At 37.3% G+C, this 72,089-nt stretch overlaps 1 protein-coding gene across 1 annotated transcript; it reads left to right on the top strand.

Moving 5' to 3' along the window:
- The first annotated feature begins 14,897 nt into the window (after nt 1-14,897).
- On the top strand, nt 14,898-50,689 carry APOB (apolipoprotein B). The gene is given in 30 exon segments (XM_059842954.1): nt 14,898-15,039; nt 16,386-16,424; nt 19,014-19,129; nt 19,979-20,124; nt 21,140-21,293; nt 22,061-22,216; nt 23,180-23,304; nt 23,492-23,577; nt 24,321-24,540; nt 25,323-25,550; nt 25,721-25,838; nt 26,025-26,171; nt 27,628-27,839; nt 28,180-28,417; nt 28,980-29,156; nt 29,444-29,635; nt 30,402-30,569; nt 31,783-31,994; nt 32,511-32,693; nt 32,911-33,032; nt 33,658-33,868; nt 35,109-35,284; nt 35,415-35,602; nt 35,870-36,015; nt 37,127-37,503; nt 38,412-45,992; nt 46,439-46,553; nt 47,438-47,621; nt 48,687-50,297; nt 50,299-50,689. Coding segments are annotated over 30 exon segments (13,896 nt in total). The 5' UTR covers nt 14,898-14,981; the 3' UTR covers nt 50,509-50,689.
- The last annotated feature ends 21,400 nt before the right edge of the window (nt 50,690-72,089 follow it).

Below are 72,089 nucleotides of genomic sequence, written 5' to 3'. Positions count from 1 at the left end.
TAAACCTTTCAGCTGACGGGAGCTGGAATAATCCATGGGAATGAATCTCCTTAAATCCTGTCCATCACTTGCTCCAGACCTTATTAAATAGTTCAAAGGAAATTTTTTTAAATATTATTCCTCTTCATTAATTAATAATATGAAATGTTTAATAAACCCAGTGTTTCATTAATTAATAATATGAAATGTTTAATAAACCCAGTGTTTCATGCAGGCAGTGTTCTTGGGAGCAGGCTGCCTGACTTGGTTTATTAGATAGTTTAGAAGAATAACATTGTTACATTTAACTAGATAACTTATTGAAAACTGCTGGTTTTTACCCGTTTCTGTCATTGTAGGAGAACAGGTCTATTTTAATATTGTTTTGCATTATAAAAGCATTTCTTTTTGTTGGAAGTGCGATGAAACCAATTTCTTTTGTCAAGGCAAAATTGGCTGAAGATTTTAAGGGAAATGAAAGAACATGTCCAATTGTAGAACAGTTGGTCTGACAGAAGTCCCAGATTTATTGCTATGATTGTGTGCATTTTTTGTATATAACTGGTAGCCCTATGTACATCACTAATTGCAGAAATTTTGGAATCTATATGGAAAGGTATAATAACCCTTAGGCACCTGATTTTCATTGATAAGCAGTTCTTAGTGCCTTTGAAAATATTTCTTTTTGTCTTCCTCTGTGGTTGTGCATTCCCTGATATAATCATGCATCTAATAATGAAACATAAAAAGTGCAATACTGGACTTGAGTATTTCAATGTTGTAAGACTTTATTAATGTGTGTTTTTCTCCACAGTTGTCTGCCATAGACATCCACAGTTTTTATTTTAGAAACATTCCTGAAATCTCAGGTGTGGGTTGTTAGTAGGATTTTTTTTGTCTTTTTGTTTTTCTAAAAATCCATCAGTGTTTGAGGAAAAATACGATCTGATGTTGCAATGAGTGGCTTCACCTTTCAGGGTAATGTTTAACCCTAGGTGTAAATGTTCGCAAACAGAAAAGCTGTTCTGTAAGAACTCTGTAGTTTTAGTCTAAGAAGCAGAGAATGTGTCTTTTCATCATTCTCTTAATTATTTCTGCTTAGCTAAATTCTGCAGCATTTCTGAAGAAAAAAAATAAAATTGGAAAGGACTATCAAAATTCTTAGGATCATAGTACTACTTCCTGTCACAATCAGCTGCATTTTCTTCTGCTGGTTATAAATGTATTAAACTAGGCTCTAAAAATGTTTAGATTTGGTTCCTTGAATGCCACTGTTTTTCTGCAAAGGCTCATAAACTAATGCATAATTTCCAGTCTTCAGCCTTGATGTACCATTGTCTGCTTTATTTTGTGGCTGTAACAACACCATCCTTAAGCTTATATGGCTCTTCTCTCTTTCTGTGAATTTACAGGGGTCAGTAATCATCCTCTTAGACTTTTCCAGGATAGATGTGTCAGGCTGCTTTCTCTCTTCTTGGAGAAAGAGTTTTTGCTTCCATATTGATTTGCATATTCCTTCCATTCCCATCATGTTTGAGTTCATGTTTGCTGAATATAAAGAACAACAAGTGCTTAGAGTGTTCTACATGAAATCCCAGAAGTACCAGGGAAAATAAACAGTAATTATGATTATATTGTAGTGCATTATAGAACCACCAGTACAATACTTTCAGTTCCTCTTATCTGCTCCTAAATGAATGATCTTTCCCTTTTTACTACTGAAACTGGTTCCTAATATTTGAATTCTTAAGTTAATTTATTTCCTTCCTGGGCCACTTTCTGATCTCTTCCATGTTGACCATAGCCTAGATCCACAGAGAGATGTGATAGGATTCAGTCTCAGTTTTAGGTTTGCTCTTTGTGCTGGGTTGCTCCCCATCTCTGATGGCAATGTCATTGTCAAGTACCTCTCTTTATCACTAGAAGGCATCACAGCAGTTCTGCCACTGTGTGTGCCCCAAGCTTTGATAGGGAGTTGACTTTAATGCCAATTTAATTTTCAGACCAAGCTTAATAGTAGCTTTCTGTCAACTACTTTCTTCCTATCCTTCCTTTGCTGTTTTTTTCTTGCAGCATTCAAACATTCCCTCTGGAGTTTGGCACAATTCCCTCAACCTTCCAAGACAGAAATTTTTGCCTCTCCTTTTCTTAGTCATTATTAACATTCTATTAAATAATTTTATATTTAAATATTTATATTCTGTTGAAATATTTTAACAGTATTTTCTGACATTTCTGATATGATTTATTCAGTTAGGGTGGGAGTTCTTAGTTTCAAGTTTTATCCTCCTGTTTAATGTGGAAATTCTGGAGTAGTATTACTCTAAAGAAATTACAGTCTACTTCCATGTGCTGCAGATCAGTCCCTTAATCTGATTTCTTTTTCCCTAACAATGTTCTCTTTTCATAAATGCTCATTGTTGGCTGACATTGTTGGCTCTGATTCCTAGAAATTCATAATCTACCTGTTTTCCTTCCCTTTTCAAGTCTTTATTCTCATTTGAAATTAAAAGTCTCTGCAATTACACTAGAAGAATCACTGGAAATAACACTTTCTTGACTGTTTTCCCTAAATTAAACTAAGTAGACCTGCTTTAATATGAAACCAGCAGAATCATTGCTTTCCACTTACCTAAAAATTAATAGAAAGTTTTCCAGGTTTCCTCAGATTCATGTCTTATATCCTTACTTTTGTCTAGCATTGCATATTTTTGTTCACTGCCTACACTTTGATGACAAAATATGATGATTTGATGGCTTATTGACTAATTCGAGGTAAGGTACTTCCCAGGTTTTTAGATCTGACCTCTCTTGGATTTTTGAGAGGAATTCCAGCATTTCTCCTCCTTGCTTTTCTTTGGTCCTTGGGTCATGGCATTCCATTGCAATTCTCTGTATATTATCTTCATGTCTCCTTGGACTCTCCTCTCCCAGGCTACACCCACACTAGGAAACTAAACAAAACAATGGCAATTGAGCCTGACTTTTTCTCACAGCTAAGTACAGAATAAATAGCAGGGTTTAGTACCCAGGCACTATTTCAGACTTCTCTCCTGTCAGGAATCATTCCCAGTACACATTTTGCATGTGAGCATCTCATGTCAATGAGAGGATTTAACTTGATGGGCACGGACTGTGCTATGACCCTTTGACTGGCCCAGAAAATTATCCTTGGCCCATTTTATGTGTGAGCTCATTTTTTAAGTACAAACAAACTCAACTGTCCTCATCACCCTTTTCCCCTGTTACTAGTTTAATTTCTTGTTTTTGCCAGGCACTTTCTGTTTGTGTCTTTCATATTCTCCACTAAAGAAAATCTGTTTGTCAAAGTCTTTCTGTAGCAAGGGGTGTTTGAATTTCTCTTCATGCAAGTTACTATCTGCATTTCTGGGCATCTTTAAGTGTGTGAATATTTGAGCATCACATTCACTCTTCTAAATTCTCTGTTCCATCCCTACTTGAACACCATCTTTCCACTCTTCTGACATTTTCCCTTTTATATTCTACTTTTTCAAATATGTAGCTTCATCTGAGTAGTCATCCAGAGATAATACACCCCCTAGCTTTCTGGACCCACTCTCTCCTAACCATCATCACCTTCTCTCTATGGACCCAAACTTTAAAGAAATAGGAGGAAAACCCCATCCAAAGTAACCTGTTTGTAGACCATTTTACTGCTGACCATTTGGTGTTTCAATCTAATCCTACTGCTGTGCTTTGGCTGAGTTGGATGTCCATCAGCAGTGGTTAAAGGCTGAAAATTTCCAGCACCGGTTGAACTAAGAGCTGGTAGTAAGCTCATGTGTAAATTCACCTCTGAATAATATTTTTACCAAAGTGTAAAGTCATGGGAAAATATAAAGCACTTTCCTAACATAAATCTCAAGTAACTGAAATTCAGCATTAGTCTTTATATTAATCCCATGAAACTGAATAATAAAAATGCTAACTAGAAATTTTAAGCACAACTTCCATTTCAAGGACTTGGAGAAGTTTAACGTTCTCATATTTACCTCCTTTAAACTCTATCATCCATCAGCAAGTAACTTCATTCTATCCCCCACATTCTCCCTCAATCTACATTCTACACTTTTGAGTGCATCAGGAATTATTCCACTTAAGTACAGAAAAACAAACATCTACCTATGTAAGCCTGTTAAGAGAAAATTCTATGTGAGGATGCAGCTGAATCTTTTAAATTTATTTTCCAGCCCCACTAGAGTCAGGCCTTATGAATTACTATTTAGACTGAAAGATGGATTTTTATAGAATATAAAGTAGACTTACAGAAACAGCCACACTCTCTCCCCAGCAATGTAAGGTGATTCAGAGAGGTATGCTGGAAACTATCAGAAGGAGCTATAGAATTACCTTGCTCTGAAGGGAAATTCTTAGTTCATATGCTTAAGCATGACAGTTTGGACCGTTTCAAAACTGTTATCTCTGATGTAGGTGTGTGCAGGTAATAGAAATATTTACATTTGCATTATACTCTGTGGAGATCTAAATGTTTAATCAGACAAGTACCTAAGGCTATCTGAGCTTCCTTGTATTCCTCAATAATGGCAGCTATTTTATCAACAGGAGGTTCTTAAACTTTTGATGTGGCAGCTGGAAACCAGACAAGATCCTCTAGGATATGAATTTATTTAAGGTGTTCAGGTTTGCAAATACATAAATTACATCCTTCCTGTATTCTTGCATTATTGTATCTGCCTGCTTCAGTATCTTTAGGTTGTATTCCAATCACCAGCTCAGTCAAGAGAAGTCTTCTTTTATGTCTTTGTAAAATCCAGAAGGTAAGCAAAACCAAGAGGTACACTGATAAATATATTTAAACCTGAGACCTAAAAGCTACCTGTGGATCATACTTATTCTTTCATTTTGTTTAGTTAGATTAGGTTTTACATTCAGATATATTGCCAACTTTCAAGTTCACTGAATGCAAGATTAAAGGCTTGTGCATCTAGTATACTTTCATCCATGGTGGATTGTCTTGTTTGAGCTTCAGTTGCTAGCTGAGATGGCTGCAAATCTCCTGTAAAGTCCATATATTGTTTCCAGCCACCATAAAAGTGTCCTTGATAGCCAAGGAGCTAAAATTGCATTTGGCTGGCATTATGTCCGGAATGGATTACACACACAGGCACCTTCCAAATGTCTTCAGTACTGCAAGAGGAGTAGACCCTCAGTTTAATCTTTCTTTGTATTTCTAATTGGTTTGTGTGCCTTTATCTTAGTTCTTATCTCTTCTTCAAAGCACACAATTAGATCCTCTTCAGGCTCTCTCAGATAAGAGATGGTGAGGCTCTGACCTGTGTTTCTCTGATCATGCTTAGCTTCCACTGCATGTTCATTGAATTGGAACCACTGGAACTGAATAATAGCTCTGTTTGCTTTCTATTCTTTTTATTGTTGCTGTTGAGAACATATCATTGCTTGCATTACTACAGTACTGATATAATATTTTAACACTGTTCTCCATTTTCATCCTTCATTATGTTACTTTTCTTTTTGTCCACCTCTACACAATGACCACAATTCTGAATTGCTCACAACTATATGCATGTTCTCTGCCCACCAAATCCTTACTGTTATGGTGGAATTCATCTTACCTGAATTTAACATCTGAATATTGGAGGCCTGAAGTCTACTCTACACTAGGAAACAAGGCACAAATGTTGCATCATGAGCTGAGGAAATGGGCAGAGGGAGGTTTCAGGAAGACCCACAGTAAAGCAGTCTGAGGTTATGCATGGTTTAATGCCACAAAAGTGAGCACTTAAGGGAGCTGAAGTGGTGTATGATAAGAATCTGCTAGGTTGTCCTAGCAGAGGAATTCTGGAGAGGATAATGGATTACAAGGGCTTAGTGAACAGGGAAATGAGGAGATTTCAGCAGTGTAGCACTAAAGCAAGACTTAGCAAAATTCTAGCTATTAGGAAGAAGTAAAGATAACAATGAGATAGTGTGTGGTATGGGTAATGGGCTGAAACAGAAAATAGGAATAAGAAATGAAAGAAAAATATTAGAAAATATAATTCTTAGGTACAATTGTGACAAAGAAAAATTAAACGGGGGTACTGGATACAAAGGGAAAAATGGTGAAAGGTCAAAGAATAGAAAGCAAAATGTGGGGCAGTCAACAGAGAAATAGCTGCTGAGAACATCAGATGACAACAAAGAGGCAACTTCAGAATAGAGCCCAGTCCTCCTATCAGATAGATTAACATAACTACATCATGGTCAGCCAATTCATTCTTGCAGATAAAGTGACTCTTAGTGTTATGTGTCTCTTCCTTTTTCATTAAAATATGCCATAATTGGCATGCCAATATGTAAGAAGTATATGCCAAAAAGTCTAAATAAGAAATCCTCACTCTTGCCAACCAGATAAATAGTTAGATATTTTATTTACCTTGACTAAGCATGTTTGCAAAGAACTTTAAAAAAAATTAACTTCTGAAAGTTTTCTTTCTGTTACTAAATAACATCTGAACTGAATACTATTTGAACAACAGGATGTTCCCAATTTTTTTTTTCCTGAGCTCCAGCTGCTATTGAAAGATAAACCTTAACCTATCTTCACAGTTTATACCTTATCTTAGTGTTAAATGAGCTTTGGTTTCATTTGAGTGATCAGCATAATGAATCACTGCACTGTTGATAGCAGAGACAATGGGACAGTTGTGCACTAACATGAGACAAAATGCTCCATCTTCACTGAAAACTTTGAATAAAGTTTTAGCTTAAGCAGCAACTGTCTGCAACTCACTGTTATCCTGAGAAGCATGTTTTCCACAGATGTCATGGACTGATTTTTAACCCTGCAGACCCCAAAACTCTGTACAGAAGCTCTGTACAGAATCCTGTTGTGATGTCAGTCTAGCCCCTGGGACATCATCCAGTGTGTAGGCAGGGCCAGCAAAGGGTAGCATGCTTAATTCCAGCACCATTCTTTCTGACTCTGTGGTGGAGTTAAAAAATAAGAGATTTTACTGAAAAAAATGTAGTAATATTGGAAGTAATTTTTAACCAAATCTTTAGATTTGGAACTCCCTTGATTTAGTCAGAAGTCTGTATTAATCAATGTATGGATCAGTGTGTATCTGTAGACAAGGGAGGAAATAACCATTCCACATGTAAGATATTTACAGTAGAACTCCTATTTGCTCTGTGAAATAATAGAAACAAGTTACTATACTGAATAAATACACTTCTCTCGTGCTGATTTATATTCCATCAAGGTTATAATTCATCAAAACTGAACTTCCTTTGCAAACATATAACTCTTACTAATATGACTTTTAGGAGACTCGTTTCCTTCTTCCGAAATACAATACAAAAAATAAAAAAGTCTCATCCAAACTGATAATACAGAATCATGGAAACACAGAATCAAAGAAAAAATAAAATAAAATAAAATAAAATAAAATAAAATAACATTCATGAAGTACAGCAAATGCTTTGCTTACAAAAATACATTAAAATACATTTCAAAAGTTTTAGATTTGACAGCATAGTTTAGATGCCTTGTTCCTGTGATAGAGAAATATGTAGTATTTTTATGCACCACAATATTTTCCCATATATTGTCCCATACAAGTAAGGATACAATTATTTCATGCAGTAATATTACCTTAGTATTAAAATATATTAAAAATATTTTAAACATTTTTTTCATTCCTGTTAGTTTATGTTAATCTAGGCTGGTATATTGAGTTTAGAAAGGAACTCAGACAGAGGGTAAAAAGTCCTTTCTTCTCAGATGCCTTCTAAAAATGAAGAAATTTGGATATCATCAGTAGTTTGTGCTGTTTAACCAGTAAAATACTCAAGAGTATGGGTAAGCTGAAGATATTTCAATTATGCAATCCATGTTTAGAGATAAAATGCAGGGATTTTTTTCAAATCTCTGTGACTGTCCTAGAATTTAAAATCACAACTACTACAATAATGTTTCTAATTTTAAAAATATTTTTACCCAGGGAAGGGAGCTGAACCCACTCTTTATTAAGGTTACATTTTCAAAGGTGACCAGAAACAGAAAAACCTTTGATGTCATTACCAATCAGATGCTGAACATGTCCTCCTTCTTTCTAACTTTCCAGAGCCTCCAGCCCAACAGGCGCAGTTCATCATCCAGGAATGAGAATTATCCCCTGGTCAATGTAGAGATTAAAGTTCAGTCCCCACCCAACAGCCATATCTGCTGTCGTCACCCTTGTGGCTTCACGTGTTTTGTTTTCGTTTCTGGTAACATCATGCAGAAGCACTGACTCATTTTTTTTCTTCCTTGTATTTCATCTGCACCTTAGTAGAGGAAAAAATTATGTATTGATACCTCTTTCTCCTCCTCAGATGAGACACTGGGTGTCACACCTATTTCCTTAGCTTCATATGTGAGTTCAGGCCCCAGAGACTTCCTTGTGGCCTTCGAGCACCTGGTGTGTCACAGGGGGCATCTTCTGAAGTGTTAATTATCTAACATTAGAGAAAGCTGATACTGAGGGCTTCCTATACTCTGTAAGGCAAGTTATAGTCTGCTTGTGGTTTTATTCCCTATCACTAATAGGAAGATGGATTTTTTTTTTTTTTTGCCCTCTCAAAGGAGAACAATGTCCTGAAAAGACTCGGGAATGATCTAGTAAAATTCCATATAGTATGGTGTAGAAAGCTGTGTTGCACAATATCAGTCAGCTGAAACTGATGGATCAAATTGATGGATCAGCTCAGAGAGAGTGAAAGTGACCTGTCAGAGTCTTTGGCTTTGAATGATTACTGAGCAGCCCTCAAAAGCAGAAAGAAAAATGAACTGCTCAGAGTGATGGAAAAAATGAGCTCCCAAAACAACTGGAAAATATTTAAACATTACTCCTCAGTGTATTTGTGAGCAGTAGAAGCCAGCAAAAAGAAAAACAGAAAGGCACAATTACCATGAATGATAATTCTTACATTCAAAGCTTCCATTTAATTGAAGTGCAGAAGGCTATTTTGCTATAGTCTGATTTTTTGAGGAGCGTGGTATTCTGTAGAAAATTGACATGTGACAGATAAATATTTGAAAAGAAATAACAATTATAAATTTTTAAAAAACCCAAAACTTAAACAAACTGTTTCTGTTTTGATGAATTCAGCTTGTAAGTCTGGAAAAAAAATTGAGGCTCTGAGAAGTGGCCAGATGCAGAGATGAGGAAAAGCATCATAGAAAGCACAGTGGTGGTGTGAATTAATTTTGGGAAAGCAGTTGGAATTTTGCAGGCAGGGATGGCATCCTGTGTACATGAAAGCCTGAGGACACAGCATGAGCTCCAGCAGTATGAAAATGATGGAGAGCTGAAACCATGGGAGAGATGAAGCAAAAAGTTGCGCAGAGTTTCAAGTTGGAGCTCTCAAAAACCATGGCTCACTGAACCACTTATGTCATGAATACAGTGCTTTGGCAGCAGAGGCAATAGTGAAACATTGCAGCCTGGACAGAAAGGATGACAAAATGCCACTGGTTCAATGGAAGTTACTAGAACAGCAGCATGTAATTTTACTGCAGGAAATCCCCAGATTGTCATTCTGAGAGTAAATGGGTTATTTCTTAGCCTTGTATTTTTTGCAGATGCACTGAACATCTGTACCAGAAACAGTATTATTTAATATTAAAGAGACAATATGTGATCAGTCTTCCAGTGGTGAGCTAAAAAGCAAGCATTTGAATAGAAAGAAACAGGGAAAAAAAGTACTGGTTTAAAAATACATCAAGCACTTCATAATGTCACCTTGTTGATGAGGGAGACTAAATCAGATGTTTGCTACATCTTTCTAGGAATGTCTTGGGAAAATTCAAAACTGAATTTAGAGATCCAACCTACCACAGTTTTGGAAAGCAAATTTCTTTACCTATGACAAAACAAAATGAAGGAACTGAGGAGGTTTAATACTTTGGAAGGAGAGTAGGAATAAAAGGTTCAAAGGATTCAGTACATTTTCTTGTTAGTGCTAAAAGAAGTCAGACCCTTTGCCCAAGAATATACTCAAAATAACTAAATAAATATGTAAAAAGGAAACATTTTCCACTACCTACAAGGAGAGAAATTCTGGAGATGGCTTATGCCAAATATTTTTCAACTCTTGATGCCTCAGCAGGCTTCTGGCAGCGTTTCTTAGACAAACAGAGGGTATGTTTGTGCACCTCCAACACCTCCTTTGGGAGACACAGTTTCCCCCAATTGCCACTGGGTTATAGTTAGCACCAGAGGTGTTTCACCAGAAAATACAACCATTTTTCTCTGATGAGGGACATGCTAAGACCTGAACAGATGACACTGGGAAACACAGTAGAAGGCTAAGACTAATGTTTCCCAAATAACAGAAGTGCTGGGCCTTGACCGGAATGAGATAAAAATAAATGAGAACACCACGTAGTGGGTATATTTCTTAGAAGAGAAAAGAAAAAAGAAGGAAGAAAATGGACAGACAAGAGGAAGGAGAGAAAAAAGTAAAAAAGAAGGGAGAGGGACAGAAGGAAGGATAAAACTATTATTTGGAATATAAGTAGGCAGGAATATAAGTAGCTTAGTAATAACCATAACTGCTCCTATACACTGTCTGTTTTGTTTTCTTGCAAAAGTCATTGAATTAAAATGAGATACAAAACTTAATAAAGTGTTTAAATGAGTTAAAGTCTTATCCTAAGACTATGCAAAAACCTTTCCTAAAAGTACTGTCAAAACATCTGAGCACTCTCTGAGAGACAAAGAGACTCTCAGTATCACCAAGCAGACAAAAAGACTACATTCTATAATATATCATGCCATATATAATATATGCACTTACATAATAGATGCAAAATATTTTTATATCTACACTATAGAATATATAATTACATGTTAATGGAATTTATCTAATTAGATCAGCATTAAGAAAATATTGTTGCATTGCCAAAATAGGCACGACTAAAAGTAGCTCCTCACTAGAAGACACAACTGTAGGATGGAATGAATTCAGATGAGTGATTTGATGCAGATTTGTCTGTGCAGTTGTGGAAAAAGGTGAAGTCTGAAGACAGAGTTTCATAAAATAAATTGATTTTTTAAGAAACAAATCTAGATTTTGAATGTCAGAACAATTACAACTAAGAGTTTTCAAGAAATAAAGTGTTAATGCACAACATGGTTTTGAAACAAAATTTAAACCCAAATCAGTTTAATCAGCTTGGTTAAAGTTTGAATTTTAATTGTTTTTTTTGTTCAATTCTATACATGTCAGAACTCAAGACATTCCTTTGAGAGTCCAAAGTTTCCTGAGACCCTTGCCAGGGGGCTCAGAGACCCTAGCACGCAACCCAGAACACCAGCGAGTTCAATTACGAACCACGAAACAAATTACCACCTTTACATGAAAAAATAAAAGCCACAGCAGTTTAGATAATATAAAAATAAAGTACTCACAAGGTGTAAATGTAAGTTTTAAGATTTTTAGTATAAGAGTTTCTAGTGACAAGATGGAGAGATTTAAGCGTGTCTAGCCTTTCTTTTTCTTCTCTACCTCCATCTTGTCTAGTGATGTTGGCACTTTTAGATTAGTCTAAAGTAAAAACTCACTGTCTAATATAAATGATAAATATTAAAAAATAATTGTAAATATTGTACACGTAGTTTGTAGTATATAAAGATAACACCGCCCTGAGAGTGGGGGAAGTGCCTCTGACTGTCCTGCCAAACAAATCTCAACTAGACAAAAAGAAAAAATTTTATAGATAAGATGCAATAGACAACCTTGAGACCGAAAAAATGAAGAGCTCTGACTCCGTCTTCAAGCACCGAGCTAAAAAAAGAGACTTTCAAACTTTTGTCAGAGTCACTCTGACCAGCTAGAAAGAAGGACCCCAGCATATACATTTACCAATTCCACAATTGCTAAGGCTTTCACAGCATGTAAAAGATTTTGTATGTCCATAATATACGCCCACAAATTATCTCTCTGTATAAAATTAATTCAGCGTGTCAGAAGTATTGTCCCACTTCCTACATTTCCTAAAACCTTTGATTCAGTCTGTAGGCAGAATGTCTGAGGAATGCACTAACAGTGGGCTTTGTGACCCAGAAGTATTGGAAAGAAGAAGAGAGAAATAAAACCCAAGGGAAACAAACAAGTGGTGCCCAGTACAATTTCTCCCCACGCACTGACCAATGCCCAGCCCATCCCTGAGCAGTGACTGGCAGCTGCCAGCCAGCTCTCCCGAGCTGATGCACCAGGCATGACCTCCCTTGGTATGGAATATCCCTTTGGCCAGTTTGGGACAGCTGTCCTGGCCATGTTCCCTCACAGGCTCTTGTGAACCTCCTCACTGGCAGAGCATGGGAAACTGAAAAGATCTTGGGTAAACACTACTTAGCAACAGCAAAACTTGAGTGAGTTATTGACATTATTCTCATGCTAAATCCAAACTACAGCACTGCACCAGCTACTAAAGAAGAAAATTAATTCTATCCCAGCCAAAACCAGGACACTAGGTAATACAGCAGTATAAAACTGTCACAGCAGATTAGTGTTTGCATTACCTGCATGCTTATGGGCTGAGTCATAACTTTTGTAACCTTTTTATAGCCATGCAACATGATATTAATACAGTCAGGTTCAACTTCAGCATGAATACTCACATGAAGGCAGTGAGGAGACAAAGGCAAAATAAGGAAATATCTGACTGACTGGTGGCACTCCTCCAGAGCTCTGTTTATCTGCAGTGCTACAGTGAACAAGCAAATAGATTTTAGGAAATAGTCAAAGCCATTATGTCTGCATGCAGAAATGAATCAAATGCTATGAACAAAATGCTGTCTTTGTGCAGTCTCTTTGGTACAATCTTGTTATAAGAAAAAGTCATTTTTACGCATCACAGCTGGGCAGCTGCAGACACAAAAGTAAACAAAAATGTTACATTTTAGAAGTAAAAAAATAAAAATCTGTATTGATTTATTGTATCTGTGATTGGTATAAGCCAAGGACAGAAACCAGAATGGTAAAATCAAAGAAATGCATGCTTTCTGGTGTCTCCAACACCAATGAATCCCCAAAAGGAATTTTTGCAGGAAATGTGTATGAAATGGCATACTTTTGTTAATGTCTTCAGACAAAATCCTGATTACAAGAAAGATGCCTCCCTTTTTGGAAAATACAGGCCATCATACACCAATGGTTACCATTTGGCTGAGCTGATGGTAGGAGTTACATGATCTCAGTACACCCTGGGAAATGTAATCCTTAAGTCCAAGAGAGAAAGGGTATGAAGAAATATGAGACTTTAAAGATAGCTGCCATGATGTATGGTAAAATTGTAACATTGCAGGGTTATAGAAATTACTGCTTAGCTAAGCCAAAATTTGATTTTTGATTCAACAAGCTAAGAAAAAATATTTAAATATGTGAATGTCAAAACATTTCCATTTGATCAGATATATGAAAAATCAAATTTACTGAACAAAATGTTCTTAAATATTTCCATAGTAATTTTTTACTGCAGTTAACTTTGATAAATATGAATAGAGAAAGAATTCAAACAACTAGAATTTCTCATTACATAAGCCTTGTATTTTTTGCCAATACACATAACCCTAAAAAGGGGGGTTTGTTTGCATTTAATCAAGTTTATTTTCTTCATAGTTTTATCTTCTTCATTAAGATAAAATTTATCATCTAATTTTCATGTTTTTGCTACTATTAGCAAAAAGTATTGAACACAAATATGAGGAAACAAAAGAATTATGCAGAGTTTACTTTCAAAATAGGCACAACTTGTTTTACCTGAATATTGTAAGTCAAAGTAAAATATTTTTTAAAAGGCATATGACAAATTCTGTTCCAAGGGAAAAAAACCTTTCAATCTCCTGCCAATAGTTGCACAATATTCTGATTTTGTCAAGTACTTATATTCTTGAGTTTCTCAACATCTGTACTAAAGCACGATGCAATGATAATTTCTTCCATCTCCAATTTATGCATTGCAATCACTTATGTAGATGTAGTACATTTATTTGAATATATTGTTAGAGTCTCTAGCTGGGGGATTTGGCTCTTAAAACTCTGCTTAAGGGAAAGACCAGTGAACTGCAAGTGACTTATCTCCAGCTCAGTCTTGTGCCTTCAGATAAGCCTGGGGGCAGCGTGCCAGTGTTTGAGGGACCGTGTCCTACGGCGGTCCCTTGATCTGCCGTCGCAGCAGAGGTAGGGCATGGGGACCCGCTTCTGTGGAGCAAAGACACAGGAGTTGTGGATGTGTGACAAGCAGTGGATGCACCTGAGAATCACCACACAGGAATTAGAGCTTCTCCCCTCCAAAGGTGGCAGGACCAGCAGCACAACTCTAGTGCACCTCCACCAACGCACGCAGCGTGGGTATCGAACAGGAGGAGCTGGAGGCCAGCGTGCAGCAGGGATTCTGGGATGTAGTGGCCATCATGGGAACATGGTGGGAGGACTTGAATTGCTGGACAGCCATAGAGGAGAGCTTTAAACTCTTCAGAAGGTGCAGGCAAGGAAGACAAGGCAATTGGATAACCCTGTATTTTAGGAGTGTCGGGATTCATCATGAAATCAGAGTTCACAAAATGATAGTTTTGGATTCTCAGAGGAGGAAGGATAGGGAGCTAGCAGGAGTGATCACTGGGCCATTGTCAATCATTTATGAACAGTCCTGACTAACTGGAGAATCCCGAGTTTACTGGAGGTTAGCTCAATATCTTGGAGGTTTTTTCCAACCCAAATGTTTCTGTGACTATCAGCAACCAAAGCAGGGCATGGTGTGGAGCGCAGTGAGGATCTGGGACTCTCACCTTTGGACCTTTGGCAATTTGCTCTGAGCTTTCTAAACTGTTTGACTCAGCTGCTTGCTACAGACTATATAAATGAAGGTCCAAGTCAGAAGGCTCACTCTCCCTGAGGCAGCAGGGAAGACTTGAAGAGGGAAGAAAAAAGAGATAAAGAAAGAGCAGCAAGAGGGACCGGGGCTCACCATGGGCCCTGTGCAGCTCTTGCTGCTCTCCCTGCTGCTCAGCAGTGGTGTTCTCACACGTAAGTATTCTCTTTTATGTCAGTGCTCTTTACTGCTTTATTTATGAGCCCAACAAAACAACAATATTGAAAAAAAAATCAAAAGGACCAAGGCTTTTAGAATTAGAAAGGTTCAGTGTGGCAGAGATATAATTTCTTCCCTTCATGGGAATGGGCAGTCATAGGAGGATCCCAATGTAGAAAAGTCATTAACGTTGCCTGATGGCTTTTGAACAGATTTAATGTATCTTGCAACTTGACATTCACTGCTTTTTTATAGCATTGTCTTTTTAAACCCTCATGGAGCTACTATAGTTTGGAAATACCATGCAGCTGTTGCTAACCTATTTTGCAGCAAATGTGAAGAGAGAGAGCAGCAAAGCAAATTGTATTTGGCAGGCAATTTAAATGCAATTTTGTATTGAAGGGACACAGTCATCAGTAAAAGAAGTAGGCCAGTAGAGGGGTTTTTTTCTAAGATCAGAAAAGACAACTGAGATCAATATGATGCTATGGATTGTAAGCTATCCTTGCTTCCCAAGAAGTGGCTTTTTAGAATACAGCTCTGTAGTGTTACCTAAGGCTTCAAGGAGCTTAAGGAGAAAAGTGAGTCTAGAGGTAATTATGCAGGTCTGGTTTTATACGAAGATCTAATTCATCATATGGACATCTTTGTTCAAATAATGTTCTGTTCCTGACTGATGTTACACAAATGTATTGCTATAAAATAAACCTTGTTTCTAATTGCTGTTAATGATATTATTAATTTTCTTTTAATAGCAATAGTAGTATTTCTGATGCTATGGTTACTGTGACTAATGTTACAGGCTATTTCTATAGAGTGGTCTGCTTAGAATTTCCAGAATGAAAATGAGGAAAGTGTGCAGAGAACATTGTGAAAATTGCTGGCCTTCCTGTGTGATATCCCAAAGAATGACATAGCATCCAATAAATGCAAAAAATTTAGTAGATTTTATTTTATTTTATTTTATTTTATTTTATTTTATTTTATTTTATTTTATTTTAATAGAGTCATATGGAACATATCTAAGACTGATTGGAGAAAATAATTCTTAACTTGAATAAGCTTCCATCCAGCATTCTTTTCCTCCAAGGAATAAACTCTCAATATCCAAAAAAGATTTATTGGCAGAAAATTTTTGTATTAACCTTCAAAGTTTTCCTATTTTAAACATACAAAAACCAGAGTATAGCCATTCATCCATTTTGCAGTATTTTTGTGTGGTCAAATAGACTAAAATTTAAAAGTAAAATATGTTATATGGTACATTTCATCTGTCTTGTTTTACAAACATTTTGTAAACAGCTTTTCCAGTTTTTAATGTTGTTTGTTTGGGTTTTTACAGAAGAAGAATCACCTGAAAGTGCAAATCCAGGATGTTCAAGTGAGTGATTTTTTGCATTTCCTTTTGTTATCTTATGTCACTATTTTAACTGAAAACATCTTTCAAAGCCTGAATTTTCCTAATCTTTTCTTCTGAAATAACTTAAATGGAAGTGATGGTAATATTCTTAAGTCCTTCTTGCCATTTATTTTAAGTATTCAATTATCCATTAGGCTTAGTTCAAATAATTTTTAAGCTTTCCTAACACTGGACAAGCTGAGGTTAAGTTTTTGAACTTTCTTAAATAAACTATTTTCCGTTGGGTTTGTGGGTTTCTTGTTTGGTTGGGTTTTTTTTATTTATTTCTTAATTGTCAGATGCAAATTCCTTAATCTAGAAATCCCTGGTTACCATATGTGAAGCTTTAACAGTGAGTTAAGTACACTACACCTCAGTGTGGACTGAATCTCACATTTTATTTACCCTTCACAGCTGCTGCTAAGCCCACATAATTGCATTTAGATTTCTAACTAAATACCTGTAGAATAAATCATCAACTCTGTCAGCAAGGACAGCAATTTCTTTAAACAAGCCAAGAGTCAGGAAATGCTGACTTTATACACTATCTTTGTCATGAACTCTGACTGGTGCTGACTGCTCGGTTAGATACATAATGTTCCACCACAGGGTCAAAGTACTGAATGAGTTCGTTTGTTCTTACTCTTCAGGGGTTTCTTCCCTTTGTTGGGTGCTTTAGCACCACCTCCAGGCAATTTGGTTTACTTCAGATGGCTGAACCGCCTCAAAGACTGCTGGGCATAATTACCAATTTCTTGTTTATTTTTTGATATAATTAATTATTTGTTATGTGTATGTCTAAGCTTATCATTTCTCTATTCCTTTTTCATTGGTTTCTGTTTAAAAGCAGGATATGAAGCAATAATTTTCACTCTAGCAATGTAAATACTGGCATTGCAAATTTTTCTGAGTACAGTTAGAAACTAGGATAGCCAAAAGTGACAGGATTAGTGATGAATCTTTTATTAGCAGCTAATTCTAGGGTTAAATAAATAATTTAATTAAGTTCTCAAATGTTTTAAGATGCTGATTACTATATGACAGCTAGTCATTATTGCAATAATTCTGTTTAGCAATTACATGAAAATAATCTCAGTTAACGTATGTAAAGCTTATAAAAGTGATAGTGCAGTGAGGAAATGAGATTTATAGTAGTAATTTGTTGTCCTCTCTGTGTATGAAATGGTGTGACATAAAGGGCAATGTTAACATTGCCATTGGCTTCTGACCAAGATTTGATAAAAGATTAAGCTGCATTCCTGCAGGCACAGGCAGGCAAAGTCATACAGGTTTGATGGTGGGTGTTTGGGTTTATACCAGCATTACCTTTCTTTGGTTTTTCTATAAAAGTAAATTGGGACTGCATATGGTCAGGCAGTCATAAATAACCACAGAGGAGCAATTGAGAAAATTGCCTTTCATTCAGGATCACAACAGAATCAGTTCCAGTGAATTGCTCAGTCTAAACCAGAGGAACAGTAATTTTTGCTTTAGATTGATCTAGTCTGCGCCAACACAGACACTTCAAGTGCCTGATCATCATCTTTAGTTTGAAACAATGGCAGCAGTTTTAGTGGGAGTGAATTGTGATTGAGGATATTGTTTGGGTCATGTTGTTCATTTCAGACACCAAAGTAATATCCTACATTTTTGTATTTGACATAGGGACTATTTTATTCTTTCTATTTCTATTAGTACTTTCGTTCATGCTTGCAGGGTTCAAAATTACAGAGGGCTGGGTTTGAGGGCAAAGGAAGAGGCTAAATACAGGTGGAATTCATTCCTTTGAGGAAGCCTATTAGGTTTTTGATAGAAAGAGAAACACCTCTAGAAATACTCCCTCCTACAATAGTTCTGGTCATAATTTAGTGCTTTTTCCCTTGTTCTGTATGTTCTCTGATTAACTAAAGCTTATGTGCATTAAAAATAATCTACCCTAGTAAAATTTTCTGATCTAATAGGTGAATTAGAGTAAATCATATTTCAGAGAGTCTGAGGCGGAAAGATCGTCCATAAATTCGGGTGAAATTGTATTGAGGAATGGTAGTTTTGATGTGTTGTCTATTTCTATGGTTTTTGCTTTCAGTCTCAGTCATGTGACTGGTAAAGCAGCTCCTTGTGTTTGCATTATGGTGAAAAAATCTAAACTGAAAGGAATCTTTTTATTATCAATTTGAAAATTACAATTTAATTGACTCAATTTAGAAGCCATAGGGTAGTTTTAAAACAGTTTCACACTTCAAGTTTTCTCCTGTCTTTCTCGTTTGCTCTTTGGGCATGATTTGAAGGACAGGTGGGGTCACAGTGTCAGATCCCATCTGAACAGTGGACCCCAAAATTTATGCTGCTCCCAGAAGTTTTGTCCTATGCTTCAGAAAGTATCCAACTGACATGAAGGCATCACTTCTCTGTCTGAAAGATATTCTCTATAAGGAAATAGTGGGAGCATGGGTCTTCAGACTTCCTTCTTCTGGCATTCATTTCAGTTACACAACACTAAGCACGCGCTGTAAGGATTAATATGCATATCCCACCCAGGTCATAAAACCACTCTCATTTTCCCAATTGCAGAGGATGCAACCAGATTTAAACCCCTCAGAAAATATGTTTACTCATATGAAGCAGAGACATCCAGTGGGATCACAGGAACAGCAGATTCTCGAAGTGGTTCAAAGATCACTTGCAAGGTAGGCAAAGAGGAGTAAATACACCCAGCTGGGGAGTGTGTACTGAACAGCACGGGAGCTGGCAGCTGGGGAGCATCCTTCACTGATTTTACAAACAAGATCATCTTTTTGGAGGGCACATATTGAGAATCATGAAGGCTAAGCCCCCCCTGTTCTAGGCAGAGGCACTGAGGATGGCAGAAGTCCTTCATACCTCTGTGCCTGTGCATTTCAACCCCTGGCTGTACTTTTACATGAGAAAGGGGCAAGACCTGGTACTTCAGTTTTCCTTAGCTCCCAGGCTTGGTCTACCAACGTCCATCAAACATTCTAGAAGTTGAATTAAAATAACTCATTATGCCATGAAAATCACATGAGAGCCTGCTGATGGTAACTCAAGACAATATCAGGCCTGTAGGAGTAAAGGGTCCCATAGGCCATTTAACTACCCAAGATCACCTTATCTTGCCCAAAACTTTCTCAATATAATGTTGGTTTTGAGGGGTTTTTCTCCTGAAATGGAGTAACTGTGAAAATATTTTTATTTAGTACATACTGTTCTGATAGAGTCTAAACATTTTGATCACTGTAATGACTCAAGTTTTCATACAGTTCTAATAGTCAAAATACTCAGAAACTAAGTTGCTCATTTATATGACCCATGCTATTAGCCAAGCAAATACTTGCCCTCTTATCTCCTCCATGGAGTTACCTTAAGCTATTTAGAGCACTTTGGAGTCTTTCCCAACAACTGGTAGCAGGGTGATCCTGACACTTTACAAATCCCAAGGAATTTTCAAAGCAGTAGCAGGGTAATCCTGGAAATGTGATAATGCTAAAAAGAATAAGGAATAATATTTGTGTTTTCAGGTTGAGCTGGAGGTACCCCAGCTATGCCGCTTCATCCTGAGGACAATGCATTGCTCCCTGCGGGAGACATTTGGTGTTGACACCGAGGGAAGGGCTGTTCTGAAAAAGTCCAAGAACTCTGAGGACTTTGCAAGTGCCATGTCAAAGTAAGCAATGTCAATTATCATCAATACTTGAGACCTTAACATGGAACAGGCTGAAGTGTAAACAGTCCACCCTGATTATGTTTTTCTAGGCATGGAACATATTTCATGATAACATGGTAGATTTGTAATCTGGTTCCACAGCAAAACTATCTCTGATACACTTAAGAGTTAACATAGCTCTCAATTGCCAGTAGAAAAGGGAATTTTACATACAACATTTTCACCTGGAATAGTTTTTTCATTTCTACATCAGGAGGTTGTTGGTAGTGCCCCAAAAGATTATTGCAAGTGTAATTATTATTCCTTCTTGTAAGCACATTCTCAAATGGCTGCACTCAGCTGGTTTAAGATAATATTCCTTTCCTAACAGACTGTGCAATAGAAAGGCATTTGAGACTGAAGTCCAGATTTCCAATCCCAATCTCTTATGGCCTGTGTAGCTAACCTTTTCCCTACCTATTTGCTTTTGTAAGTAATTTCTTCTACTCCCTCCACTCAGCTAGTCTCTAGTGCTTGTCAGTGCATATTTTAGTCATGCATCTTCATGCTTCTTTCAGTGCCTCAGTAGTCATCTTGTCTCACTAGCTACAGATCTCAAACTAGAGACAGTGTTAAAATATGTTTTACAGAAAACAGTTAAGGTTTTCTTTAAAGACTCAGATTAGTAGTGAATCCTTCCCATCATTTCATAGTTTATTGCAGTAGTTAATAATTATCCCGTCCTAAAAATTTATTTATCTCCTCTCAGCATTTATGCAACTCCAACTTTCAGCCATTGCTCTTAGTATTTGCTTGCCCTTAGACGACATAATCTGGCGAAATCAAAATGTCCTTGGCTAGAATTTTGCTGCTTTAATAGTAGTACTTTCTGTTAGTAACAGCAGTGATTAGTAAATAATGATAGACCAAGATAAACATGCTGCTTTATCTCTAGCCCAGTAAGTTATTGATAACATGTTCTTCACTGTGTGGCTTTAAAATGATTTCATACTATTGTTGTTTTTCTGGGGGGCAGGAATGAGCTAAAATTCAGCATTCAGGATGGAACAAAAGTCAAGCTGTATCCAGAGAAGGATGAGCCTCTGAATGTACTGAATCTCAAGAGAGGTATCATCTCTGCTCTCCTTGTGCCAACAGAAACGGTGGAAAACATAAAAACAATTCCAATGGTAGGTCTTTTGAAAGCATTCACTTTATTGTGTTAACCAGTGGAAAAAGACAGAGTTATTCCTGAACATCATTTTCAAAAGTCCTGATGTGGGGGTCCCAGTTGTGGGTTTCTCTGGGTCTGGACTGAAGGCACTTGAGACAGTAGTTCATGTTTGGACTCAAGTGTTTATTATTTCTGATCAGTAAAACAGTCTCACTGCTGTGAGTTGGGCAGCTTTTCATTAGAAGGCACAAAATGGCCAACAATCTCTTGTTACAAGCTCTTTTAAGACTAAACTATCCAATTAAGAACTGACACCTGGATTATTTTCCCTTTTAAGTCAATAACTGATCCCACAGAGCCCACAATGCAGACTTTTCTGCCCAATTACAAAATGCCACCCAAACCCATGGAGAAGAAGGAGGAAGAAGCATGAAGAAGAAACCCAGGATGACAACCTGTGCCCTCCATCTTGTTTCCATCCACAACATACTAAAAATCCCAAAACCTAAATTTCTCACTGAGAGATACACCTGCACTACTCTCTACAATCTATTTCACACTTTTGAGGATTCTAGTCTATCTTGAGGTCTAGGAAACATTCTCCATGAATGAGGGTCAAAGTCAGTGCTCTCCTGGGGGTCAGGGCATCCCAGAGCAGACAGAGAAATATTGCCAGTGCCCTGGGTTTCCATAGCCTGGACATTCAGATCAGAAAAGGTGCCTTTCAGGTCGATCAGAAAATGTCTGACAGCACAAGTCAAGGCACTGACTTCTTCTTTCCAGGATACTGTGTATGGAAAGTGTGACAGTGAAGTTGAATTCAAATCCAGAAAAGGAAATGTTGCAGAAGATATTTCAATTACCAGGTACCTGAAAGGCTGTGACAGCTTCAGTCCCATCAGAGATCATGTCAGCCCCATTGCCATTGTAAAAGGACTAGTAAGTATGCCATTAAATCATATATAATGTAACATTTTTCACACCAGCACTTAAAATGATAAATAACCCCTACCATGACTACTTTTATATTTGTTTTTTGAAAACATTGTTTTATTGCATCCTTCTGTTAGGTCAGACTGCAGTATTGTTGGCTGTCAATAGAGAAAAACAGATGCAGAGCAAGAGTGTAATTACCTTCTTTAATGTTCTTTTTTAAAGGAGAGCTTTTCATATATGGGGTTGGTACTATTCATTATTCAATAATCTATCAGAGCATAGCCAAACTGGGTCAAAATTTTCAAAATTCCAATTTTATCTAAAACATGTGGACCTCTAAAGCTCCAAACTATGTGTAAGGTCCAGGAGGATAGGGCTCTAGATGCCCTAAAGTAAGTGGATTGGCAAAATGTTCAGTCTACCTGTTAATCCACAATGATCAGATGCAGCTGCTTGTATGAATATTGTCAGATTTCTTTATGATATGATGGCATCTGTGCTTTTGGGTGTTTTAACTTAAAAAAGAAAAGGTTTCATATAATGTGGAAAATACATTTTATAACTTCTGCCACTTCTACAGCTTTTTGTAGAAATCTTTCAAATTTGTGTCATGAGACTGAACATCACAGTTGTTACAAGGGGACTGAACTATTCAAAAAAATTACAAATTGGTTTTATGAAGGAGCCTTTGTTGTAGGCAGCAGGGGATCAATCATAAAGTAACTACTAACTCAAGCACCTCAATAGGGCCTGAGGGAACATTTCAGTGGGATTTTTGCCTGAGAAGAGACTTAAGTCCTAGGATTGTTACTGGCACAATTTTGTCTTTGTGTAAGAATTCCAGTTATGCACCTCTATTTCCAATATGTTACTGTTAATCTTACAGTAAAACTGTGTCAGTCTTTAAAACTCTGATTGTTTCCTATTCTACTCAGTAAGCTGACTGCCAAACTCCTTCTTTTACAGAACACCCCGTTATCTGCCCTTCTGAAGAGCACTCAGTTCTGTCATTACAATATAGATGCAAAGAAAAGGCACATAAGAGATGTTGTCTGCAGTGAAAAACACCTCTTTCTGCCTTCCTCATACAAGTAGGTTGCTCACTATTTATCATTAGCCTATATTTATAAATATCCATTTTAAATGGTGAGGTATCACAGTCTGCCCTGACTTCATCCCTAAATGGACATTTTGTTTTGAAGAAGGCAGGAGGCCTGTCAAGCCCTTCTAAAAGCACTTGGACTTAACTAAAGCATTAAATTTGTCTTTCTTTCCTAGAAATCGCTATGGTGTCATGACAGAGGTCAACCAGACTCTGAAGCTTGAAGATACACCAAAGATCACTAACAAAAATTTTGATGGAGGTATAGCTGCAGTTCTCAATATTACAAATACAGAGACAACTACAAATACAGGGGAATTTTTTTTTTGTGAATTTTTTAATAGTGAATTAATTAAAGATGACAAAATAACCTCATAATTTTAAATGAAATTTTACCAACTTAATAGGGAAAAGTTTGAGTATAAAATGGGAAAACCTGAGAAGTTTAAAAACACACCTAATTTTAAATAATCTTTGTGTTTTCATTTTAATTTTAAAATTATTCTTTAAAACTTAAAAACGTATAATTGGCTTGAAAAATGATTTTAATATTATTGGAAATTAGTTTAATGTACCCTTTTCAGCTCCCCGTAATTTTTTAAGCATCTTTTAGCTTCAGTGCCAAATGTAAACAATCCATTATTAATATATATTTTGTTCTGAAACGTAATTTTCTGACCTGCAGTTGTTAATCCCAGTCATAAAATACTTCTTTTAACATATATTTATTGAAATTTTAAGAAGAAAATTATGCTAATATGAGAGGTGCTAAGGAATAATCTTCATGAAAATACAAAAGAATGTATACAAATATTCAACTTTGAGGGCAATCATATTAAATTCCACAGCATTATTTTTGTAAACTGCTCAGCTGGTGAACTTCCACAGTTATCATATTAAATAATGTGCAGACTTTGTATTTATGCTGAATGTATGACAGAAGATAAAAATTAACACAGCTCCCTGATAAAGACATAAAGAATGCATTTTTTTTCCAATTTCTAGATGCACTGGAAGAGAAGGGACTTGCACTGGAAAGTACAGATGCCAAACTGCCCAGGCAGGGTGATGCTGTTCTGAAAACCCTGCAGGAAATGCAGAAACTTGCAGCCTCCCAGGAGAACCAGCAGAGAGCAAGACTCTTTTACAGATTTGTTTCTGGGCTGAGGAGTTTGCATAACAGCACTCTTGGCTCTCTTGTTCCAAAGATGATGGAAACCTCAAGGTGTGTTTCAGCACTTCACAGTGCAAGAACACCACACATCAATGCCATGGCAAAACCATGCTATGATTGATGATTTGCTGCAAATGGTTTTAAATTAGAGGTGTATTGGATGTAAAGGGTGTCTTTCAGAAAGATAAGTGTTATGAGAACTATACAGAGAGGGAAATAAGGAAGGGAGCCTCCAGCCAACTGTTTGTGCCGGACACAATCCTTTGGATGAGTTTTTCTAGCCAAGTATCTTTCATTAAGCTTTGCTCAAAGATAATGGCTGTAATTCCAAACCCCCAAGTGCGACTTATAGCAAAGAACACAGTTTTGAATGTGAGGCTTCAGCAGACATGGAAGAGTGCTACTGTTTGGTCTGACCCTGCCCTCCACTCCACACGCTTACCCTTTTGTCCGAGCTGGACTTGAGCCAGTTTGCATATACTTTATGTCCTCCATCTGTAAAGGAGCTAGAGCCTCAGTCTGGCTCAATATATTAGATGACAATTCTTAAAGTTGTGGAAAAGTCTGTTGTGAAGGAAAAAAAAAAGGTATGTCCGTGTAATGATCATATCGTTAATACTTGTTCTAATTTAGTTGGGTTATTAGTATAACTTGTAAAATGAAGAAACTTCTTTTTGGTAAGAATTTACATAATTTGCTTCCAGACACACATAAGCTTACATCATTTATATTAAAACACCTTAATAAACCTGCCCCATGTTTGTTTCAGTCAACATGCAGTGATAACTGCAAACAGGGAATTAATTAATAAAAGTCATCTCTTCTCCTTTCAGCTCCATCACTGTCCAGGCCCTGGCCCAGTGTGGGACTCCAGAGTGCTACAGTGCAATCCTTCAAATCCTGAGAAGTGGAAATATGAATCCACTTGTGGCAGACCTGGTCACATACACCCTGGGACTCTTGCCTTCTCCAACTCCACAAAGAATACGGGAAATTCTTAACATGGCCCAGTATCAGCCCAGCAGAGCTTCATTCTATGGCTTGAGTCATTCTGTTGCTAAGTGAGTAAGGATAGCATGCAATTGTACAAAATTACAGTGCTTAGAGTAAAACCAAAGAGTGTTCACTTTTGAAGGATATTTTTATTTTCATGTATTTGCTCTTTAGGAATAAAATATAGACATTTCCCAAATTCCTCTTCTGTTTCTGATGTGTTTACCTTTTTGTTTAGGTTCTACAATGAGAAGAAGTTAGTGACAGAAGAAATAGCAGATGTTGCAGACTTCATGGTATCGCTGCTTGGCACTGATTGTTCTGGGGAGGATGAACTCACATACCTCACACTTCGGGTATTTTTAATTTCCTTATTTCCTTATGCAGGCTATTATTACAATACTAATATTATATCATATAATATCATATCATGTTATATTATATTTATTATATTTATTATATGATATTATCGCATATATTACTCTACTTCTCTTAGCGGAGAGGAAGTTTTTATCATCTTTCTGTGTTTTCCTCACTGCCAGGCTATTGGAAACATGGGTGCAGTAATGGAGAAAGCTAAACCCAGTGTGAAATCTTCTCTGAAGACATGTATCAGAAGTGAAGCTGCATCACTTTCAATTCAGAAAGCAGCCATCCAAGCATTCAGGAAAATGACAATTACTGAAGAGGTAAATTGGTGGAATGAACCAGGATAAACTGTTCTCAGTTCACCTTGTCTGTTCACTGGAGTTACTGAATATGCAAAGCTATTCCCATTGTTTCAATTCTGCTATCTCCCTTTCAGCTGACTCCAGCTTTTCAGAACCCCTTTAGTAAGTTTCTATACACATACCTGGGGAACGCAGAACTTAGTGGGTGTTGCTCTTTTGAGATGCAGTTTCTTTGTATAGTCAGTCTCAGTTTAAATGGGAAGATCAAATCTGTTCCTTTTAGTGTCTTAAGTGGACTTCTGCTTGTTTAAAAGTGGTGTTGACTAATGAATTACCCCAGACTTAAATGTATTTAACCAAGAAAAAAGTCATGTCCCTATTCTATACTGGCATTTTGTTGTCATTGTTAACAGTACTGGGTAGATGTGTGTTTACAATGCAGTGACATTACAGCATCCCTTACAGAACAGGTATCATTGTACAGAGCATTTCTGCTCAGTTTGGTGAGATAGTTTCAATATTGAAAAATTTCTTCTCTAAAAGATATGCTTTCATTTCCAGACAAGGCTTAAAAAGTCTGGGAGACTGGAAACACCTGAAACTCATATCCTCAGATTCAGTTTAATACATTTAAATTTTTTAATTAGTACTTAGTTTTAAACTATGTTTTTAATTTTTCTGCAGCAGTAGATTTTGAACATCTTCTTTTCCTAAATTGAGTGATCTTTTTTCCAAATGTTGACAAGTCATCTGCACTTATGATACCCAATGATCAAAAATCAGAATTCTTAAGTAAAAGTGTAACCTGTATGTACAAGATAAAAAATAACAATCAAACAAAAAAAAAGATAAGGGGAAAAAAAAGAGGGGAAAAGTAAATTAAAAATACAAGAAAATAAAGGATAAGAGAGACCATTTACAAGACTGTTTACAAGTGAGAGGACAAGGGGATATGGGTTCAAATTAAAAGAGACCAGTTTTAGATTAAACATTAGAAATAAATTATTTACTATGGGGGTGGTGAGGCTCTGGCTCAGAGAAGCTGTGGATGTCCCATCTCTGGAAGTGTCCAAGGCCAGGCTGGATGGGGCTTTGAGCAGACTGGTCCAGTGAAACATGTCCCTGCCCATGGCAGGGCAGCTGGAACTAGATGGTCTTTAAAGTTCCCTTCCAATATAAATTATTCTGTGATCCTCTGATTCTATGAAAATCAATTTTAATAAAGCAATAATTTCTATGATGTTTTCTAGCAAAAGAAAATTTAACAAAATAACTTCAAAGAAACTGTTGTGATAGGCTGTAGAAATAAGGTACAAAAATGGGTATGCAGTCACTAAAGACTTGGACTCGGTGATCCTTATGGGTCCCTTCCAGTTAGAATATTCTGTGATTATTTCACCCTATATATTTCCAAAAGGGTTTAGCAATATCATCCATGAGCCAGTTCATCAAAAACCTTTCTCTATTTGTGTAGGACCGTTCAGCCCTTCTCAAAGTATTCCAAGAACTGGATGCACCCACAGAAAAACGTCTAGCATCCTATCTCCTAGTGATGAAAAATCCCTCTCCAAGTGATCTCTCAAAGATTTTGAGAGTCCTCACAAAGGAGAAGAGTGAGCAGGTGAAAAGCTTTGTTGCCTCACACATTGCCAACATCCTAGACTCTGAAGAACTGGACATCGAAGAGTAAGTGAAATTTAGGTGCATATTGGTCTCATTGGAAGAAAAATGTTTCAACCATAATTGCAGTAGTAGTTATCTAGCAGTGGAGTTTTTGACTGGTTTTTCAGTTTATTTGAACAAGTCCATCAGCTTGCTCAGTAAAGTGGCTTTGTCAAGATTGTGCCAGATTATAATCTTTTCTTTAAGTCTTATGGTTACTGTTAAATATGTGCAGAGACCTATCCATTAGCAATTAGCACAGCTGTATGAATGTCTGCAAAGGCATAAAAAATCCCTTAACTAAGACTAAATGAGTGTTTGGAATATATACTAATCATATTTTAATTGCTGTCCTCTTCCCTAGTCTAAAAAGCCGAGTTGAAGAAGCTCTGAAAGGAAATCAGCTCCCAACAGCCAAAGATTTCAAAAAATTCTCACAAAATTATCAGATTTCAAAAAGAGTTTCTGTACCTGGAATTGACCCCATCTCTGCCAAAGTAGAAGGAAATGTGATATTTGATCCAAACAGCTATATTCCTAAAGAGACCATGCTGAAAACCACCCTGCATGCCTATGGATTTGACCCAAGTGATGTCTTTGAGGTACAACAATTATCAAAAAACATTTGCTGATATTCAGCTGCTTTTTTTCTCATTTCTGTTTTCTTATAACAGCTTTCTGTGAATAATGTATTTTTTTTACAAGCCTTGGGAGAAATCTAAAGATCACTGTGACTTCAAGGGGACTTTGATTTGGTCTCAATAGGCTTTAGAGCAAGCCATTCATTATGTGATGTCACTTGCTACTGCCTGGATGGGCGACCCTGTTGAAGTTATTAAAGGGCTTGGGGTAAAATGAACCCATCCATAACAAATTGACTTTGTGCTAATGAATCATCACTGGCACACTGAAGTACTCATAGCAGATTTTAAGTAGGATACCACATATGCATAGGTTTTTTGTAGAACCTCACCATACAGATAAAATGAATTATAAGACATAGTGTTCCATATTTGCATTAAGAGTCATGGGCTTCTAGGATACACTTTAAATGCATACACTTTAAATGCATTTTTTGCTCCCCAGAAAGTCTGTTTGTTGTAAAGTTCCAAAGAAAAGGAGGCAACTGTCTCAGTTATGCCTTGTCCTTTCTGTTCATTTCAGCTTGGCTTAGATGGAAAGGGATTTGAACCAACACTGGAAGCGTTGTTTGGAGAGAATGGATTTTTCCCAGACACTGCAACCAAGGCCTTGTACTGGGTTGATGGCAAAGTGCCAGAGAAGGTTTCCAAGGCACTTTTTGACTATTTTGGTTACTCACAGGATGGCAAGCAGGATCAGGTACAGCTTGAAAGCATTCTCTGTGCAGCACAGCATTCCTATTTTTACACAGTAATTACTTAGTGCTTTACTCTATACGTTCCTTCTTCTTTATGGTGCTATAAACAGAAACCCTTAATGTCATTTAACTACATGTTTTCTTAATTGTATTTGGAGGGATCTTTGTGTGGAGAGAAATCTATAAGTGCTTGAGCAGAATACCTGACATTCATGAAGTACCTGTTCTAGAGATATACCTTACATACTTCTTGTAAATCTGTTTTATTGCTTTCTGCCTGAATTTTCAGGATATTGTGAAAGGAATAATACTTAACCTTGAAAAACTGATAAAAGAATTGGGCAGCAAAGAAGCTCCAGAAGGAAGAGCATATCTAAGGATCCTGGGAGAAGAACTTGGGTACATGAAACTCAATGATTTTAAACTGCTGGGAAGCTTGATTTTAAAGAGTGTTAAAACTCTTCAGACTGTTCCTGAAATGGTACGTTTCTGATGCAGCAATGTGCATTATCAACTTTTGGTTTTTAACCAGATTTTTTTTTAAGATTTAGATTTTATTTAACTATTATGCAAAAATATTTGATACCAACATGAAAATAAAGTTATTTAAAATAAAATATTCAGGCTTATGTTGAAGGAATCTGAGAAATCTCTGAAGACTCCCCAATAACCAAGTGGCATCCTCCTGAAAGATTGGTGAGGGGAAGAAAAAAGGGAACGTTCAGATCATATTGTATTATATGAAATATCTACTTGTTAACCATTTCCAAAACTTTGGTACTGGCTATTAAGTTACATGACTAAATTTTAATGATGTAAATATGTGTTAATATTAAAAATGTCATCCTTGTCATGTTAAAAAGAAAAGATGTAGTACATTTTAAGAGTGTTTGGTAATATCCTTCTTTCACTGAAGTAAAATAATGCTTTGCCATTGACTTTGGGGAAACCAGAATATTACATGGTATCTAAACAAATTCACCTTTATTTACATATGTTAAGGTAAATAACCTGTGTGTGTCAAGGCTGGTAAAAAATCTAGTATTCATTTAAAGTTCAGCTTTTGCTGACAGTCTTTAGTATATTTTTTGAAGCAGCAAATCTGTGGAAATTAGATTCTTACTCCATATGGAATTAACTTTTGGATTATAGAGTTGCAATCATTGCCTGATCAGTTTGAAAAGTACAAATTGGGCATATTCCAAAGTGTGGATTTGTTAGTGTTCATTTCCTCGTTTGATTCCCAGATTGCACAAGCCATCTCAAAAGGTATTGACAGGGATCTATTTATCCACTACATATTTATGGACAATGAGTTTGAGCTTCCAACTGGAGCAGGTTTGCAACTGAAGTTTGCCTTGTCTGGAATAGCAACACCTGGGGCAAGAGTAGCTGCAAAGCTTCATCAAAAAAGCGTAAGTTCCAATAGTTGTCTATATTTTTCCTCCTAATAATCTACATTTTAATTTATGGATTAAACTGTTACAGTAGTAACATTTTAAAGATTGCAAAATGTACTCGATGTTAAAAAACCCTAACACATTAAAGGTCTTTGGTTAATTTGTGGATGACATTTAAATTAGATTAAGAAGTAATGCATATAATAAATTAAAATAAGAAATAATAAAATTGATGAATTAAAAGTATTTCAACCACTCTTTCAAAAATAAAACTTTTTGATCAGTTTCTCTCTCTCCCCCTGCACTCAAAATACAACAATAGTAAAGCTACAGTATGTGAATTTGCTGTTCAAGCCTTAAAGTTAACAAAACATTTTGTTGTGGCCAATTCAAAGAGAAAAAAATTGATTAGCAGTTAAAAAAAAATTGAAAATTGAATCAAGTAAAATATTTTCTCACCTGAGAGGAAAAATCTTAAAATTGTAGCAAGGAAAAAGCTTGTGACACTAAATTAATTATCCACTTAAAATTAAAAGAAAATAAATTTTTCTATTCCTTTTTACAGTTCTAATAACTACCTTGCTCTAACCTAGTCAATATTTTGTAAGAATTTCTTATTAGCTTCAGTTAATCTAAAATTTAATTTTCTACCACATACAAGATCTAAGTAAAAATAAGAAATAAATCCTCAAATTTAGTACTTGTTGCCTTTCAGTTAGCTTTGGAATATTTTCCAGAATTTTGCGTTCTGTCCCTTCTTTCTTAATGGGCACATCAAAAGCTTGACAATAAGCCTGAGTGTGTTTAAGGAAATTCAAATCTTGGATCCATTTCTTTTTTGTCATTTTGTTTGTTTGCTCATTGGCTTTGAAAACTGCTATTTTTTTTTTTTCTTACAATGGAGAACTGGCTCTTGTCTTCAGATTTAAAAATACATGCAATTAGCTCCATGTATAAAATCTTTCTGAAGCATGAGTATTTTTACATTAAAATAGGTAGGGATTCTTGATGTTATCATCTTGCTGGCTTTTTATACTACAGTTACCACTTATATGGGCCATTTGATTCTGTGATTTGGGAATCAGATATTTTGAATAGCAAAATCAATTCTGTAAAACTTACTTCTGTATTAACAGGAGTGGTATGGGGGTTTTTTTGTATAACCAGCAAGAAGTGTATTGAGCCAATAAATACTCCTTTTTTTTCATTTTTTTTAATTATTAAATAGATGCAAGCAGATCTCATTGCTAAACCTTCAGTAGCAGTTGAGTTTGTGACACACCTGGGAATAAACATACCTGAATTTGCTGGAAGTGGTGTGGAGATGAATTCTAATATATTCCATGAATCTGGAATAGAGGCACATGTTAGTGTAAAAGCTGGACAATTGAAATTCAGCATTCCTGCTCCGAAGAGTCCAGTAAAACTCCTCAGTATCAGGTAATGAGAACTGAATGAGAACTTTCAAGGCTATATTCTTTCTTCTCTTCTTGGTTTTTATTGTGGTGGAATTGAAAAGCTAGGGCAGGCATGGAGAAATTTTCAATTCAGAAAAATCTCAGACATTGTAAAACTTCAATAACTTCTTTTCTAAGACAAGCAAATATGCCAGATAAGTGGTGACTTGGAGTCATGGCTTACAGATTATTTTTCACAATTTTTGAAATTTTATACAAGACTTTTACTATTTCCATTATTTTGGTTTTTTTCACATAAAATTATTATAATAGCAATACATATTTTAAATTGAATTTAAATGAACTACTTACATTAATTTTAGAGAGAGCAAATAGCTCATTATACTAAATTATAATTATCACTAATAATACCTCCATCATTTAAAGCCTGATATTATTTCAGTTAGTCCCTACATTTGAGTTTTATTCAGAAGTAACTGTGTTAATAGGACATCTGAGCACCTGTCCTGGGAATCAATTACTGACTTTTCTGTTCCAGCAATACGCTGCATTTGGTGTCTCCAGCCAAAACTGAAGAGATTCCAACTCTGATAGAGAACCAAGTAACCTCAACTTCTTGTAAGCCTTTAATTCCTGGTCTAAATTTCTGCACCAAAGTATTGTACCCTAATTCCACTGACGCAGAGGCAGTTCCTTATTTTCCCTTGACTGGAGAATCCAGGTAAGTCATGACAACTTAAACTCTGTTTATTTTGTACTAACTACCTTCCCGCTTAGTCTCCGGTAGTCTCTCTCATCAAGCTTACCTTTAAAAATCTTTTAAAACTTACTGGCAGCAGCAGCTCAGAAGGAGAGCTGTTGAGAACTGTGTGATTTCTTCTGTTTGTGGTCATGGACAAAAAAGTTACTCACGAGACATTTGTTTACTCCTTCTGTAGATTTGAGGTTGAATTAGTGTCCACGGGCAAAGTAAAGGAATACTCTGCAAGTGCAAACTATGAACTGCAGAGAGAGGGAAATGACCAGATAGACACCTTAAAGTTTGCTGTCCAGGCAGAAGGTAAGAGTCAAAAAAAAAAACCTGTGTGGTTTTTTTCAGTTTTGAACTGCCATTTTATAGAAAAGACATTTTTATTTAAAAATTTTAATAGTATTCTTAACAGTGTAAGATAAAATACCATTTTCACACCCAAGAAGGCCCACAATTTAACTACATTTCCTTTCATGCAATCCCAGTGCAAGATTTTCATTATGAGAAGCTGATTTTGTATTTTGCATGATTTTAATAAAAGTGTGATGTTGGTGAATGGAAGCAAGGAAGAGGAGATGTTCAGGGGGTCTATATAAGCAAGAGAAAAATATATTTCCTATGAAATATGGAATGAAAGCATACAAAACATCTGTGGGGGCATTTAAATAATAAAAGTATTGAGTCAATAATAAAAGTATTGACTGACCAATCTTATCAATTGACCAATTGATAAGATTGGTCAGTGGGTCAGCCCATGGTGTGTTTAGAAGATGAGAAGAAAAAAGATGATCCAGATGCGAATCAGACTCATTAAAAGTTGTGTTAGATCTTTAGTGGGATATCATTGTCAGCTGATTCTTTTTTTTTGTTCTTTTAAGAAAAGTCCAAACAGATTCCATAGTTGTGAATAACCAAAGTACATTATATTTTCTAGGTGTAAACCAGCATGAGGCCACATTGACCTTCAGGTACAACAGAGGCAAAAAGATTTTGACAAGTGATGTCCAGATTCCTGATGTTGGTGTTGACTTTGGTGCAAACTTCAGAATTACTGATGAATCCATTTCTGGGAAGAAAGCATACACCTTTGTCTTAGACGTCAACAACAAGAAGATTACAGAAGTTACTCTTACTGGCCAGATAAGGTGACTCAGGAAAACATTTAGAATTTAACAGCTGCTTCTGAAAAGGTTTCAGTGGATGTAAAAATTTGACTAAATTTTATCTCGCTTTGGAGAAATTTCTTAAATACAGAGACAGATAAAATTGCCATTGAAACCCCATTATCAAAAACTTTAAAGTATTTTATTTTCAATGTATCAAATACATACATATTACACATTGATTGATCTTTCCTACTATATGTATATATTTAATTTGTATTACAAGTTCCTTGAGGTAGTTCTTCCATGTTTGCACACACATGACTACAAGAATGCTTTGTACTACTGTTATTGCAGGTGTGATAATCTAAGGATATAAACAAGGCAAGGTTTGTTCAGAGAGGTATTATCTTTTACTGGATATGCTTGGCTCTAAAAAGTTATTACATCTCCCCATGAAGAAATCTAATGGCACTCAGTAAGAAACAAAACCAAAAATAACTGAGAGCTTCCTGTAAAAATTCCCACGCTTCTCGATGAGAATATTTCCGGGAACATCTACAGGGGAGCTAGCAAAAATGTTCAGCCTGCCAGGGTTTCTAAAATTATCTGCCTCACAAGCCCATAGTGAAATGGGCTGATCACATTCTTTAATAAACCTCAATCTTCCATGGAATTCTGTGATCTTGATGGTGCCCCAGGGAGTCTTTGTCTTTGCTGTTCATGTAGAATTGCCTCTGATATCAGTGGGAGCTTTGGACAGATGTCAGAGACCTCAATTCCTTTTCATTTGCACTAACATAACATTAGAAGTTTGCTCAAGTCAACAAAGTTACAGAGATATAAAATAAATGTGAATAAAGGAAAATTAAGCCCACTGGCATAATATATTTTGCCTAGTGTTTTGTTTCTATGTGATTCATGGCCACAGTCTGTATCCTGGGCAGAGAATTCAGCTTGAGTAAGGCATTTAGAATTTGGTTCAGTTACAACTTTACCAGGACAGGTACATATTTCCATCCTTTTCACTCCTATGAAATTATCACAGGCTCATTACTGTATATATCTGCACAGTAGCATTATAATAGTCTACTACAGGTTTTCCAAAGTAACGAGCAGAAGCTTAAAATATTCATTAAATTAGAACAATGTTTATGAGTTTGATTCAATCTAATTTTTTAATATAGCACCTATTATTCCTTTGCTATAGATTTAAATGCTGAAATTGCTCCTGAAAAATTACAATTAAATATTTTTATTCACATTTTTTTTTCTTTCACAGATATGCTGGAGTGGAAGAGGCAATGTTAAGAGGCACCATTTCTTTTCCTCGCCTGGAAACCGAACTTAGAAGTGAAGCATTGGTTAATTATTCACCAAACAAAGCATATCTTCAGATCAGCTCAGCAGCAACAATTCATGGAAACTCAGTTTCAAAAAGAGTTCTTCTCAGATATGGTAGGAGCAAAAACATGATCCACATACACAACCTGTAAATTTAAACATCTTTTTATATTTGTTCATAGTATTTCTCAAAATAAGAATAATTCTAATTTTACCCTTTTCTTTTTAAAATCATGATTTTTAGATGCTGAGAAATTTGAGCTAGAGTGGAATTCAGGTGCCAGTGTTGCTGGAAAAAAACTGTCTTCTGCCTTCCCAGTTGACTTTTCAGACTACCCAAAAACTCTAGAGAAGCATACCAACGAACTTCTGGATCGGAAGGTGGCTCATACGGATATGACACTGCGACATATCGTGTCACAATTTATCCTGGTATGGTTTTCAACCTGCAGTAGATATTATAGCTCCAGTACATAGCCCTGAGGAATTCTTGCCTCCCCCATGAAAGCCAGAATAAGAACTACTTGTAAAATCACTCATCAGATTGAATAAGCTATGTTTTTCCAGCTTGATAGAATGAGTCGCTTTAGTAGATACCTAGACCCCAGTATTTGGGTAGTTCAAATAACTTTCTGATACCCTCACTGGGAAGTCCTAAAACTTTATATTAACTTTGAAAAACTTTTCTCCTCATTGCAGGCAACCAACACCTGGCTGCAAAAGACATCAAAAGATGTCCCTTATGCCCAGACTCTGCAAGACAAACTAAGTGCACTGCAGGAACTGAACATTCAGAAACTTAACCTGCCTGTTATCACCATTCCCGAAGAACTTTTCCTGAAAAGGTAGGGAATAAAATTAGGATAGTGAAACAGGAAACTGAAAATTTCGTAGAAATGAAATGCTGAAATAAATGCAAAGGAAAACAGAAGCTAGTGTAAGATTGGATTCCAAAAACAAATGAAGAGTCTTCAAGTTTGTATCTCTTAAATCTGTTTTTCCATGTATTATCTTTCATTGTGCTAATATGATATAGTGTATCAATGACACACATCTCTATTGCTGCCATTGTCCTCCTGAGCTAAGTATGAGCAAGGAAAAAACTGGTTTTTTCTCCTAGGTTGTTATCATCTATGCTAATAATAATAATAATAATAGGGGTTTTTACTGCTTTTTTATGTAGCTTTTTAAAGGAACAAATTTCCTTTCATAAATTTTTAATCTTTTTGTAAAGGAACAAATTTCAAAAGTGTTTGCTTAATTTTCTTCTTAGGATGTAGCTCTTAGTGTAAAAATTCAAGATTTTGCAATATCAAAGACCAGTTAGGAAAACATGAAATGTATCTTTGCCAGCTTATTGTTCATTCAGAAATTAGGGCCAAGTTTCCTCCTGTTTTGCCTTTTCCTAATGACACTTTTTCAGCCAAGGATCCATTTTCCAGTCCTAGTTGCTGGTCGCATGCTTAGATTTTTATTTCCTTTTATTCAGAATTTTAAAAGTGCTGAATATTTAGATGAAACTTTTGAAATGCTCATAATGGGAAAGATAGATAAATTTTTAACACTAATATGATGTAATGCATTTCTCTAAAAATACATCACTTTTTAAAAAACATAATTGGCTTTTTCTGGTACTCAGCATCCAACAAGTGTGCTGGTGATTTTGGAGGGTTTTTTTTTTATTTTACGTACAAGTCCCTTTGTTTCTGAAATAAGAGGAAAAAACATTGAAAGAATTCCCTGGTACCAAAAATACTTTTGATAAATTCTTATGAATGAGTGCTTGCAAATGTTTACATTAATGTTTGATCATTACATTTCTCTCTAAAACTAAAGTCAGGACATTGATATAAGCATGTAATTAAGCTCAGTATCTTGGGCAGAGGAGGAAATCATGAAAACTCCTGTATATGCTTCATGAACTTAGTTTCTAACAGAGTTATCTTTATTTTCCAGTGAAGGCCGAGTCAGATACAACTTTAATAAAAACAGTTTTGTAATTGATATTCCACTGCCATTTGCGGGAAAATCATCCGATGAGATATGGATGCCGAAAACTGTTAAAACACCTCCTCTGGTAGTGGAGTCCTTGGGAATAAGTGTGCCATCTCAGGAATACAGAATCCCAACATTCACTGTTCCAAAATCCTATCCTTTCCGTGTGCCTTTGCTGGGCAAGTTGGAGGTCTCTGCTAATGTGTACAGCAATTATTACAACTGGACAGCCGCGTACAGCGTCACTAACAGCACCACAGAGAGAGCAACCAGCGTAAAAGCTTCCTATAACACAAACGCTGATTCAGTTTTGGATCTGCTTTCCTACAGTGTGAAAGGTAAGAATGTTTGATATACTTCAATGTTTGCAAACCTTTACTTTAATTATTTTGTATCCCTTATATCAGGTACGGTACATTCGTTTGCCTGCACTTATTTAAAGACAGGTGTTGTTCAATCTCGAATCACTTCCCCTTTGATTTTAAAGATATTGGGTGTGTCTGTTTATTCAGGCACTGAAGGTGAAGTCAGTTTAATTCATTTAAGACTTTTACGGTCCATGTTTTCCTGGGTGTTCCTTACTGAATAAACTGTCCTTCAAAACTGAGGGCATGATTCTGCAAACACTTGTACAGCTGGTAAATCAACTGTTTTCAAAATCAAGTGTGCAAGTGTACGTGTAGGTATGCCCACAATTTATTTCTCAGTCTATTAATATGTGTGTATATATATATATATATATATATATAATTGTCTTATCTTTTCTTATGTCCATATATTGCCATAATATGGTATTTTTAAGTTAGTTCCCCTAAAACTGCAGTTTGGGTTCTTAAACAGCACAAGGACAACCTGACTTCGTTTTCTTCTAAACTCCTCACCATAACTGAGGCATGATAAATAAAACACTAAAATGAAGGAATGTTAGATATGAGCTATTCTTGACTCCATCTTCTTAATTTAAATAATGACATAATTTTATGTCATTTCCCATTATTATATTTAGTAGTGTAGTGTAGAAACTTAATTTATTTGTAGTTCAAAACTTTAGCTTCAAATATCAAAATAGTAGCCATTTTTACTGAAATATTCAGTATTTACCAAAGCACTTAGGCCTTTAAAAAAAAATTTCATTACAGTAATTGCAACTCAAGCAGTAGCATAGAACTTCAGTGGCATCAGACAAGTTCTCAAAGATGAAAAGGTATAGACACAATTACCTTTTGTCTCCTTTTTCCTATTTAAGGTTCTGGAGAAGCATCATATAACAGAAACGGATTCATCTGTGCATACGAAAATCACCTGAAGCACAGAGTCTTAACATCAGTTTTTAAGCTGTCTGGCAGAAAGAATTATGAACCTATTCCAGTTGCAAACTACACCTTATCACTTACAGCATCAAGCACTCTGGGTCCTCAGCTTTCATTTTCCAGTGACATTGTTTCTGAAAAGATAAATAACATGAATACCAATACTGTCAATATGGAAGGGCAGCTGGAAGTGGGTTCAGTGTTGGCAAGAAGCATTTACACTCTGTCTACCACATACAATGAAAAGAGACAGGTTTTAGAAGGAAAATCAAATCTGAAGTTGGAATCTTCTTACCTTCAGGCTACCAATCAGATATCTGGCAGATACAGTGATGGTGCATTTTCCATTACTTCTGTTTCTGATGTACAAAATGGGCTATTAAAGAACACAGCTTCACTGAAGTGGGAAAACAGCCAGCTGAAAATGTCATCTGAAACCAACGGGAGGTATCAACATACTGCAGGTGTCAATAAGCTTGAAATAATTTTGTCAAAGAAGATGGCAGCACTTCGATCCGAACACCAAGCCACTTACAAGCAAATCCAGTATTTTGCTGTGTTTGCAGGTTCTCTCAATTCCCAGGACCTTGTTTTCAACACTGATATCTCCCTGACTGATCAGAAGAATCGAGCTGCACATAAGTCATCACTCAATGTCAATCGGTATGGTCTAGCCAGCAGTGCAACCACCAACATGCAGTTTAGTCCCTTGGCAATGCAGAGTGAAATGAATGCCAAGCTCGACACTGCTGGAGGCTCCATGTCACTGTCCTCTTCCGGGCGCTATGGGAAAAACAATGCAAAGTTCAATGTAGGTGGAAGAGTGAGCCTAGCAGAAATAACACTGGGAAGTGAATATCAGAGTACGGTCCTGGGTATGGACAACAAACATGTTTTAAATTTCAGAGTTAATAGAGAAGGACTCAAGTTTTCGAATAATTTGCAGGGTTCATTCAAAGAGATTAAGTTGGAATACACAAATGATTTGAATATTCCAGGCTTATCCTTAACGTTTGTTTCAAAATTAGACAACAGCTTCGGCTTTGACAAGTTCCACAAACATGTTTTTGACCTTCAGCTGGAGCCTAGCTCACTAACAGCTAAACTAAGCAATAATCTTAAATACACTAAAACGGAAGTTTCCAACAAAGCAGAACTCCTTCTCGAGCCTCTGAATATGAGCTTGGGTGGCAATGTCAGAGGAGCCCATGGAGTAGATGAAATAAGGCACACCTACACCCTTACATGTGCTGGTCTAACTGCAGACTTGAAAACAGACACCGTGGCAAACGTTCAAGGCGCAGCAGTGAGTCACAGAGTTCATCTGGATGTGGCAGGACTTTCTTCCTCAGTTACCATGAACACCAACTGTGATTCCAAACCTCTCCGTTTCAGCAATGCTGTGCGTTCCACTATGGCCCCATTTGTCATCACGGCTGACGTACACACCAATGCTAATGGAAAGCTGGTTGCTGTGGGTGAGCACACAGGAGACTTGTACAGCAAATTGCTGTTTAAAGCAGAGCCTCTTGCTTTCACTTTCTCCCATGATTACAGAGGCTCTACCAGCCATAGCCTGAAGTCTAGAGGAAGGTACACTACCCTGCTTGACAACAAAGTTCAGATGCTTTTTACTCCATCAGAGCAGTCAAGTTCTTGGAAATTGAAAAGTCAGCTAAACAATAATGTATATTCACAAGATTTCAGCACTTACAATAATGCAGAAAAGATCGGTGTGGAACTTAATGGAAGGGCTTTAGCAGATCTCTCTGTAATGGACACATCAGTCATACTACCATTAACATCTGAAGAAGTTAATTTAATTGATCTATTGGGTCTCAGGAACAGCATATCAGAGCCTCAAGAATTCAGCATCTCTGGCTTTGTGAAGTATGACAAAAATAAAGATATGCATGTTATTAGCCTACCCTTCTTGGAAAATTTGCCAGTTTACTTTGAAAAACTCAGAGGCACCATTCTATCCACACTGCAGGCCGTACAACGTTATCTGAAGAGCATAGATATGGAACAACACATGAAAAAATACAAGGCAGCTTTGAACAAACTGCCACAGGGCATTAACGATTACATGGACAAATTAGATATCAAAGGCAAAGTTAGCAGCATGAAAAATAATTTTGTTGCTTTCACAAAGGACTACAGAATAACATCTGATGATCTCCAAATTATGCTGGAAAAAGCCATGGACAATCTTCAAGAAATACTGTCTCAGCTGCAGATCTATCTGATAGAAGTTGAGCAATACATCACAGACTGTTATGAGCAGTACAACATTAAAGCACTTATTGCACAGCTTCTTGATCAAATAGTTGAAACAATGACAGCTCTAGATAACAAATATCAGGTAAGAACAACTGTAATCAACATCATTGAAAAATTGCGGGTTTTTTTCCAACAATATGATCTAAACAAAATCGGAAGCAGCACTTTGGCTTGGATTAAAAATCTTGATGATGAGTACCAGATTACAGCTAAAATACAGGAAAAACTAGAATCACTCAAGATTCAGATTCAGAATATTGATCTCAGAAGCGTTGCGGAAAATTTGAAACGACAGATTAAAGCATTTGATGCTAAAAAATGTTTAGAAAAATTTAAGCAATCATTGCCAATCAAAAAAATTAATGAAATTCTTGAACAAATCAAAGACTTTATTCTAAATTGGATAGAGGAATATGAATTATCTGAGAAGATCAGCGCTTTCCGTGGTCATATGCACAAATTGATTATAAAATATGAAATTGATAAGCAGTTATATTTTTTAATTGACAGAATGATAGAACTGCTTAAAACGTACAGAATAAAAGAAACTGTCCAGAAACTGACCATCTACCTGCAAAATGCTGATGTGAAGTCATGCTTTGATAAAGTTGTTGCTTTTGTTGATGATGCTGTCAAGAAAGTGCAAACCTTTGATTATGAAAAGATGATAAAGCAAGTCAACAAGTTCCTTGACATGGTTATTAAAAAGCTCAAGGCTTTTGATTATGACCAATTTGTAGATGACACAAATAACAGAATTCGAGAAGTGACTCAGAAAATAAATGAGGAACTCAGAAATCTAGAACTTCCACAGAAAGCAGAAGCACTGAAACAGTATATAAGAGATTTTAGAACTGTGATTTCAAAATACATGGAACAGCTAAAGGACACAAAGCTTGCTGGAGTAATTAACTGGCTCAGGGAGCTCCTGGACTCAACAACATTTGCTAATCTCAAAGCCAAGGTAAATGAACATCTGGAAGACCTGCGAGAGAGGATTTCTGAAATGGATATTTCTCAGGAACTCCAGTGGTGTCTTCAGAAGATAAGCCAATTCTACAATTCTGTTGTCATATACATCTCTGACCAATGGAACACAGCTTCCAAAAAAATCACTGCATTGGCTGAAGAGTATGATCTAAAAAATTGGGCTGAAAATGTAAAACAGTTTGTTGAAACTGGATTTAAAGTCCCTGAAATCAGGGCAGTTATAGTCACTATACCTGCCTTTGAGGTTAGTCTCCGAAGTCTTCGGGAAGCAACATTTCGAACACCAGAATTCATTGTTCCACTGACTGATCTCCGTATCCCCTCCTATGAGATCAATATAAAGAGACTAAAGGACATGAAAATCCCAATGAAATTTACTACCCCAGAATTTAAAATTCTAAATACCTTTCAAATTCCTTCCTTCACAATTGACTTGATTGAAGTTAAGCTTCTGATTGTGAGAACAATAGACAAATTCATGTCGGCGGAATTTCAGTTCCCATCTATCAATGTCTATTTGAAAGATCTGAAGATGAGAGATATGCCTTTTTCCGATATTTCTTTCCCAGAAATTCAAATGCCTCAGTTTCAAATACCAGAATTATTGATTCCAAAGCTAAATCTAAATGAGCTCCAGATTCCTAACATGAAGATACCAGAGTTCCAGCTCCCACATATTCCACATACTGTGACTGTCCCTACATTTGGCAAGTTGTCTGGTGCTTTCAGAGTCACCTCTCCATTCTTCACACTGTCTACACAAGCTGAGCTTCGTAATACCACAACGTCTGCAAACAGTCCAGAATTTGTTACCTCCATTTCAGCTCAAACAACATCCAAATTAGACTTCCTAGTTTTTAGTGTTACTGCAGATTCACGTCTGCTGGCTCCAGACATGAAACAGCTGAACCTTAAAAATGCTGTGAAAGTCAACCATAGATTCCTTAAAGTTGATCACAGCAATGAAGTGGTATTTTTAGGGACCTCAGTAGAAGGTGAAGCTGAAACTAGAGCAAACTTCAATACAAAGAAAAATTCAGTAGAACTACAGAATAACTTAATGGTCAAGCTGCAAAGAAAAATTTGGATGCAGAGTGGAATGGCATATTCTCACAGGCTGAATATTCCACAAGCTGATTTCTCTAGCCAGGCTGATCTGATCAATAACATGACAACAGAGGTAGAAGCAGGATACATATCATTTACCTCTGCTGGTAGAGGAAACTGGAAATGGGCTTCACCTAATTTCTCCGATGAAGGCACTCATGATTCACTTGCCACTTTCAAGATTGAGGGCCCCAGTATTACATTTTCTGCCAACAACAGAATAAATGATAAGTACCTGAAAGTCAACCAAGCTATGAAATATGAATGTCATTCCTTAATGTCTGCAGCTCTTCAGATTCAGTCTGAAATGGAGTCACAGCGTGTGGGACGTAGCCTTCTGAATGTGCAAGGCACAGGAGATCTTCTAGGAATGAAAGTAGAATTAACAGGCTCTCACAATGCTCGGCTCCATGGACGGATTACTGGGACTGTAAATAATGACCTTTCCTTCTTGGCAAACCCTTCTGAAATTCGTCTTTCAACAAACAACGATGGAAATGTGAAAATCAGCTTCCCAATGAAACTAACTGGCAAAATTGACTTCCTGAATAACTATGGGTTTGCCCTCAGTTCTTCTGTTCAGCAGGTCAACTGGCAAGCTACTGGCAGATTCAATCAGTACAGATATTCCCATAATATATCTGCTGGCAGCAATGATGACAGAATTGAAGCTCATATCGAAATGAATGGAGATGCCAACCTGGACTTCCTAAACATTCCTCTAAGCATTCCTCAGATTCAGATTCCCTACACTGGAATCAAAACTCCTCAGCTAAAAGATTATTCACTGTGGGAACAGGTAGGCCTGAAGGAATTACTGAAGACAACAAGACAATCCTTTGATTTAAATTTGAATGCTCAGTATGATAAAAACAAAGACATGCATGCAATCCCACTTCCTTTAGCAAAAGTGCATGAAGTACTTAATAAGAACATCCTTTTATTCAACAAGCATTTTGAGAAAGGGAGAAATGCAGCTTTAGATTTTCTTACAAAGTCATATAATGAAGCCAAAACAAAACTGGACAAATACAAAATACAAACATCACTGAACAAAATACCACGGACCCTCACGATTCCAGGATACACCATTCCAGTTGTGAACATCGAAGTTTCTCCTTTCACTGCTGAGATGCCAGCCTTTGGTTTCACACTTCCAAAAGAAATAAGCACAAGAGGATTCACAGTCCCAATAATTGGCTTTTCAGTTCCATCTTACACACTAGTTGTACCTTCTTTTGAGCTTCCAGTCCTTCATATCCCCCAGGATCTACGCACTCTAAAGCTTCCTAAATTCAGAATCAACAGCTCAGCAAACAACATCTTAGTTCCTGCCATGGGCAACATTACTTATGACTTCTCATTTAAATCCAGTGTAATCACTTTAACCGCAAATGCTGGGCTGTTCAATCAGTCAGATATTGTTGGACATCTCAGTGTCTCATCGTCTTCTGTCATTGAGGCTCTGCAATTTAAGCTGGATGGTTCAACAAGTTTGACAAGAAAAAGGGGGTTGAAGCTGGCCACAGCATTGTCCCTGAGTAATAACAGATATTTAGGAGGAAACCATGATAGCACTATCACTCTGCTAAAGAGGATGATGGAAGCTGCTGTGGCAACAAATATAGAAGTTGACATACCAGTTTTAAAAATTAACTTCAGCCAAGAACTTTCTGGAAATACAAAATCTAAACCCACTCTTTCCTCAGAGATAAAATTAATGTATGATTTTAGTACTGCCAAATATGGTACCAGTGCTAAGGGAGAAATTGGTCACAAATTTGCTTTAGAGAGCCTTACATATTACATATCAGTAGAATCTTCTACAACTGGGGATATTGACGGGGTTTTTTACACTGGAAATGCATTTTCTGGGAGTTTAGACCATGAGGTAAATGCCTATTTAAATGCTAATGGAGCTCGGTCATCCCTCAGATTCGAGGCCCATTCTAAAGCAGATGGACTCTGGATGATTGAAATCAAAGAATTACTTGCAGTTGAAGCATCTGCCCGTCGTATTTATGCAGTCTGGGAGCACAATGGGAAGAACTATGCGCGATATACGTCTCGTTTCACAACAACTGGAACTCAGAGATGCAAAGCAACCTTAGAACTGGCTCCTTGGGATGTATCAGCAGATCTTCAGATTCAAGCCATTCAGCCAAATCCCTATCTGGGCATGGCATCAGTTAATGAGGCTGTTGTAGTGAAAATCAGTCCTGCAAACCAGAAAGCTGGCTGGAAGGGTGAAGGCCAAATTCACTCACTATCTCTCAGTCATGATATGCAGTTATCAAATGAAAACTCAAAGGCAAAATTTGATATTTCTGGTTCTTTGGAAGGATACATGGACTTCCTCAAAGTCATCAAGTGTCCCATTTCTGAGAAGAGCTTATGGGATATTTTGAAGCTGGATGTCACTACCAGTGCTGACAGGAAACAGTACTTGAATGGCTCGGTGTCCCTCGTGTACACCAAGAGTGAGGATGGTTACTTTTTCCCCATACCTGTGAATAAGCTGACCGACGGCTTCACTGTCACTATTCCTGGGTTACACCTAAAGGCTCCAAGCCCTGTCCTCAGCACTCCAGAGTTCAACCTTCCCTTCACCACTCTTCAGGTTCCAGCATACACTGTTGACTTGCGCAACATAAAAATTCCACAGACACTAAGCACAATGCCATTTGATGTCCATTTACCCACACTGCCAAAGCTGAGATTCCCCAAAGTGGATGTAGGAGCAAATTATATTACATTAGAAGAATATAAAATGCCATTTTTTGAGGTAACAATACCTGAATACCAAATAACTATGTCTCAATTCACTTTACCAAAGAGTGTTTCATTTGGCAGTTTCTCTGTAGATCTAGATGAAGTAGCTAATAAAATTGCAGATTTTGAAATGCCTGCAATTACCATTCCTGAACAGAAAATTGAGATCCCCCCTCTGAAAATATCCTTGCCTGCTGGAATTTACATCCCATCATTTGGTGCCTTGACTGGATCTTTCAAAGTTGTTTCCCCTTTGTACAACGTCACCTGGAGAACAGACTTGACAAACAAGAAAGATTCTTTTGAACATTCCATTGACTCTACCTGCAGCTCAACATTGCAATTCCTGGAATATGACCTGAATGGTAAGACATTAAAATTCTATATGCCATGATTTTGAGGGAAAAAATTATTGTAGACTAGGCTTTTCCAGATCTTTTTTGCCCAGAGCATTGCAGATGAAGGTGTCTCTGTCTGTTTAGCATTGATGTTAGATGACACTTCTTTTATCAGCAGTGGCATTTTTGCATCAATTACTATCAAAGTCTCAGTCAGTCACCCTGAAGGCTAATAACTACATAGATATATGTGCGTGTGTCATATCCATGTTGAGATATAATGTGAATTTTAAAATGCTCCAGTCAAACAAATGTTTTCATGTCTTTTTGTTTGGAACATTATGGGCATTCAGTTTCTTGAAGTATAATTTGGCATATCAGTGAAATACCCCAAAACTGGCCATCTAACATAGAATGGAAATGTTTTTTGTATTTTTTGTTGGTAATATATACATTTGAAATCTTTTTCACAGTTGTTTCAAACTATGAATACAAACGAGGCGTGTTTGTTGTGAAGACAACGGGCAGCTTTTCACATCGTGACTTGAGTGCAAACTACCAGGAAAATCTAACTATTTCAGGATTTCGGTAAAGATTTGCTCTAATAATGTAATTTATAATACACATAATTGCAAATTATGTGTTGTTGCTTTGATCTCTAATGCTCTAGGGTGCTTTGCAGTAATTCATAAGAACCTGTATGTCTACCTTGGTTGTGTCCTTTTCCCCCTCAAGGTAACTTGAAATCTTTTCCCTCTCAGGGTTTCTAGAACAGCTTTTCTCACCAGCCCCTGTCAGAAAACCACTGAGACATAAATACAGTATTTTATAATCAGAGTAGTTCTAGATCTAACCATCAACGTAGTTGGGTTTCTTCCCAGTGGATCCCTCTGTCACCACAAGCCAGTACAGAGTAATTTTTATTCACAAGTGCCCACACCAGGGATTAGACTTGTCTTTCTTACTGCCTATTTCGATGTGCAAGTGTTGTGTTGATGCATCCAAGGGACAGAATCAGTGAAGGCAAGTACAAATGCAGATAAACAGTTGAGCCTATACTTGTGTTAGTGAAAAAATTGCAGTCACTTTGTATCACTTTGTAGAAATCTGTAGAAAGCTGACAATGGTACAGTTACAGACTTTGTTTACCTGCCCTAATTTAATGAAAATTCACAACAGAGCTCAAGATAGTTTTATCTAAAACAGGAAAATTGGAGTGACATGAAGTTTTGAATGTGTCAGGCTAAATTCCAAGAAATGTGGATAATAAACCTGACTTTTTCTTTTCATCATAAAGGCCTTGTTTACTTACAGATATATATATATATATATATATATATATATATATATATATATATATATATATATATATATATATATATGAAATTATAGTTGGTACTATGTTCAGACATATAGCATTGGGCTTGTGCTTTCTGCATTGCTTCATAGCTGTGTATTTACTGTGGTTGCAGAGCCCTGGAGGACACTTTATCACTAGACATCATCAGCCCAACTTTCACAGATGTTCATGTGCGTTACCAAGAGAATGAAAGGAAATCATCCGGCTCAATATCCTCACCCTCAGCCGGGACCCTTGCTTATGTCATGGAAAGGGATGATGAAACTTTCCTTGCCAGAGTGTACTACCAAACTCAGGTAAGCTTGATATGAGCAATAAAAAGCAAAAATGTTTGGTGTGGTCAGAAGAAAAGTTCCATTTTAAATTTTGTGTGTGTTTATGTTGAGATATAAATTATCCACCAAATAAAAACTATGTTATCAGTAATTAAAGGTTTTATTTCCTACACTGGCCTTTCTAGTACTAAAAATACTATCTGTGTAAAGATGTGTTTTCAACCCCTTCACAGGTTTTTTTTTTTCCATCTCCTATGGTTGAGAAGGCACATCCACGGAAAGTGAAGAATGTAGAAAGTCAGTTTTAGTTAAGCTACCCATCAGGTTTAATAGATAGCCATCAGGCTACTTGGAATTAGTACATAAGTGACCATTATAGGAATAAGGCAGCTAGAAAAGGTCAGACCATCTGTGAAGTGTCTTTTTTAATCTGGTAATATTAATTTTTTAATCTGTTACAATACATGCTCTTATTATTGGCATACCACAATAATTACTAAATTAAAATCTTATGTTCCAAAATTATAAACTAATTTAGGGATCAGAAGCAACTCATAATTCACTATTTGTTATAAAAATGGAAAAACTCTACATGTAAATATATTCTCATTTCAGGATTTATTAGCTACTCTGAATAACTGTCTAAACTGTCTCATTTATTCAAATGATTACAAAATTAAATCCTCTAATATTTTCATATGAAAAAGATGCTTTTTGAATTCACTTTAATTGATTTCAGGAATGAGTAGAAGGCTCATTTTCCCAAGTAATTCACCTGCCTTATGGGACATGATAGGCATTTAATACAAAGGAAGCAAAAATCTTATTTGCAGTCAGATATTAAAGACCAGACTAAGTTATGTTCTAGTCTTGCACTTTGAAGGAGCTTGAAATAGCTTGGTACAAGATAATTTCTTCCAAAAGAACCTTTCAAGATGAGAGCAAACAGACAGCAAACAGACAGTGGACAAAAAATTGGAGAGTGCTTGTCTTAATAAATGATAAAATTATAGATGCAATAATGAGAATGTTAAAATACTCTCATAAATAATATTTGCATTTTCTTACCCTGTTTTGTATTTTCAGTCTGCTCCCCAGAACGACATCGACATACTAAAAGGTGAGATATCCCTCAAAGAACCTGACCAGATTCAAATGAAATTCAACTGGGACGAGGATGCTGCCAAAGACTTGCTGTTGGGTCTGAAAGCAAGAGTGCCTAAAATGACAAATGCAGTCTATAGGTATGTTAATCGGTACCATAAGGAGCATACGGGACTGGAAATTAGTGCTGCCACCTTAAAGATGAAGAATATAATGCAGAATAATGCTGAAAAAGCATACACTTTTGCTGCAAATCAAATAGATGAAATAGATGCTCAGCTTCGCACAGCTGCCAATGAGGCCTCTGACAAATATCAGGAGCTGAAGTTCAAAGCTAAACGGCTTTATCGAAGAGCAGCAGATCAGGCTGAACAGTTTGACTATCAAAGAATAAAAGCGGAAATTTTGAATGTTTTAATTGACATAATAGAAGAGTACCACCAGAAAATAAAACACGTAATTGACTCAGCCACTGAATTCCTGAAAACCACAAAATTTCAGGTCCCTGGCTTTTCTGAAAAGTACAGTGGTGCAGAAATATACCTCATGACTACAGAGCAGGTAGCAAAAACTGCTGATGTATGCCTTTCAAAACTTCAGGAGTACTTTGATGCCTTGATTGCAGCTATCAATGAGCTGGAAGTCAGACTTCCTGCTTCTGAAACAATTCTTAGAGGCCGTAATGTACTTGATCAAATTAAAAAAATGCTGAAGGATTTGCAGAACAAAATCAGGCAGACATTTGCTACTCTTCAAGAAGCTGACTTTGCAGGAAGGCTGAAGCAACTGAAACAAGCAGTGCAACAAGTTTTTCAGAAGGTAGAAGAAATGGTTAGAAGCTTGCAATCCAAAACTTTTGAAGATATCAAAGTTGAAACTCAACAGATGTACAAAGATGCAATGGCTTCAGACTTTGCCCAGAAGCTGAGATCTTTGACAAAAGATGTCAAAAAATACATTTCTCAGTTCAAAGACTTTAGCCAGAAGACATTCCAGGACCTTTCAAACAAGCTGCACCAGCTGCTTCTCTATGTAAAGTCACTGCGGGAGGAATATTTTGATCCAACTACACTTGGATTGTCAGTGAAATACTATGAGGTGGAAGAAAAAGTCCTGGGATGGCTGAGGAATATCATAGATCTTCTCGTAGATTGGCACAACCGGCGTGTTGGAGATCTTGCTGGCATTGCTACACGCCTGACAGACCAAGTAAGAGAATTGGTGGAAATCTACAGTCAGGAATATTATGACCTTATAAGTGATTTTGAAGGAAAAGGAAAACAGAAGATCATGGAACTCTCATCTGCTGCTCAGGAAAAAGTCCGATCTTGGTCTGCAGCTGCTAAGAGGAAAATCGATGAACATAACAAGCAACTCAAAGAAAAACTCCGGGAGATCTATGGGCAGCTTAGTCAGTCCCAAGAAAAGCTAATCAGTGAAGCCAAAAGGTTAATTGATCTAACTATAGAAAATTACTCTGCTTTCCTGCAATATCTCTCAGAGCTTCTTCGCTGGCTTGAGCAAATAACAGCTGAGAGCATAAAGCCATATGTAGCTGTTCGTCAAGGAGAGCTTAGAATACAGGTGCCCATGTGACTGGCAGTCCATTTACCAAATGCCCCAAAAAAGCAGACAGGCACTCAGGAATAAAGTGGAAATGACACACATACTGATTCAGCAAGGCATTGAGAAAGGCTCCAAGAAATGGAAAGAAATGCTACACTTCACTAATGAACAACTTGACACCGAGCAAATGAGTCCTCAGGAGATTATGGAAAATATTCAGCAGCACATGAACACCTGAATGGGCATGTAGAGGAGGAGAAGTAACAAGTTTCTACCAAAATGTATTTAAATATAACAGCAATCAGTATACTGGAGCTTCAGGTATATATGTTTGAATCTGAATTTGTAAATGAAAACTTGATAATCTACACTAGGTTATTTTAATAAGCTTAATAAGCCAATAAATGAGTTCTTTATTACATTTTTGTGTCATTCATTGCAACTACTTTTACTTGGAGCATAAGCCTTAATCCAACAATTTTCAAGGTCAAAGGGAAGTCTCTTCTGTAATTTCACAATATGTTGGATCAAGTTAATAATGTGCAATGCATATTGTAAATAGTCACAAAAGCTATGGAATACATAGAATAAACAGGTTTTAAGAAAAAGGTCACAGTCATAAGCCAGTTGAAGGAAAACTTGGAAACACATCTAATTCCCAGCATAGAGATACCTTCATAGATAAGTAAGGAAAAGACCATATATAAAAACATGAATTAAAAAAATTATAAATTCTGAAAATGGCATCAAAAATTGAAAATTGACATAGAAATATGAACATATGTAGAAGTCTGACTCCTGGAAAATTGCAGATGATAATACAAAGGTTTTTTAAAAAGAATTAATTAATGCCTGTGTCAGTTTTCAGACAACTATACCAAGAATTTTATATGAGTTTTCCTTCTACTGGCTAATTTATATTTCAGAAATACAGGGGTTTCTCACCTGTTTCCCCATGATATTTCTGGTTTCACTTTAAATTGTCTATGCTTTACTTATTAGGAATTTAGTCAAGTGTCAAAGTTTCATGGACATCACTGTGTATGATAGGAGTCAAAAGGTTTTCCCCTCTGAGGCAGAAGCCTAGACCATTTAAATGAATTTTGCAGTTTAAAAGATTAATTTAAGATGTTGAAGAAGTCCCTCACAAAATAAGACTGTTTTTAAGCGGAAAATATGTTGAGCTGCAGTGATGTACTATATAGACAGTCCTAGAGAAATGCATGCTCAGGCTGAAATAATGTTGCCTCTTTAAAAATAAACTTTTTGACAAACAACACAAGAAAGTTTGTGCACATGTCTCTTTTGATACAATCAATTCACTCTGTAATATGGTTCTTGCTTGATCATTAATGGGAAAACAGAGCTCTTTTCATTCCATGATGTGATGGAGTACATACATGAAGCAATGAGCACCCAGACTTTGATATCCCTATTGACAGATAATACCTGAGTAACTTCACCAGTAATGATTTTTATCAGATAATGATTCTTATCAGATACTTATCAGATCCTTATCTTTAACCTGGAAATCAGAATCTCACAAGCATGGTATTATACACACACCTATCTAGCTGTCAGCAAGTGGTTATCTCTTAGAAAATGAGGCAAATCTATTTTCTCTTCAGAGCTTTCAGACACCACAATTACAGCAAAAATTCTCAGAATAAGAGATAGAACAGTCCCCCGTGAACTATAAAATATGTTTTGATTCTGAATAGAACTAATCTGCATATGTTGCCCTGCCCAGGGGAACCAAAGGTATAAAAATCCCTGTTTATATGTTCTACTGAGCATCCCAGTAAAAAATACGTTGGCCGCAGAGCCCTTTCACCTTCATTCACAAGGAAACCAAAGCCTCTGGGTCACCTGATCTTTATTGGATGTCAGACTGTGCAACTCATTTCCCTGAATTTTTCCCTGAATTTTAACACAAATGTTTAAACACAACCAGATTTCTCAGACACTGACTGATTGTTGCTTCCCTTCTTCATGACAAACAACCCTGTGAAACAAAAGACAATAGAATAAATTAAAATAGTTATGGGAGAAGAGAGATTTAAAGTTTTGTTTTCTTTTGTTTTGCTCCTCATGTCTATTTATTTCTGTCCATCATCCACTGTTCTTGGAAGGATTTTAAATGCTAAAACAGGATTTACTTAAAAGGAATGGGTTAACTGAATAATAAACATGCCAAATAGTATAAATACTGGCTCTTATTGGCAAGAGTGAAGCTTCCCAAGAGCAAACACAATGGTTTGCACACTAAACTGTGGTTAGAGGTTAGAGGAGATTTCCAAGTCTCTCAGCAGCATTGCTGCCAACTGGATTAAAGCTCTCAATCCTGTAATCGATGTGCCATCTTGCAGTCATCCCACAGTTGGTCTGGGGAGGGCTTGGAAGCAGAACACTGCTCTCAAAATTGATCTTACCGGAACTTATCTGTTTTGTAAATCTCCACACCAGAGAGGTCATCTCAAGCACCCCTTTGAAACTAGAGCAATATTTTGACTCAGGAAGAGGTTGTTTCTGTTTGTGTGTGTGCATCACATGTGACACAAGCACATAGAACCAGGTGTCTCTTTACTTTCCATTCCTTTTCCTGTTTTTTGGTTGTTGTTGCTGTTTTCTTTCAGAATCTAGAAAATCTTAGCCTTATTTCCCATGTAGTAAGCAACAGAAATATAGAAAAAAACCACAATTATTCAAATTATGTTGCAACTTATGAAATGTTTGCAATATAATAATTTGTAATATTATTAGTTCTATTTTGGCTTCTTTTCAGTCTAGTTTATATAACAGGAAATATTTTATTTCATTAAATCAAATTGTGTGGGAGATAAAAGGGAAACAGCAACTATTTGGGGCTCAGTGACACTGCTTCTTTCTTTTCTTTTTCTCTGTAGTCTTCATCATCTGAATTCTCATAAATGCCAGAGGGGTTTCTCTTTATAATTTACAGCAGGTATCAGACATAGAGCAGAACTGGTTGTAAAAGTTTAATTACGTGAAACATTTTAACAAGATATTGAGAGAACAATATGCCCTGCTCTAACTAAGTGATTGTAGAAATAACATTGACAAGAAACGTGTGTGTTCCTAAATGAAAAACTTTTGCAGACGTAGGACAGCAAAAATGTTCCAGAATTTTAGATTATGCAACCAACTAGAGCTGATTTTTTATTAAGTGATTTAAAAGTACATGCATAGTTTGCTGGATATCCAGAGATTCTACACACTTATCCACATCCACACACACCATCTTCCACCTCTGGCTCTAAATTGTGCTATTGATACTTTTAGAGCAACTGCCATTGGCCTACCGATACCTTTCAAAATTTATATTAAAATGATTAGTGGTTCAGTGACACCAAAATTTGTACTACTCTTCTGCTGGCAGATTTACTGCCCAGGTGGGAAAGCAGAATTTATTAAAGGCCATGTGGACATTCAGAATTGCTCATATTCCGTTTCTACACAGCCAAATCCTGGCCCAAATGAAATCAATAGCAAAATGTCTGTTGGCCTCAGCAGGAGTAGGCTTTGGACAGTTAGGTGTATAACTTGAGAAGCACTCTGGGATCCTGTAGGACAAAGCTATATTACTATCTTTTAAAATCTACATAAAAATATCATTGAAAAAACATGCAGACACGAAAATTAATCACTAACAAATTTGAGTCAGATCAGAATGAAGCTCGTCTGTACAACATTAACCAGAGCTTCTTTACAATTTTTTACCCAGTATTACTTAGTATCACAGAGAAAGTCTGTCAGGGCCAAAAATTCTAGGTTCTGGTCCCGGGCCTTAGACATGGAAATATACACATACATCTCATCACCCTTTCCCTCATTTCATTATCCATTCAAGGCGTTAAGGGAATCTGGGACAGAACAAAAACTTGTGTTGGTGTTTGCAAGACCCAACTGGGCAAATTCTTGTGCAAGACAGTCTGATTTAAAGCTTGCCTCTGTTTAGAGAAGTAGATTGTAGAGACCTCCCAAAGTCCCCTACAACTTGAGTTACTTTGTGATTCTCTTGTGACTAAATCAATATGGCTTTAGATTGCCATCTCTGACACTTTGCCTACCCTTTGGTAAATGGTTTACAAGCAATTTGCTGCATCATTACTGTAATATATCATTATACATAGACAGAAATGTTCCATGGTATCCCTGCATGTAAACACATCCTCATTCTGATTGCAACCGTGAGGCATCCTAAAATTCCTTGAAGCTTTCTAGCAACTGAAGCCTTCTCAGTTGGTTCTGCATCTTTCCTCTTCTATGCTTTTCATGTGAATACCTCTGTCATACCAAACTATAGAGGCTTTCCCAATATGCAGAAATTGATGTTATGATTATAGCCATTCATATTCTGACAGCATGATTGTGGCAGCTGTTAGAAGAATAAGATGCACATCTTCTCCTAGTGGCTGAAGAAGGGTCCTCTGCTAAGCTGAGCCTTGCCAGAGTGAGAGGATCAAGTACATGAGTAGCTGGTCCACCACAAACTTGGGGAAGTAACAAAGGTCAAATGTCTGTTCCATGCATCTGTTGTGAAGAATGTGCCAGGTATTTGCTGTAAGCAGAGACCCACCACAGGTTATAGCCTCATATTGATTTCCCAGCAAATGAATTCAAGGGGACATGTTTAAAACTATCTTGAATTTATGGATAAATCTATTAATCTATACTGCCTTGGGGACTCAAAGAGCAAGTTCTAGTCTCTGAACAAGTGATACGAACTAGCTCAAACATTATATAGCATATAGGAAGTAAGACTTGGAACAACTCTCTGTTCAAGTGTCCAAGTTTCCTCTAAGAGTGAGCCAAAAGCCATATGCAGCATAGGTGCCTGAGGGACCTGAGACTTGGTCTGAAGAAAGGAGTGAACCATGCACAGCAGAGAGAGCATGAAGAACTAAAATATTCACTGCATCTACCAGACAAATGGCATGGTTAGATACTTAGAAGAGACCACTGGGATGAGTAAAGATGGTCTTAATTAAGGCCATGCATGGGGAAAAATATCAGACCTACAACTTTTTAAGTGCTGCCTGCCACTTCTATTACACTGCTGAAAGAGGCTGGTGACTCCTGGATTTCTGAGCAGCCTGGTTATTCTTTCAGGGATAATATTCTGCTCTGCTTTCTGTGCAGCTTTGACTAAGGATGGAAAGGAAACACTTAGCCTCCATACCATACTTTTCTTTCCCCACATTTTCCCTGCTTCCACTACCTCTGCCACAGTTAAGATGCATTCCAATGTCGGTGCCAATTAGAGGAAAATTGTTAACATACTTGTTAACTTGTTATTTTGCTGTGGTATTTTTAATGACTACAGAACTTTATTTCTAAAAAACTTGATACTGCTTTTATTTTTCTGTATAAAATATTTTATGGATGTCTTTGTGTTCAGCTCTGCCAAAAGCAGTGATAACTGTAGTTCTTTTGGTTGGTTTCATCTGTGGAAGGTTTTTGCACTGGAACCCTCAGAAATCTCTTTATCTGCTAACAGGTTGTTTTGTCACCAGTCTCATAAACAGCCCCACTCTGTGCCAACCAGTCACTCTGAAAGGTTATTTGTTTCTTTCCTTCTAATACCTATAATACTCTTAAGTTTTAAATCAGTGGCTCTCCTGGCTGGAAGTGAAGATCTAAAGCCAGTTACAGGGTGCCATTAGGCCCCTACACTAAGGCCACCAGATCAAACTTCTGCATTTAGCCAGAAACTCCCCATTTCCCAGGTATATGCACACTCCTTTCCACTTCACAATCCCATTGAGACTGCATCATATTATTCTGCTAAAAGGAAGAAAAATGGAAAGGTGGTATCACTGTCTCTAAAGTTCAGCATAGGTGTTAATTTAATTTATTTCAAGATTACTACCTTTGAATATTCTCAAAGAGAAGCTGGATTTAAAAAAAGCTCTCACCTCTGTGTTGCATGACACTTTGCACAGACATTTCCCATTTTTAGCAGGCTGTTTGTCTCTCCATAATGCTCTTTCTCTGTTGTTACTATATTTGTTTATTTAATAAGCCTTTGTTTTTCTCTATGGAAATGGCTGGCTTATGACTACTTGCAAACAATATGGACAGTTATGCAAAAAGGTTTTATTTTAAAACTGAAGAACAGAAAACCAGCCAAATCTGAAGGAACACACATCTCTCACACATAGCCCATATTCCAGCAGTACAAACCCACAACGTCTCTCTCTCAAACACGTCTGTCTGTATGTGCAAATGTCCATGCAAACACACACACACGTACTACGTACATTACTGTCAAGTTAAAAGCCCACAGTTAATCCTTAATCCTTAGGTCATCCCCTTCATTTCAGCACATCGAGCCATCCAAGCCTTCCCATCAGCAGTGAGCTGATGTAGCTCTTCCCACTCAGGACCCATTAATCCAGCAGTTTCACCAGTGGTGTTCCACCAGGTTCATCTTCCAAAACTTCAATTTTTGTTTAAACACTGAATCAGAAAGTTATAATTTTGGAGTCCTGCAGGGAGGCAGATTTCCTTTTTTTTTTTTTTTGCAGTCCATTTCAGCTGATGTGCTGATGAAAACATTGCACAATTTTGTAAAGTGATACAGCTGATCTTATTCAACAATGGCCAGTTTCTCCTCCAAAGGATTGAGTTTAAATTTTCCAATCCTTTTAGAAACACACTCTTTTTGAAGAAAAATTTTGTTATTTTGCTAGTCCAGTAATGACCTGGTAACTTCTTTGTGGCCATGTGTATGTGTGTCATCTGCACTCTTCAGGTTGTCCCTCTTCAGGTTTCCACTGAACATCACTACCTTTTTGCTTTTTACAAATCTTCTTGATGTATACCCCATTCCTGACTTCCCTTGAAATGTGTTACCCATTGAAGAGACAGATTCAAGTTTTAATGACTCACTTTCTGTATTTAGGTTCAGTTCCTAGGCCAGTTTTTTATCCACTGCATCATTCATCCTCCTCATTTTCTCATATATTAGTTTCCCATGAGTAAAATGGGAATTATACTTCTCTGCTTTTCAATGGAATCGTCAGAATGAAACTAACTCATGACCTGGAGATAATCTGATGAATCTCATAGTGCTGAAGACCTTGAAGTAGATAGACACACTGTAATGGCAACAAGAAATCAAGATACAGATATTGACTTCCCTCTCCCATCATCATGTTTATTGTTTTAGAAACTTGGAGTTGATTTCATGTGCTAAATCACTCAGAAACACTCTAGTCCACCCCAAAACCATCATACATACCAGGCATCAAACATATAACACTCTCATACAGATAAATGATCCGAGGAATGGACTCAACGGCTGCTAGCAGTTAATTTATATCGTGGTTTCACCATAAACTTTTAACTTTGGAAATAATCTGCCGCCCATTTCAGTTTTTGGCTGCCACATAATGCACCTTTGTGAAGTCACTTTTCTGTCTAATAGAGATATTTCTTTTTACGGGTGAACATTTGTTTAAAAATAACAAATAGTAATCTCATTTTCTGTGCACAAAGAGTGTGCTACTTAACTGTATGTAACCAAGTCCCATTTCGTCTGGTTTAATGTTTAGCAAGGCATGAAAACTAGTCGATATTACAGGGAGAAGATGATTTATTTAATAAAATTACATTCCTTTTTTTTCCCCCATTAAAAAACAAATAATTGTAACCAAAAAAAAAAGTGTTTAAAGTAGAGAAGCATAGCCTGCAAAGATTGATACTGAAAAGTCAGCACATATTAGAAAGTCTGATGCTAAGCTCAGCTGCTTCTTTACCCCCACTTCTGTTCTGAGTCTGGTTTGCAGCCAGTCTGTGTTTCTGAAGTCAAGTACTCCCATAGTGATTACTGATATCCACCATAATGTAGTTAACAGATAGCCCATTTGTTCCGCTCTGGATAAGGTTGCAAGAGAACATTTTAAGCCCACTTTGTTCCTTTGGGGAGGATAAAATTTAGGATATATATATTTAGATATAATATGTAATGTGCAATGTCTAATATAAGCATTTACATGTTATACCTACCTGTCTGTACTCTCCTTGTGACAAGAAGTTGAACAGGAGTCAGCAGTATGGTCTTTTGCTCAAGAAAGCCAACCACATACTGGGAAGCTGTAGCTAGCAGGTCTGTGAAGAGATCCTTCTCCTCTCTTTGGCATTTGTGAGTCCACATCTGGATTACTGTGTCTGGTTTGGGGATCCCCAGTGAAAGAGAACCATGGACATACCAGAGTGAGATCAGCAGTGGCCAGCAACCTACTCAGGGGGCTGGAGTGCACAGCCTGCAAACAAGTGGTAGATGGATGAGTTTGTTGAGCCTTAAGAGGAAAAGACTGAGGAGAGACATTATTTCTGTTTTCCATGACCTGTTGCATGGTTATAGAGAAGACAGAGTCAAGCTCTTCTCAGAGGAGAAAGACAAAAAGCAATGGCTTCATATATAAAAGCCATATGAAGGATAAAAAAAAAAATTGCCCTGGGAATTATCAAACATTAGCATAGATCCAGGAGAAGTTGTGGAATGTTCTTCTTTGGACATGTTCAGAACTCAGATGGGAACATTCACAAACAACTTCATCTGACTTCAAAATTCAACATAACTTCCTAGTTAATCCTACATTGTTTAGGGTTTTGGATCAGATGATCACAAGAGGTACTTTGAATTATTCTATTTATGTTAAGACCTAAACCTCTTTTTGGGATTTGCCTCCCAAAATCATTGAAAGGCTGAAGATTCACACCCATTGAATGACAGAGATTTCTCAAAGAAAAGCTTAATCATGAATGCCCTACACAGGAATATCTTCCAGTGGAACTCACATTTGACCATGCAGCACAAATGTGTATCAAACACGGCTTCAGCAATTCTCATGCTCCCAAAGCTATTCAGTGTAATGTAGGTGAGCTATTTCCCACTAACATTTCAAGTCACAGAAAACTGCCCTACAGAACATTTAGTAGACATAGAGTCCCTGCTTTGCTGCTGTTGTTTTCAACACATGTAGAAATTGTTTTGTTGGAAAGATGGGCCAGTAAATGTGATCTTTTGTTTTGACATAATGCATTCCTCTTACTCATTAGATGCCTTTTGAGATTAATCTAAGAATGTTGCTCTTGCAGTCAACCTTCTTTTGGGGAAGGGAGGGATGAAATGTCTACAATTTTTTCTTGCTGCAGCAACTGACTCTTTATGCATTTGAGCCTTTGTTCTTAAAATAAACACATGAATTTGGCTTAAAGTAAGAAGTAGTAGAATTTGTTTGTTATTAGAATGCACTTGTGATCAGAAGAATCATTAACCAGCAGCTGTTCTTATGCTCTGTGTGAGACGACCACACTTTCCCTACATATTTTGAAGGGCAAGAATGGCATGTGCTATGATGCTAAGGATCTCACAAATGTCAAGGATGCCTTTTAAATTACATTTACTGCTCTGTGTTTCTCCAGCCAAAGAAGCACTGTAGGAAAACAAGAAGACCCTGATCAAGACAAAAAGCCTATGTTCAATTATTTTTACCTCTGAGTTTGTCTTTTGCTATCAGGTTGTCAAGTATAATTTTCTTGAGATGATTTCCACTCGGAGAAATAAACACAACAAAGACCATTCATGCAGACATGCATATCTTCCTAAGACTGTCTGTAGCACTGCTACGTGTACACCAGAGGTTGTGAACCTTTTCCAGAGGCTGTAATTTCTTCAGTCTCTTCCATTTAAAGATTTTTATGCCCTTTTCATGTCTGTTCACATACAGCCCCAGAAGTGTCTGGTAGGAAACCATGGTGGATTTCTCCATATTTTGCCCTTCATTAGCAAGTGGGCTTTAAGATCATTGAGTGCACCTTTAAGATCATTGAGTCCAACCATCAATCTGACACTGCCAAGTCCACCACTAAACATGTCCTTAAGTGCCACATCTAAATGTCTTCTAAATACCTCCAGGGATGGTGACTCAGCCACTTCCCTGGGCAGTCTGTTCCAGGGCTTGACAACCACGAAGAAATTTTTTTCCAAATAGCCAAACTAAACGTCCCCTGATGCAACTTGAGGCCGTTTCCTCTTGCCCATTGCCTGTTATTTGGAAGAACAGACTGACCCCTTCCTGGCTACAACCTCCTTTCAGAGACTTGCAGAGAGCAATAAGGTCTCCCCTGAGCCTCCTTTTCTCCAGGCTAAACACCCCCAGCTCCCTCAGCAGCTCCTTATAAGATCTGTGCTTCAGACCCTGCACCAGCTCTGGCACCTTTAGGGTCTCCCTGTTTCAAAATATCCAGTCTTCCTGCACTTCTTTGCCTTTCAGGCAGAGGCATAGTCCCAGCTGGTACCATCACTGTAGTGCTACCAGCAGGTGGTAATTCCTCATTGCCATGCACCACCTTGCATCCCTGTACCTTCCACAGTCCTCCTGGCAGCTGGAAGCTCAAGTCATAATAAACCTACCTGGAACAACTGAACAGACATCAAACTAATGTCTTTAAACTAATTATCTATGAAACTAATTTTTCTCTAAAGGTAGGTGTGATTGCATATAGGGAAAATATGACAGATTTTTAGGGTGCAAACTCTTGCACAACAACAGTCAGGGAAGGACAGATTCAGGAAAAACAGAAAACCACAGATTCACGAAAAGCAGTTCAGCCCATGAAAGCCAAATAGTGGCTCTAGGACAGGGTCATTATCCAAAAGGTCACCCATGATTAAGGGCATCCTGTGCTGAGGACTGAGACAGCAACAGCACCAGTGAGAGCTCTGGCCTTATGTTGGGCTCTATAAATACATGAATTCAAGGCGTGGGGAAAGAATCTTAAACAGATCTTTTCCCCATATTCAGTACATGTACAGACCTCACATCGTGGCTTGACCTTCACTAGTCCTGAAACACTTGAAGTACATTACTTTTGGCAGCTCTACAGTGGGGTCAGCAGCCTCCAGCAAGAGCCAGTAACAAAGAGCTCAGGTGCAATAACATCTTAAATCACCACAGCTGCTTGTTTGGTGTGTGTGAGTCACAGGTCCAAGTGGATGAGTATAAAAACCTAAAGGTTAAATCTATATTAGTAAACTAAATAGTGTCAGGGCCATTGAGCCATCTGGAACAATCTGACACATCCATAATATTAAACTCTCTTAACCTCTAGCACAGGACAGCTGCCTGCATGTTGCCTGCTGGCAATGGTCCCTGGCCTGAACTAACTCACAAGCCATACCTAGGAATTTTTTGGGAGGTTGTTAGTTGATCTAGGCCAAAACTACACCAAGGACTGTTCTAACAATTGAATAGTGTGGATGAGTAAATCCCAGTGCGTGTGCCCATGCTTTGACAGTGCTTAATTTACCAGAATATGTGTACCCATATTTTTCTGAATGTGTCACTAACTCATCTGCTGTCTCTAAGTATTTTGGTCTTTGAATTTATATATTTGAAACATATGCAGCCTGACAGTGCCTCTTTACTCTACACACTCTTAATTGATGTGTTGGCATACAGCACCTAAAATTCCCTCCATAAATATACATTTTTTGATGACTGCAAATGAATATATCTCTACTTGGAATAAAACCCTCCATGTCTGGTCAAGCCAAGCATAAGTTCAGAACTGGCACAGCCTGGGCTGCACATCTGGAATAAGTGATGGCATTAAGAGATCCTAAATACCAGAAGAGCAGCAAGTTGGGCTTCTGAACACAGCACTTATATTTATTGCACTGGCTTTGATGTTCTCTGGTTGTCAAACCTCTATGGACACCACTGTTGTGTGAAGAGTCTTGGTGCTTTTTAACCCATCAAATTTTGGTAAAATTCGGCAAGGTCTCTGGTTCTGATCCCACAAATATGTGCCAAATATGTGCTTTTTGTACAACACTACTTCTGGAATTGCCTGAAGATTTTTCCATTTACCACCAAGGGCGCCGCTGGTTTGAGCACACTTCCTTTTCTACCCCTCCCTGTCCTTTGCTATGGACAAAGGCATGGGAAATTATCACTTAGGGATAGTAAGTGCAGAAACCTGAAAACCTCCAAAACAAGCCCAAAACATAACTCTCCTCCTTTAAATCATTGGCTTCTCTTTGCTTTAATCTGCTTTCCTTCCAAATACAACATTATTTTTTGGAACACTACCATGCGACATGCTTTGTTATCATTCAGTTAGTTCACTCTTATTATCAACCCTTGAGCACATTTCAGTTCTTTAGATATGAAACAAAACACCTTTCACAGAAAAGCCATGGGCCATAGATTGCTCCCCACCTCTCTAAAAGAAGGACTGGGGAGCAGGAAGTTTCTGCCTTTTAATTTTTTTTTTTTCTCCCGGTTGTTTTGACAATGATTACTTTTAATGTGGTGTCAATAAATCCATTCAAATCTGGAGTAATGTTGGCTTGAATAAACAAGAAAAATTTCAAAAATAACCTTTCTCCTGTATATGTTCCAATAAACGGAGTCATGTTATACTCAATAGTAATTATGAGGTGACCCTATAAATTATTGTACAGTGATTCATGTTATTCTATAGACTTTAGGTCATACACTTCATTTCAAGCTGAAAGTGCTGCAAAGGATATATTAGGCTCTAGAGGAAACAGGGAAAGAATATAGTGTACACTTCATATTGGTATCACGGGAGACCTGGCTGTGAGAAAGCACTTTCCAGCAAAATATACTGAAATTACTGCAATGAACCTGAGCTGAAGAAGCAACTGCATGTTTCCCTACTGACTTGAGAGAGGGAGGACCTCAGCTTGTCAGCAGAAGCAGTGATTGGAATTAAATCTCTCTAAATTCTTTGTCTGTTCAGCACCAGACAGAAGATTAAATATAATAACATTAGCATGGTTTTGTTTCAGAACATGATTTGCGGTGGTGTGATGCTGTATAAGAATTGACATATTTCATTCTCTCATAAAATTTTCTTCAGTCTACCTGAAAACACTTTCTATAGGAGACAAATAAAGCTAAATTTCAGAGATGGAAAACAAGCATGAGCAACTAAAAGTGAACTAAGTGTCCCACAACTACTTAGAATCTGGGAGTTTGGTGGCCAAGGCATATATTCCATTCTTCTCATTTTCTCAGCCATTTTTTCTGTACCTAACCTGTGTCTCCTAGAGGAATAAGTGCATACCTGTCAGGTTTGCATCAACGAAATAGCCTCTCACTGCTCAACTGACTAACAAACTTTGAGAATCAATCAAAGCTGGCAGAAGGAGAAAAGAAGGCACCACTAAACTAGGAAATCTAGTTTGCCTATCTCAGTTCCTTTGATTTTGGAGTTTACTGATTCTGTGTTTTGCTTTTGACTTTCATTATCAACAGAGGGAAGTATGTTGTAGGAAAACCTTTCTCTATCACTGAAGATGACCAGGCAGCTCCGTACCCAATTTTCTCTGTACAAATACTGAGCACAACCAACCCTCCTTTTGTCTCCCAAATTCAAAACATTGAAAACAAGACTTTTTTCCACATGAATTGTGTCTGGCTGATCCCATCTGTGGGCCGCCCAGACATTGCTGGGAGTAAATGGCTGCAAATCAGGTCAAAGGCTCCAAGAGATCATTCCAGTTTACCCCAGCTGGTGTCTTCCTTGTTTTCTCACACCTCTAATCACATCACCAGCATTCTGGTGTTGAATATTTGGCAGGGAAGTGGCCACCCCAAGGATGGCACTTGAAATGGGCTGTCCCAGACAGGGCAGTTTATCCAGACTAACTCTTGCTTCTCACCCCACAGGGTGCAGAGCTCAGGAGAAGAGAGCTGTATGACCTTCCCTGCAACAGCAGGCAGTCTTGAAAGGCAAAGTGCAGGAAGACTGGATATTCTGAAACAGGGAGACCCTAAAGGTGCAGGAGCTGGTGCAAGGTCTGAAGCACAGATCTTATAAGGAGCTGCTGAGGGAGCTGGGGGTGTTTAGCCTGGAGAAAAGGAGGCTCAGGGGAGACCTTATTGCTCTCTGCAAGTCTCTGAAAGGAGGTTGTAGCCAGGAAGGGCTATTCTTCTATTATTCTTCCAAATAACAGGCAATGGGCAAGAGGAAACGGCCTCAAGTTGCATCAGGGGACATTTAGTTTGGCTATTTGGAAAAGAATTTCTTCGTGGTTGTCAAGCCCTGGAACAGACTGCCCAGGGAAGTGGCTGAGTCACCATCCCTGGAGGTATTTAAAAGACATTTAGATGTGGCACTTAAGGACATGTTTAGTGGTGGACTTGGCAGTGTCAGATTGATGGTTGGACTCAATGATCTTAAAGGTCTTTTCCAACCTCAATGATTCTATGATTCATCGCTTCCAGACAGGTTTACTTTTTCCTCTTCAGAAGGTCAATCAGTTCAAGGCAGGTGTGAGAACTGCTGCACAAAACAGCCAAAGGGTTATATAGTGCACCTTTCAGTGTGTGGTCCCGCCAGATATTTTTGCATGGACTTTCAAGTTGGCCCTAAAATGGTTTCCAAAACAAGGTCGAGGGAATGCATTGGAAACTACTGCTGCCATCATTCAAAGAACAAACAGCATCAAAACATTAAAACTGTGGAGTAAAATGTACCATATGTTCCTGCTGTAACGACAGCCAGCCTTACCTCTGGGGCTTTATTAGCCTGAAAGATCCAGGCAGCACGCAGAACGCTCCAGCTGAAATGCACTGGTCAGTCAGACGATGGCACTACAGACCCAGGTCCACCAGCTGCACTCATTAAAACTTCTGCTTGGCCGTTCATTATTCTGGTTTCATTCTCCATCCCAGTTTTCCCCTGGTTACCTGGTTGGAAACTGTACCCCCTGATAATTCATATGCTGGCGCAGACAGCCCATGGCAAACGTTGCTAAGAGAGGGACTGCCACCTGTTAGGAATCCATGGTTTGGGGACGCACTGAAGTGTGCTCCTTTCCCACACTAGTATTTTAAAAGGTTATAGATCATGTGTGCATAATAGGCAGAACATTAGGTCACTTGTCTCACTTACAACAATAATCCGTTTTGATATGGGTCAGGTTGACACAAAGGGTCCACCCATACCAGATCTATTGATGAAACTGATCCCTTTCCCCCAAACTAATGAAATTTTCAACTAATGGGTACTTAAGTTAATAAAGTGTGCCACACATCTGCTAGAAGCCATTTGTAAAATAAAGCACTGGAGTTCAATTTTGAGAACATTGACATAATGTTTGAGTGGCATCCCACAGGGACCCAGCATGGCACCAAATTAAGGAGAGTAACACAATAAACGTGTGAGAAATAACGTTAGTATATAAACAGTAAGTAGGAGCTTCTCTTTCTTTAAAGGAAGCCTAGCACTACTTGGGGTTCATACCATCACTAATGAATTGAACGGGACAAATCCTCATCTCCCCTCACAGCCAATGAGCACTTGGACAATGACTTCAATAGCACCAGGATTTAACCTGGGGAATTATTTTGACGGAAATTGGCAACAAGCTGGTTCTCATAGCTGAAAAGTATCTTTTCACTGATCTTGTGCGTGGTTCAAACTCTCCACTCCATTTTGTGGTGGTTTTTTTGGTTGGTTTTTTTTTTGTTTTTTGTTTTGTTTTGTTTTGTTTTGTTTTTGGTTTTGTTTTTGTGAAGGAAATTGGAGGGGAAAAGCATTTCAGTAGTGCCTGAGAGATTTATTTTTTAGTTCTTGAAGTTACCTCGCTTGTTACAATCCAAGCTAAATGTTTCTTAGAAGCATCAAAGCTCTCTTTTTCTGCAGCCCTCCGCACAAAACATAGGAATCATTCTAGACTATCAGCTGAATTTTAATAGTCCTCTTTCCTATGCCACACTGCCAAACAAGAGGCAGCAAGGAATATCAGTGACTGACTGATCATCATGAGTGGCATTGCTCTTTATAAAAAAGGTACAGTTCAAACATTGCATTGTTACAGTTGGCCAACATTTTTGCATGAAAAACATTTTTGATTTTACTATTGCATTGAAAAATTTTAAAAAGCAGGTTTTGACAACACCACTCATGATCAATTTCCTTTTTAAGAAATTAAAACAACATCTGAAATAACTCAAAATATATTTTTGTAACAAAATAAAATTATCTTACTTTTTGTAGTACTGTTCTATTTTGAAGAGGAAAGATTGCTGCATTAATAAAGCTAAAATTTTAATTCAAAAATTGAGAAGGATTTACATCTCTGTTTACTAGTTACTTTTTTTCTCAGAGTTTATATGGGAGAGAGATATGTTGATCTTATAAAGAAGACCTTTGAATCTCCTTGTTAGCATATTCCTAAAGCAGTTTTCAGTTAAATGGGCAGTTGCCAAGTGATGTGAAAAGGTTATACTGAAGAATTAGCAGAGTTTATGCCTTGACTTTGATACACATTTATTATCCCCATGACTTGATGAAACCTGGACACAGACAAGAGCATCAGGCCTGCTTTTGGTTTGCAGATCCCCCCTTTCAAAGTGCTGTTAAACTGTGATTGCATTTATAGCAAACATTGGTCAATATTCAGTCAATGTTTTTTTACTAATAAAGCCCCTCTATTTTTAACCTTATTCATTAATACCCCACACAGATTGACATCGTAAACGTGCTGATTTCCCTCTTTTCCCTCAGTTGTCCTCCATTTCAGCTTTTAGTTTTGGCAAACAGGAATAAAAGGCTCATCAAGTTCATGGGCTGAGGTTAAATGTGGCCTTAATCTAGATGTGGTTGGAGTCCCCTTAACCACCCTACCCTGGAGCACAGTCATTCTCATCCCAAAACACATACATATGTTGTTCCAAGAATAATGTTTCTCACAATATTCCTAAGCTTTCAACACTGAGTTCACTTGTATTTTATAGGACATATATGGCAGGGTAGGAGGGAATAAATGAGGATGTGCAGAGGAAGATCCCACTCAAACATCACTGCTGTGAGACTATTTTTTCCAAGCTGGTTCACTCCAGGATACCTTCATGCAATAATGCTGTTTCCCAAAGCAAACTATGTCTGTATTCCTCATCCTATAGCTCACAAATACTTGGGAGCCTTCTCAGGGACTACAGTGGGGTTTGAGCTGCATCCTGCCTGCTCAATAAAGCCAACTGGAGTGGGCTGATGGGTTGTTTTGTCTGTGTGGCAGCTGAGTGGGTGGGTGAGGGGGTGAGTGGACTGAGTGAAGTTTAACTTCAGCCAGGCAAATCTACACTCGCTTGGGTCACTCAGCTGCCGATCTCACCTGTTTTACCCTGCTCTCAGATATCACCCCGTGGGTCTGTCTCTCCAGGAGTGAGCTCTTGTCATTGCCAAGTGCTGGATATCTGTTTTACTGAATCCCTTAGCATCTGAACTTTGAGTCATCTGGTTCTGTTATGAATATTATGGGCTTTTGGGGAGGGTTGAATCTAGAATCCCAGCTCCCACTTTTTACCATTTCTGAATCAGGCCTCCATTGCTTTTAGCTCATTTATACCATTACAAATGAGGGAAGCAACCCTACAGGTTACACTTCTGCTCTCTACCAAGGCATGACTTCAGCTGGTGTCTTTGGAGATGAAACTGCTGTAGCTAAGGACATGGTGGAACAGCCCTTTACCCATTTGGACTGACCCTGACAACTGAGGCAGTAGAAGGTAATCTTCCATCTCAGGGTGCAGAGTCAGCAGTTTAAGTTTTAACAAACTCTTCCTGAAATTGCCAAGTAGAGGTGCTAAAAAAAAAGAAACCTTCTCTATTTCAAATGTTTTCATTTTGAAGTATTTCTCTTTTCCATTTTCTTGATTCTTCCCCATATTTATAACTCAAAAAGCATTATGGGAACAGCCACCAACATTTTTCATTTACCAAATACAGGGATTTTGACACATGATATATTTTAACATAAAATTCCTTATGTTTTCTATAAAAATGTATTTAAGTAATACTGAGGAGATCACAATTATTTCCTGGTCAAAACTCATGCCAAAAAATCTACTTGCCTGTGCTATCATTTGGAAGAAATAAATTGCCAGAGTATCTATTATCGACTTTTCCTTTTTAGGGAAACACCTGCATAATCTGCACAGGGAAATCTGGCAGAACTCCACTTCAGCCTCCTCATGTCTCAGTGTTACTCTTACAGCCTGAGGTTAAATTCTGCTGGCAGCACACATTTATGTTCTGGAAGCAATTTTTTGTTAACACCTATGGTAGCTCTTAGCATCAAGTTACTTAACATGACAATTAATAGAAATCACTGCAGTGGTGCTCTCTTTTATGTCAAATTCCTACCACAAAACCAGAAAGGGAATTAGCCCCATCAAATGAAGAGAAGAAACACCATCTAAGTATTGTTTGGAATAAGGGGAAAAAGGTGTCAGGCTCCATGAATGCTGTTAGAAATTTATTTGTGTGGGTGACTTTATGAGTAATGCTTGGATATTCCATATGCTGCATATATGTCATGCACATATTCATGTTTTAAAACAGAACTAAAATGCCTCTTTAGCCTTCCTTTCTCCAAGGTTAGTAGTTTTTGCATATCTGCAACTTTTACTTGGTCCCTATACCCATACATAGTTTTTCATCTCAAAGGTCACATTTTTCCAAACAAAGAATGTTTGCTATGAGCTTACAAGGAAAAGAACCTTAGGTGCCTCCTAACAGAAAATTATGGTTTCATGCTCAGTTCTCATGTCTATGGACAAATGAGGTATGAGCACTAGGCACAAAAAAAGTGACATTTTTCATGTGCACTTGAAAATTTGTGCTCTGCACAAAGAATCAAGTGGAGTTTCAGACCTGTAGCTGCACAGTATCCATAGTATGCACTGCAGACCTCTGGAGTGTTTTCAATTGCCACACTGCCAACACAAGGGTTGAAACCCCTCTGCAAATCCATTCCATGTACCTAGCATCTCACCTTTGTGTGAAAATATGGCTGGAACAACTGATCTTCAAAGTATGTGGTCATGATGTACCACTGCACAGATCAAGAGAGGAATCTGGATTAGAGAGCAGGAGAAGGCATGAGAAAATTGGAAATGATTTGTCCAAGGGATCGGTAGCTGGATTCCATAAGGCAATCATAGCCTTGAAGACATCTTGGTACCTAAATATCTTTGCAAATTTTCATCTCAGAATCAATATTAAAAGACAGAAACTATGCTGTAAATAAGATTAATTCATAAATTTCCTAATTAGAAGTGCAAATTTCTTTTAAAAAATGACAAATTTCTTGGAAAAGAACAGCAGAGGGACAGACACATTCTGCTGCAGAGGGAACTGGAATCAGACTGTGCAAGCAGCAGCAGCAAACTCCATCTGTAATTGTCATCTTCCTGGTGGGCCACACCATCAAGCATCTCCAAAGTCTGTCATGGTCTCTTTGCTCTGTGGCAAGTAAGGATATTCATCAAAAAGCTCCAGGTTCCCAGCTCTCACACATGGGTGGCTCCACTTGGGAGTGAAAGGATACAACTGTATTGGAAAATGGCCATATTATAAATCCAGCAAAGGAAGGGATTTTGTAATAAACAGGGAATATCAGAGACAAATGAGAAATAAAAAAGTAAAGAGCCCCCTCCAGTGTCACCACATACGTGATTAATGAGACTTAAGGAATTCTCCAATAGACTCTCCAAGCAACTGAGTTCTGTTTCAATGGTATGCAGTCAGGTTGAATTTGTATTCAGAAATCCCAGCTGTACTCAATACCCAGGACTATTCCATATATGTGAAAAGAATTACACGCAACTCAGCTAAGAAAAAAAGGAATTGCCATTCAAACACAGGATATTTTTAAGGCCAGGATATTGCAGTGGGCATTTTTACTATCTGGCTGTTTATCCTCTCCTTCTTTAAGTAGAACACAGGGAAATTAGAAAGAGATTAGGTTATCAAAAAGTTATGATATAACAGTGGTATTCAGACACTCTCCATTTGGATGGTACAAATCAAAATTAAAATACTTTTTAAAATAACAAAATACAAATACAGTGTGGTAAAAAATGAAGACAATGGTGTTCTGTCTGCTTGACTTTTGTCATGATATCTGACTTGCATGCTTAGCTTCTCCTTGAACCTGATCTCACTGTCAGTGGAAAGAAGACACACTTTCCCTGGGCACTTTATTTTTCAGACTGTTGGCTTCAGATCTGAAAAGTCCCCTGTGCATCTTGCACATTGGTCATCTTTCCATGTGTTGGAGGCCACACACTGGGTCTTTGAGATTGTGGCAGTGAGACTGAAGACTAATCGACTTCACATCTGTAAAAGACTTAGGGAGAGAAACCTGAATAAATATTTCAAGGGGTGGATAAAGTAGCATTTATACAATTCTGGTCCATTTCTAATACCCACTGAGATCCCAGGCTGTTTCATTGTGAAGCCAGAAGTGAACGAAAACTGAGCTCCTTTCCCATTCATAGTTGTCCTCTTTCTATTTAAAACAATATTTTGAAACATTTAAACCATATGGTTTCTTTATAGATAGTTTACATTTTTCTGCAGTCAAAAATGTATCGATAGCTCCTTTTTAACTGACAATATGATATGATCATAATTTATTAATAGTTAAGGATTAGTATGTAAACTAGAAATAATGCCTAGCCTAAAAATCAACAATCTACATCTTAGGACAATCCAGAAAGGGCTACAGTGGTTGTATGTGGTTTGGATGGAATGTTCTATGAGGAAAAATTATGTTTAGTCTGGCAAAGATTCACTTGAAAAGTGGTTTAGTGATAGTATACAAAACACAGACAACTGAAATCTGGACAAAAGACAGAGGTATTAGAGAACCTAATTTCTTCAAATTCTGTAAGATGATTAAAGTAAAAAAAACAACCAGATCTTATTCTAACAGACAACTGCTGGTCTTGTGTAGCCCTTTAGCCTTTTAAAAATAACCAGGAGAATTGCAGAACAATTAGCAGAACAAATATTTGTTCTTACACAAAGCATATTGAATAGATTTGGAACACAGGATGCAAGTAATTATTAGAATCAAAATAGGCTAATGTTCTCCAATGCTATTTGTAAAGCAATTTGAGTTTCATTATTAGAATGCGCATTTAACATATCATTTTGAATCTCATTACATGCTATTTGGACTAAACTTAATAGGATTATTATTTTTGGCATTCATGGTCATGCAATATCCATAAACAATGTTTCTGAACCTTTTAATACAAGAAACAGACATACGGTGTCAAAAAACGAGCAGTCTTTACAGCATTTTTAACAGCACAGTTATAACACACTTTCAATTTCTGTATTTCTAGGAATATTTGTGAATGTGTCACTATTAAGGTATTACTTGTCCATCTCTCTGTCTACTCTGTATTCTACAGATGGGAATAAACATGGCTTGATTAAAAACCTTATTATATTATTTATTGCCCCATGTTCATTCTGAATTGTTTCTTCTAGCACAGTTTTGAAAATTACTTACTGTTTATGAGGGGATAGATAAAAAAACTTAGCACTTATCTTGTTCTAAAAAAAAAGGAAACAGTAAAAATCTTATTTCCCAAATATGAGAAGTTAAATAGTCTCTCCCCACATCTAACAATGTGCTCTAAAACCTAAAAATGTTTCTAATGTGCTCTGCAAAGCCCCTGTGACTGGCAGTGGCTTCCAACGAGACATTGTCCACAGACACCTTTGAACCCACTTTGAAATCCCAAAACCAGAAGAAGTTGAAATCTGCCCTACCCTTCAGATAAGAAACCGTGCTAGTAGCATCCAAACTTAGTGTTCTTCCTACTGATCCACCGGGCATGGTATCCATCACACATCCATGTGATCAATGTCCATCACATGCTGATATTGAGGTCACTGAGCCTCAAGATGAATATTTATGAATGGATATGCTAACAGGATCACAGG

The sequence above is a fragment of the Haemorhous mexicanus genome, chromosome 3 (assembly GCF_027477595.1).
Source record: "Haemorhous mexicanus isolate bHaeMex1 chromosome 3, bHaeMex1.pri, whole genome shotgun sequence".
Classification (NCBI taxonomy): Eukaryota; Metazoa; Chordata; class Aves; order Passeriformes; family Fringillidae; genus Haemorhous; species Haemorhous mexicanus.
The sequence above is the reverse complement of the archived record's forward strand: the minus strand, read 5'-3'. Positions and strand labels throughout refer to the sequence as shown.